This window comes from Phyllobates terribilis, unplaced genomic scaffold (assembly GCF_046119375.1).
Source record: "Phyllobates terribilis strain yellow unplaced genomic scaffold, ASM4611937v1 Scaffold_1__5_contigs__length_1240528914, whole genome shotgun sequence".
Lineage (NCBI taxonomy): Eukaryota > Metazoa > Chordata > Amphibia > Anura > Dendrobatidae > Phyllobates > Phyllobates terribilis.
The window spans coordinates 733901157-733972658 of record NW_027362761.1 but is presented as its reverse complement, the minus strand read 5'-3'; the positions used below and the strand labels follow the sequence as shown (position 1 = coordinate 733972658).

The window sequence follows — 71502 nt, the reverse complement described above, 5'->3', positions numbered from 1 at the left end:
ACCATAATCAGTTGGGATGAATCCCTAATAAATGATGGCAGCTCGATCACATACTTTTGAGGAAAGAGATCTATATAGTGAGATAAATTTGCTGTAATAGAGTGAGTCCCTGATATAATGGGGTGTCCTGGGGAGTTGGACAAACTCTGAGGAATTTTTGGATTGTAAGAAAAATAAGGAACTTGGTACCGTTTAACCCCTTTCTGACCCAGGGCGTACTAATACGTATCTGTGCCCTGGGCCTTATGGGACTGATAAGTATTAGTACGCCTTGGCGATTTCGCCCGCACACAAGTGGGCTAGATCGCCGCCAGGTGTCAGCTGATTGTCACAGCTGACACCTGGTGCTATGTGCAGGGAGCGGTCGCTATAAAAAAAAAAAATAATCCCCAAAAAAATCTATATATATATTGTACCCATAAATAAATAATCTTATGAAAAAAAAAACAAAGAAACAATAAAAGTACACATATTTGGTATCGCCGCGTCCGGAACGACCTGACCTATTAAATTGTCCCACTAGTTAACCCCTTTAGTGAACACGGTAAAAAAAAAAAAAAAAAAAAAAAGAAACATAAAACGATGTTTTATCATCATACTGCAAAACAAAAAGTGGAATAAAACAAGATCAAAAAGATGAATGTAAATAAAAATGGTCCCGCTGAAAACGTCATCTTGTCCCGCAAAAATCAAGCCACCATACAGCTCCAACGGCCGAAAAATAAAAAAGTTATAGCTCTCAGAATAAAGCGATGCAAAAACAATTCTTTATTCTATAAAATAGTTTTTATTGTGTAAAAGCGCAAAAACATAAAAAAGCAATATAAATGCGGTACCACTGTAAACGTACTGACCCGAAGAATAAAGCTGCCTTATCAATTTTACCACACGCAGAACGGCATAAAATAAAAAACAATTCCTGAATTGTTGGTTTTTGTTTATTCTGCCTTCCAAAAATCGGAATAGAAAGCGATCAAAGAAATCATGTGCCCGAAAATGGTACCAATAAAAATATCAACTTGTCCCGCAAAAAACAAGCCATCACATGACTCTTGAGACTTGAAGAGAAGAATAAAGTTAGCACTCACCGATATATCTGAAGAGATCCTTTATTATGAGCAGTAAAGCATGCTGGCCAGTGGCTTGGGATAGCAACCCCGAGGGGAGTGCGGGGGAGTGAGACTGAGGACCTCAGGGACTGTTATGCGGTGCTGAAAAAGATTCCTATGTCGGAATTCCACGGGGAATTGACTAGTCTCCTTGAGGAAGGTCTAAGAACACAAGCAATTGATAAGAATGAGCATGACTTTATGTTACCACAAAATTCAGTTTTGGCAACGTTCTATTGCCTACCCAAAGTGCATAAAGGCACCAATCCTTTGAGAGGTAGGCCTATAGTATTGGGAGTGGATAGCTTGTGTCAGAACCTTGGTATTTATATTGATCAGATCCTAAACCCTTTTGTGGTTTCTTTGCAATCATACACCAGAGGTACAACTGACCTCCTTCTGAAACTTGAGGGTCTAACTGTGGGCCCGGACACTATCTCAGCCAGCATAGATGTCAAGGCACTCTATTCTTCAATTCTGCATCAAATGGGTCTCACGGCTGTGAAACATTATCTTTCAAAAAGAAGTATACAATGCCAGACACACAGTGACTTCGTCCTAAAAGCTCTTCGATTTTGTCTCACTAAGAATTTCTTCGCCTTTGACCACAAGTACTTTCACCAGCTCAGGGGCACTGCGATGGGAAGCCCCTGTACCCCCTCGTATGCCAACTTGCTCCTGGGCTGGTGGGAGGAAATCATGGTCTTTGGCGAGGAGGGTCCCCACAATGTTGAGATGGTAGACATGTGACGCACCCCTGGGCCTGTGTCGCGCAGCGTTGCGCACGCGGGAGCTTACCCGGAGCCGGATCTGTTGAGGGTTGTAGTCTCATGGCGGTGACCCGGTCCGTGCCCAGGGAGTCAGACTAAGTGGCGCTGTATTAGCGGTAGATGTTGGACGACTACGCCACCCGTTGAATGCAGCGAAGGAGCTGCCGCTGCAGGGCAGACCGCTGAGGCCGGTGGTAGGATTGTGCAGCGTGATAGTATCACCCCCAACGGGAGGGGTATGGCCTCAGGGCAGCCGACGTAGATGATGGGGTAGCAGGAATCACTCAGAGACGATGCGGTGTAATTCAGGGTCTTTACTGGTGATAAAGATAGACCCTCCCGGAGTACTGGCTAGCGATCGGGGCCTGGTCAGTCCTTGAGCAGATGGGATCTCCCCTGGCCAGGCGGAGTTGTAGGCCTCCCAAACTGACTGTACTCTTCTGGCTACCTTGCTAGAGGCGGGTATAAGTAGCCCACGTCCCTGAGTGTACCGTGTGGTGCTCACCCGTATGGCCGGTGACTCGGGGCCTTCTAGTGGCGTCCGCTCCACGACGGCGGTGCTGGTCCCACGCGTGTGACCGTGCCTTCGGGTTTCTTGGCCAGAGGACCTGAAATCCCCTGCCGGGCGGTTTCTGCTGCTGGGTAAAGATTAGTCCCCACAGCCTCGGACTCCGGGTCCGGTGATAGCTTCTCAGTCAGGGCGAGCTCTGCAGCTGCCAGCCCCTGACTCCTTATAGCACTGCTCCCACAGAGCTCCTGATGTTCTTTTCCTATATCTGCTTCTCTTCTCTGTCTCTACTTCTTCTCTACTCACTAACCCTGCCTCAGCCCTAGGTTTATATAGGGGAAGTCCTTCCCCTCCCAGGACTGGGCAGGAGGTGTGGCATGCATAGGATTCCTGACCAAGAGACCTCCCACCTGCTCTCAGACATAACATTGCTGTTACTGTGGAAACCAGACCCCTGGGGTGCCACATTCCCCCCTAGTGAAATTTAGTACTCCGGGACTAAACATATTTTTAAACATAACAAGGTATAAACAATAATAGTACAATAAGAAAAACATATAAAGATGGTCACGGCGTGTCAGCAACCGGGTGCAGTTTTTGAAGAAAAGCAAGGTGTCCATTTCACCAAAACAGGGAGACGTAACCAGGTAGGGGTCTGTCCTGCCCCGAGTCCTTAACAGTCTTTAGTCCATTCCTAGGTTACGCTCCAACCATGTACAAGGATTCCCGGTAAATCCACCAAGGACTCCTATAAATAACTAGAAACACATAATTATACACAAGCAACAAGAAAAACAGGTAACCACAAATAAAACAGTTTATACACTTCAAATCCTCCAACGTGCGGGTAACTGGCCTCTAGTGGCCCTAGTGGACCTACGGAGCTGACTGTCTAGCCCTGAACTACAGGGTGTAGGAGCTGTCAAGGGTAAACTGGGCAGCTGTCTACCGGCTCTTTGGCTCACTAGGGGTACGGCAGGCTCACTATAAGCAGAGGGTTGATCCTCCTGTTCTGCTTGTGTGGAGTCTTCTGCCTCCTGGACCGGCTGCTCTTCCAGCTCTACCTGTTGCTCCGTAGGCACTTGGGATGCTGGTTGGAGGAACGTGAGGACGGGTACCACAACTGCACCATTGACTTGAGTCCAGGACTAGAGATGAGCGTTGTTCTACTCGAACTGTTCGCCAATCTCAAATTCGAGCTGTTTTGGGCGGTGTTCGAGCCGGTCGGCGAACACGAACAATTTGAGAAAAATTCGGCTGTTCGAGGTTATGTTCGATAACTGTTCGTGCACCAAAATCATAACTGGATTTTTTCTCAGTAATGATGAAAATTAATGTTAATACGCAGTTTGAGTGTACAGCGGGGCGGGGGGAGGGGCAGGGGATGGATCTCTGCAGGAACAATGAAGATCTCCATTTTTTTTTCTCTTTCCCGCATTTGCAGTGGGGAGGTGCAATCTGTCAGCCTATCAGCAGCGCACACACGGAGCGAAGTGCTTTTTTTCACACAAGCAAGGGCATGTGTGATTGGCAGTGTATGTCACATGTCCTTGCCCTATAAGACCAAGCCATTTTCCCCGTCGCCACCATTTTCTCACTGCTGCAGCTGCGTGTTAGACGGCACCGCTGTTGCTGTGTGCGCTATACCTTGTTAATTTCAAGCCAATTTTCGCACAAATATACAGATAGCTTGGGAGTAGGGAATAGTTGTGATTGCAGTCCTTTTAAGGACTAGGTTACAGCATTTCCTACGACTTTTATCAGGCAGGTCTGTGCTCTTAAATAGATAGATTGTGGGAGTAAAGACTAATTGTAATTGGAGTCCTTTTCAGGACTAGGTTACATCAGTTCCTATCAGTTTTTGCCAGGCAGGTCTGTGCCAGTGCTGTGCAAGTTTTTTTCACAGCATTTGGCTGAATCTAGCAAAGCTAATCCTTTTTGGCCTATTGCCGAGTGTGTTAGTCAGTGGAGTAGCCTATCTGTGTTGCAAGATATACCACCTGTGTATAGAATACCAATTTTTTTACTGCACCTAGTGAAGTAAAATCTTTTGGGCATAGCATCATTCTATTAGTCCATCTATACTGACCTCCATCAGGTTGCAAACTGAATATAATTTTTTTCTGCATCTAGCTCTGAAAAAATATTTGGGCTTCTAGCAGTGTGTGGGACTTGGTCTATTAGTCCATCTATACTGACCTCCATCAGGTTGCAAATTAAAAATAATTTTTTTCTTCATTTAGCTCTGAAAAAATATTTGGGCTTCTAGCAGTGTGTGGGACTTGTTCTATTAGTCCTTCTATACTGACCTCCAGCAGGTTGCAAATTGAATATAATTTTTTTCTGCATCTAGCTCTGAAAAAATATTTGGGCTTCTAGCGGTGTGTGGGACTTGGTCTATTAGTCCATCTATACTGACCTCCATCAGGTTGCAAATTAAAAATAATTTTTTTCTGCATCTAGCTCTGAAAAAATATTTGGGCTTCTAGCAGTGTGTGGGACTTGGTCTATTAGTCCATCTATACTGACCTCCATCAGGTTGCAAATTAAAAATAATTTTTTTCTTCATTTATCTCTGAAAAAATATTTGGGCTTCTAGCAGCGTGTGGGACTTGTTCTATTAGTCCACCTATACTGACCTCCATCAGGTTGCAAATTAAAAATAATTTTTTTCTGCATCTAGCTCTGAAAAAATATTTGGGCTTCTAGCAGTGTGTGGGACTTGGTCTATTAGTCCATCTATACTGACCTCCATCAGGTTGCAAATTAAAAATATTTTTTTTCTGCATCTAGCTCTGAAAAAATATTTGGGCTTCTAGCAGTGTGTGGGACTTGGTCTATTAGTCCATCTATACTTACCTCCATCAGGTTGCAAATTGAATAAAAAAAATTTCTGCATCTAGCTCTGAAAAAATATTTGGGCTACTAGCGGTGTGTGGGACTTGGTCTATTAGTCCATCTATACTGACCTCCATCAGGTTGCAAATTAAAAATAATTTTTTTCTGCATCTAGCTCTGAAAAAATATTTGGGCTTCTAGCAGTGTGTGGGACTTGGTCTATTAGTCCATCTATACTGACCTCCATCAGGTTGCAAATTAAAAATAATTTTTTTCTTCATTTAGCTCTGAAAAAATATTTGGGCTTCTAGCAGTGTGTGGGACTTGTTCTATTAGTCCTTCTATACTGACGTCCAGCAGGTTGCAAATTGAATATAATTTTTTTCTGCATCTAGCTCTGAAAAAATATTTGGGCTTCTAGCGGTGTGTGGGACTTGGTCTATTAGTCCATCTATACTGACCTCCATCAGGTTGCAAATTAAAAATAATTTTTTTCTGCATCTAGCTCTGAAAAAATATTTGGGCTTCTAGCAGTGTGTGGGACTTGGTCTATTAGTCCATCTATACTGACCTCCATCAGGTTGCAAATTAAAAATAATTTTTTTCTGCATCTAGCTCTGAAAAAATATTTGGGCTTCTAGCAGTGTGTGGGACTTGGTCTATTAGTCCATCTATACTGACCTCCATCAGGTTGCAAATTGAATAAAAAAAATTTCTGCATCTAGCTCTGAAAAAATATTTGGGCTTCTAGCGGTGTGTGGGACTTGGTCTATTAGTCCATCTATACTGACCTCCATCAGGTTGCAAATTAAAAATAATTTTTTTCTGCATCTAACCCAGCCAATAGTTTTGGCCTAATACCACAGTTTGGCCACTCAGCTCTGCTCAGTTACCATCCATTGTTTTTTTGTGCAAACAACTCCAGAGTTGTGAATTAGTTAACCACCAAAATGAGTGGAAAAAGGCCTGCTGCTGGTGGAAAGGGGAATAGGCGTGTTGGGAAGGGGAAAAAAGGTTGTGTCCGTGGGGTAGGTGCAGAAGAAAGACCATCTTCCAGCCAAACTAAAATGTCTACTTCTTTTAGCGGACAATGTGATAAGATCCCTTTCTTACGGCCACGCCAATCGCTACAAATTCCAGATGAGGCACAAAAACAGCAGGTGCTTCAACGGATATCAAGTGCTCCTTTAAGTGGGCTCTCCTCCACATCAACTTCAACATCACAAATACTCCAGTCCTCAAAGGTGTCACCCAAATCGCACTTGCTTCCTCACAGCTCCCAAATCTCCAGCTGCCCGTCTGAGTATGAGGTAGAACAGATGGTTGAGTCTGCAGAGCTGTTTACTCATACTATAGCCTGGGAATCAGAGGTCGACTCCAGCGCTTCTGTGAATCCAGACGAGGAAATGATCTGCACTGATGCCCAGAATCTTTATGAGTCGGATCCAGGACCAGACGCAGAAGGTTCTGACCATAATGTAGACCCTCATTCCCAAACTGTAACTCCTGTTGGTGGAGACAATGAGGAAGACGATGATAAGACTCAAATACCTGATTGGAGCGACAACTTTAGTTTTTTGTCAGGGCAGGAACAGGTTGGCTCTGAGGACGACGGGTGTGATAACGCACAGGGTGATGATGATGAGGTCGGAGATCCCACTTACTGTCAACCCACAGTCAGCCAAGAGATGAGGTCAGCAGAGGAGGTGGAGGAAGATGCTAGTGACGACGAGGTCAGGTTGCGCCTTCCTGGACAGAGACGTAGTACTGGAAGCACGTCAACAACTGCATCCTCAAACACAACTCTGCCTCTCACCACAAGTCGTGGTGGCTCTTCAGGTCGCATGGGTGCTAAGCCTTGCATAGCCTGGGCATTTTTTCAGATCGATAAAGATGACCCAACTCGTGTTATCTGTAACATTTGTCAGCAAAAGCTAAGTAGAGGCCAAAAAATACATAGTTTGAGTACTTCATGCATGAACCGGCACATGGACATGAAGCATAAGTTGCAGTGGGAAGCTCAGTGTGCTACAATGCGGTCTAGCCGGCCGGGCCAACCACCGTCTGCCATATCTTGTGCATCCGCGGCCTCTTCATCCTCTGTGACTGGGGGGACAGCAGTCACACCTGTTTTGGGGCGCAGACCTGCCACCTCTTTACCCGCAACAGCCAGCGTGATTGGCAGGTCATCATTTTCTTTGGAGGTGGTAACACCAGCTGGTCTTGAGCGCTGTCCGACATCAATAGCACCACCTTTGGATCAAGGCAACCTAACATGTCCGCCTGCATCTTCCTCACAGACCGGCAGTTTGCCGGGGACACCCTTATCAACCCCGTCTAAGCACAATAGCCAGCCCTCGGTCCCTCAGATGTGGACAAGTAAAAGACCATTTCCTCCTAGCCATGAGAAAGCTAAGAGGTTGAATTTCACCATCTGCAAGCTCTTGGCTACAGAAATGCTGCCTTTCCGCCTGGTGGACACAGAGGATTTTCGAGACCTTATGTCCGTCGCAGTGCCCCAGTACCAGATGCCCAGTCGGCACTACTTCTCAAAGAAAGGTGTGCCTGCGCTCCACCAGCATGTCGCACACAACATCACCGCTTCTTTGAGAAACTCTGTGTGTGACAGGGTGCATTTCACCACAGACACTTGGACGAGTAGGCATGGACAGGGGCGTTACATGTCGCTGACTGGGCACTGGGTAACTATGGTGACAGCAGGACAAGGGGCTGCTGTCCAAGTCTTGCCGTCCCCACGAGTTGTGCGTCAATCCTCTTTATGTCATTTTTCCTCCACTGCTTCTGCCTCCTCAACCTCCTCTCGGTCTTCCACCTGCACCCAAGCTTTTTAAGAGAATCATATATGGCGTGCCAGGAGACTCTATGGAATGCTTTCTCAGCATCCAACGAGAGTATCTACTTACAAATTTTTAACTGCATCTAGCCCAGGAAATACTTTGTGCCTAGTAGCAGTGTCTGCTAGTCAGCGGATTATCCCGGCTGTTAAGCAAGCTACACCACCTGTAGTTTGGACACTTAATTTTTTCAAAGGAAATGCTTCGGGACCACGGGATACTTAGTGAAGAGCATCAGGAGGCACCCCAAGGCATAGGGGCTGGGACTGGCACTAGGATGCCTTGCGGTGGACAGCCGAGCTCGATCCTTATAAAAGCTTTTTAACTGCAGCAGCTTTAGTGGACGCTACTGGAGCTGGAATTACGCGGCTGCTGGCATGAGACTTGCCCTCCAATAGATCCTTGTAAATGGATTTAAAGTGTATTCATTCAAATTAGAGGGACAATTTAAATTAAAAAGCTTAGAGCTGCCTCCACCACAGGGGGGCTCTCTCGACCCACCAGTGGACAGGCACCAGTATTGGGAGAGGGGGGCTGGCCGTCAGGGTTCACCGCGGCTCTGGCACAAACCCGGCGACACGGAGGTGGCACGGGCAGGAGCGGACTGGCCGTCTCGGCTTCTCACTTTTTGGATTTTAGAAGGGCATGACATGCCTATATCTGTGTCTCCCCCTCCTTTTACTCCTCCACCTCTTTTCTTTTCGCATGACTATATGTACTTGTCACTTTTCCATGTGTTAGTTGTGTCTTCTGAGCAGTTTGTCAGCTTTTGGACACCTTTGAAGGTGTTTTCTATGTGTTTCTATGTGTTTTTGTTTGCCTGCCATTGGTTTTAACGGTGTTCGACGGGTGTTCGACGAACCGAACCGAACTCGAACACTACGGGGGTGGCTCAACACTATCCAGGACCGAGGGAAGTCTCCGAGCACAGTACTAACCATATCTTCCCTTTCCTCTACGGGTCGATGGTCTTCTTGTTCCTCTTCAGGGTTCCGTAGCTGTTCAGGACACTTCTTCAGGTGATCCCGGGATACAATGGCTATGGTCTCCCCTCCGTCTTTACTGATGGTACAGACTTTCGGGTTCTCGTGGCTTGAGGGCAGTACGGTGTACGGGTCCTTCTCCCACTGGTCGTCCAACTTGTGGAGCCGTCTTTTCCTCTTCAAGACCTGCTCTCCGGGTACCAGGGGAACAGCGGGAGCATACTGGTTGTAAGTTTTCTCTTGTCTTTCCCTAGCCTGACAGAGACTTCGCTCCACGCTCTCCTGTACTTTCCGGTACTGCCGCTGCCTCTCTGTGTCCCAGTCTGCTTCTGGTGAAGTGTCCTCGGGTGTCAGGACTCCCATTTCCAGGTCAACAGGTAACTTACCAGGTCTCGCCCTCATTAGGTAAGCCGGGATACAGTTGGTGGAACCTACCGGGATGTGGTTGTATAGGTCCACTAGATCGGGCAGCTTCTCAGGCCACAGACTGCGTTCTTCCAGGGGCAACATTTTCAGGAGATCCATTACCACCTGGTTCATTTTCTCACAAAGTCCATTAGTTTGCGGATGATAGGGTGTCGTCCTTATCTTCCGGCAGCCATACAGATTGCAGAATTCCTGGAAGACCTGCGCTTCAAAGGCAGGTCCCTGGTCCGTCAGCACTTGGTCCGGGTACCCGTGTGGACGGCAGAAGTGCTGCTGGAAGGCTCTAGCTGCTGTTTGAGCCGTTAAGTCCTTAACGGGGACGACAACCAAGAACCGGGAGTAATGATCCACAATGGTTAACGCGTAGACGTAGCCACTTCTGCTTGGGGTCAGTTTTACATGATCCAAGGCTACCAGTTCCAACGGCTGCCGGGTGACGATGGACTGCAGGGGAGTCTTCTGGCTGGCACGGTCCTTCCTTCTTAGGTTGCACGGGCCACAGTCTCTCGATGGTTCCCCTCATGCCTACCCAGTGGAACCGCCCAAGCAGCAGGAACTCCAGCTTCTTCCATCCGAAGTGTCCAGCCCCGTCGTGGTATGCTTCCATCACCATGGCTGCGTCTCTCCGTGGCACCACTACTTGCCAGATTAGTTCATGCGTCCGGGAGTTAACCATTCTGCGGCACAACTTCCCCTTGTAAAGGAACAGTCGACTCTTCTCAGCCCACAGTTGCTTGGCTTCCTCCGGAGCGTCTGGGTCAAGGCGAGCCTCTGGCCGAGTCAGCATCTCCTTCACCAGCCGGACGGCAGGGTCACTGTCTTGCGTTTCCTCCCAGTTGTAGTGAGGCAAGGGGTTAAACGTAGCGGCTTGCTTACTCCTTACCCGATGGGAATACTGGATAGTCCCATGACGGTGGAACGCGGGGAGTTCGACTTCTTCCAGTCCCTCTGGATCTTCTCCAACGTCCGGTAGGTTTGGCATCCTGGACAGGGCGTCCGCGTTGGTATTGGAGCGTCCTGCCCGGTATTTGATTGTGAACTCGTAGTTGGACAGACGGGCCATCCATCTCTGCTCTAGGGCACCGAGTCTTGCCGTGTCCAGGTGGGTCAACGGGTTGTTATCCGTGTACACGGTGAACCGGGAAGAAGCGAGGTAGTGCTTAAAGCGTTCGGTGACTGCCCACACCACTGCCAGGAACTCTAGCTTAAATGAGCTGTAATTCTCAGGGTTTCTTTCGGTGGATCGCAGTTTTCGGCTAGCGTAAGCGATTACTCGTTCTTTCCCCTGCTGGATCTGGGACAGTACGGCTCCTAGCCCGATGTTACTTGCGTCGGTGTAGAGGATAAAGGGCTGGCTGTAATCAGGGTACGCCAGGATTTCATCCCCCGTGAGGGCCATCTTCAGCTGGCGGAAGGACTCTTCTTCTAACTTCTCCCATTTGAAGGGCGGCTTCTGGTTCTTGGCCTTCCGGGACTGGCCTATCAGGAGGTCCTGCATAGGAGCTGCCTTTTTGGTGAAACCGGGGATGAATCTGCGGTAATAGCCTACCAACCCGAGGAACTGCCGCACTTCCTTTACACTGGAGGGACTTGGCCATTCCTTAATTGCGGTGATCTTATCAGGGTCGGGAGCCACTCCGTCAGCGCTCACCACGTATCCCAGGTACTGCACCTTTGGTTTCAAGAGGTGACACTTGGAGGGTTTTACCTTTAAGCCGTAGCTTGCCAGAGCTTCGAGCACTTCCGCCAGGTGTTTCAGGTGGTCCTCATAAGTCTTGGAATATACGATGACATCGTCCAGGTACAACAGGACCGTCTCGAAGTTTCTGTGGCCCAGACAGCACTCCATTAATCGTTGGAAGGTTCCCGGTGCGTTGCAGAGTCCGAACAGCATACAGGTAAACTCGCTAAGTCCCATCGGGGTGGTGAATGCGGTCTTCTCCCGGTCCGCCTCTGCTACAGGAACCTGCCAGTACCCGCTAGTGAGATCCAAGGTAGAGAAGAAGTTAGCAGATCTTAAAGCAGCCAAAGACTCCTCTATCCTTGGTAAAGGGTACGCATCCTTGTGTGTGATACGGTTAATTTTCCGGTAATCTACACACATCCTCATGGTGTTGTCTTTCTTTTTGACTAAGACTAGTGGAGCTGCCCAGGGGCTACAGCTATCCCTGATCACCCCAGCCTCCTTCATGTCCCTAAGCATCCCCTTGGCGTGTTGGTAGTGTGCAGGGGGTACGGGTCGATACCTCTCTTTTATAGGAAGATGGTCTCCCGTGGGGATGTGGTGTTCTACCCCCTTGACTCGCCCGAAGTCTAACGGGTGTTTACTAAACACTCTCTCGTACTCTTGAACCACCCGATAGACTCCCTGTTTCTGGTGTGAGGGAGTGGAGTCAGTACCCAAATGTAGTTGCTGACACCAGTCCTCCATTGTTTCCTTAGAGCAGTTACCTTCCTCCGGGGAAGATGGAGGCAAGGGTTCTACGGACTGTATGGAATTTTGATTGATGGTATACAATTTGGCTAGCGTGGCATACCGGGGCAGGTACACTTCCCTCTTCCCGATATTTATTATGCGAACGGGCACCCTCCCATGGCGTACATTGACCACCCCCCGTGCTGTCAAAATGGTGGGCCTACTGTCTGAGTAAACTGGTTCTACCATTGCCTGGTAATCTCTACCTCTCAGACCAATAGCTGCCCGGCACCAAATCATCATTTCACTTTTTGGGGGCATGGCAATAGGGAAAGGGTCACACATTCTTACGCTACCAATCTCACCACCGGAGAGTTCTATCTGTTGCCGTCGCATCAGTGCCCGGATCTCTTTCTGGAGCACTCGCTGCTGGCCGGAGCTGGCGTTCTTGGCAACCTGTTGTAAAAGGAAAATCACCTCTGCAAGACAATTTTCAATTACATTAGTTCCTAGAGTTATCTTTGGGTGACTCTCGCGCTTGTCAATGTCTACAATGATCAGTCCCTGTGCCGCCAATTCGACTCTACCGATTTTAATGGTCACCTCTTTAAATCCAATCTGTGGCACGGGCTGACCATTGCTGGCGATGATACTCAAGTCGTCGTCAGGGTAGCGGGTGATATCCGAGTCATTCCAGTACTGCTTGAAGAGCACGTACGGGATAGTGGTAACCTGTGACCCGGTGTCCAGTAGGGCACTCATGGGGATGCCATCCAGTACCACGGGCAAGACTGGACGTCCTCCCACATATTTGTCGCGCCAGTTCGATGGGCCTGATGATCTTTTTCCTGGGGTTTGGCCCTCTACCCCAGGTTGTGCCAGTTTAAAGGACAGTACCTTGTCATATGTCCGGGTTGATTGCAGCGGCGGCAGATGGGTTGTCCGTCCTCGTTGTATCGGTCGCTGGGTCTTCCTCTGGCCGGTGGGGTCCTCCTTGGTCGACGCCACGGGATGTCCTCCGGTCCGGATGCCAGCTGGATCTTCCCTGGAGTGGAAACCTGTAAAGACTGCACAGTTCGGGTTAGCGCGGCAACGCTTTTAGCTAGCTCTTGGACCTGATGGTGCAGGTCTGGAGCCGGGTCATTGTTCAAAGCCTGCGCATCAGCTCCCACAGGCCCTGCCGACAAGGGTGCCGCCTCCTGGTGGTAAGTGGTAGTGGGGCGTCTGTGGGTCACAACGCCACCTGGTGCCGGTTCTCGGAGCACCCGGATGGCTCTGTCCTTGAACTGTGCAAATCCCAGATGAGGGTCCTGTAAGGCCATTGCCCGCAACTGGGTTCGGTGGGCATTGCAATATAAACCCTCTATAAATTGTTCAGTCAACAGCCTGTCCTCGTCTCCCACGCCGTCAGGGTCGGTCTGCTTAATGGCTCTCAGGGCCTCTTGTAGGTTCAGGGCATAGTCCCTTATACTCTCATGTGCCCGCTGTTTGCACCCGTAGAATCTAAGCTTCATCTCGTCTGAGGTGCGGGTATCAAAGGTGTCCCTCAGCCGGGTTAGTATCTCTGCGACAGTCCTCCTCCCAGGTGGCCAGGACTTTACCTCCCTTTGGGCTGCCCCGGTTAATTGGGCCACCAGGATGCTCACTTTTTGCTCCTCTGTGAGGGGATACACCTGGAAGAGGCTATCCAGCTTTTCTCTAAAGTCATGCAGGGTATGTGACTCCCCTGAGTACTGGGGTAGCCAGGCCGCTCCCGGGATATAGGGCATGGTGAAAGGCATGACCGCAACAGCGGTGGCGCTGGCGGGGGTTGAAGCGGTGAAGCTCTCCTCCGTATCCGACATCCTTCTCCCCCCTAGTGGACCGTGGCCTACCTTGCGATGATCCTCTTCCGTAGGCCGCGGCTCCGCAGTGGATCGTCAGGGTTGAGGACCTTCCGTCGCGCTCCTGTGACGTCGGCGTCTGCTGGGCTCCTTCCAGGACCTTACGCAACGTCCGGACGTGAGGCGGGGCTTCAGTTTCTCGCGCGCTTTCGGAGTCCACGCTCCTCTTCTTCCCGCGCGGCGTCCTCAAGATGGCGTCCAATGGCGGGAAAACTCCACGGCTGGCGGGAAGAAGGCCGAAGATGGCGCCGAATGGCGGGAAAACTCCACCGATGGCGGGAAGGAAGCGGAAGATGGCGCCGGATGGCGGGAATCTTCACCACAGGTAAGTTTGAACAGTCTTTTTCAGGCACGCAGTACCCGGTGGTTGCGGGCACGAGATCCTGCCGACTACGCCAAAAGTTGACGCACCCCTGGGCCTGTGTCGCGCAGCGTTGCGCACGCGGGAGCTTACCCGGAGCCGGATCTGTTGAGGGTTGTAGTCTCGTGGCGGTGACCCGGTCCGTGCCCAGGGAGTCAGACTAAGTGGTGCTGTATTAGCGGTAGATGTTGGACGACTACGCCACCCGTTGAATGCAGCGAAGGAGCTGCCGCTGCAGGGCAGACCGCTGAGGCCGGTGGTAGGATTGTGCAGCGTGATAGTATCACCCCCAACGGGAGGGGTATGGCCTCAGGGCAGCCGACGTGGATGATGGGGTAGCAGGAATCACTCAGAGACGATGCGGTATAATTCAGGGTCTTTACAGGTGATAAAGATAGACCCTCCCGGAGTACTGGCTAGCGATCGGGGCCTGGTCAGTCCTTGAGCAGATGGGATCTCCCCTGGCCAGGCGGAGTTGTAGGCCTCCCAAACTGACTGTACTCTTCTGGCTACCTTGCTAGAGGCGGGTATAAGTAGCCCACGTCCCTGAGTGTACCGTGTGGTGCTCACCCGTATGTCCGGTGACTCGGGGCCTTCTAGTGGCGTCCGCTCCACGACGGCGGTGCTGGTCCCACGCGTGTGACCGTGCCTTCGGGTTTCTTGGCCAGAGGACCTGAAATCCCCTGCCGGGCGGTTTCTGCTGCTGGGTAAAGATTAGTCCCCACAGCCTCGGACTCCGGGTCCGGTGATAGCTTCTCAGTCAGGGCGAGCTCTGCAGCTGCCAGCCCCTGACTCCTTATAGCACTGCTCCCACAGAGCTCCTGATGTTCTTTTCCTATATCTGCTTCTCTTCTCTGTCTCTACTTCTTCTCTACTCACTAACCCTGCCTCAGCCCTAGGTTTATATAGGGGAAGTCCTTCCCCTCCCAGGACTGGGCAGGAGGTGTGGCATGCATAGGATTCCTGACCAAGAGACCTCCCACCTGCTCTCAGACATAACATTGCTGTTACTGTGGAAACCAGACCCCTGGGGTGCCACACATGCGGGAACGGTAGATTGACAATGTATTTGTTATATGGAAAAGGTCTTTTGAAGACTAAAGGACATTTGTTGGAGATCTTAATATCAATCCCATTGGATTAAAATTTACAAGTGAATTGAGTCCCACATGTCTGCTGTTTCTTGACATTCTCATTACAAAAACTGAAGGGAAGCCAACAGCAACCAATGCGCTTTTGCGCTGGGAAAGCAACCATCCTATTCCTTTGAAAAAAGGTATTCCCATAGGTCAGTACCTGCGAATACGCAGAAACTGCTCAAATGATAAGGTGTTTAAAGAACAAGCTGATGATTTGGGGAGGAGATTTTTTGATAGAGGGTATCCAGAAAGGGTACTCCATGATGCATTTAATATCAGCAAGTCAAAAAATAGAACAGATCTCCTTACCCCAAAGACACAAGCAGTCACTGAAAGTGTGGTGAGATTTATCAGCTGTAAGGCGGCAGTGTTCACACCGTGCAGTAACTGAGGCAGTGACCCAAGCAAGTCCAACATAAACAGCTTTTATTTCAGCATCTCATGGGTAAACAGAAAGTCCTCCAGTTCGCAGCCGGGTTAACAGAAGTCCATACACAACGGTTGCCGTGGGCAACGGCCGCGCCGGGCCGCTCAGAACCTGACGGGTGCAGAGCCTTTTGAGGCGTGGGTTCAGCTATACACAGTCCTGCCGAGTTTTCCTGCTATGCTCCTAGCAGATCCCAACACTGAACAACACTACTCCTTAATGCAGGGTTTTTAAAGGACCTGTGGCAAGAGCCACTGGAAAACCCGGGTTGGAGGGAGGAGGCTGCCCCACTGCCTTCCTGTAGCCTCCTCCAAGAAATGAAGGCCCTGCCAGGTTTTACTAATCTGCCTTAGCCAGGTAGTCTGACCAGGTAAATGCTCACCTTCATTCCTGCATTGCAGCCGCAGGTGAGTTTGTGACTGCAATGCACTCCAATGGATTTAATAGGTCTCTGTACACATTCTGGGAGATATATAACACCCCTCGTATACGATCCCGGTCACGGCCTCACACACCACATTTAGCAATGGAGCAGCAGAAGTGAAACGCATTTTCCAAAAGTACTGGCCCATTCTTGAGATGGATGAGGATGTCGTTCCTTTTTTGGGTTGATATCCTTACATTACATATAGGAGAGGTCACTCGTTACGCGACAGGCTGGTATGGAGCCACTTTGTAGCACTCATGGTTACGGTCCGACACGAAAGGTTGTTTCAAGTGTAGTATCTGCATGGTCTGTCCTTCTATTGAGAATGCTAAGACCTTTAGGGGTATGAATTTGGACAGAGAATTCGCCATCATGGACTTCATTAACTCAGGGGGTCATCTATAGGGGTGTTTGCAAGTGCAGCCTTGAGTACATTGGCAAAACCAAACGCTAGCTGAGACGCAGGATTGGCGAGCACCTTGGTGATATAGAACACAACAGAGACACCCCCATTTCCAGGCATGTTAATGGACTCCATGGTGGAGATAAGAGCGTGATCAAATTTATGGGCATTGAGAAGGTGGCCAAACCCCGGCGGGGGGGGCAATTGGGACCATATATTACTTCAGAAGGCGACAAGGTGGATCTTTTTAATGAAAACTTTCTCCACATGGTTTAAATGAGCAGTAGTGATGGGTGAGCACTAAAATGCTCGGTTGCTCGATGCTCGGGTCGAGCACATTGGAATACTGGGGTGTACCCGAGCAATGAGCCCAATGTAAGTCTATGGGAAACTCGAGCATTTTTCAGGCGGCTCCCCCCAGCGGTCTGCAGAGGGCCTAAAAATTGTCCAAATCGATGGAAACAGTGCTCAAATGACATGGGAATAGCATGGGGAAGACCCCTGGAAGCATTTCTGACTTCCAGGTCACTTCTGTCAACAACGTTGTCAGAGGTATTACGCCACTTTTACGGACTCACAATAGAACATACAAAAACGAAACCAAAATGGATTTTCCTGGGAAACATGTTAAGGAACATCCTTTCCAGGGTAATGACTTGTATATAAAGCAAAATAAATAGCCAAAAACAAAAATGCTTCTCCACACCTTGGGCTATGTTCACACTTAGCGTTTTTGATGCATTTTTGCACTTTTGCATTGCTTTCAACCGTGACAAATGCATTCACCAGGAAATGCCATTTTAACATTTTACAACCTTATCTGGCCATGTGGTGTGTGAGATATCATCAGACACATCGTGTTTCATTTATGAAGGAGGGACTCTGAAAGTCACAAAGCCTATTTTTATAGGGCCATCAGGTGGCCTTCACTATTCTTAAAAGGCCAGCAGTCGGCCCTCACTATTCTTAGAGAGCCATCAGCCGGCTATGTTTTATTGTTTCCATTACTAAAGAGTGGGTCTCCTATACTGTTATTGCGTATGCAGTGAGTGGCAGGGCTGCCCAAAATTTGGACGCTACCCAATACCCCTTTGAAGAGACTTAGAGGAAGGCCTCCTGAAAACAATGTTCCCATTATTAGGAAGTAGGTCTCCCATTGTGTTTGCCTATGCAGTGAATGCAAGGGTTGGCAAAAATTTGGAGGCACTCCAATCCCCCTTGGAAGAGACGTGGAATGTTCCCATTAGAAAGGAGCTGGTCTCCTATACTTGTAATGCCATGCACTAAGTGAATGGGCTGACAAACATTTACCCCTGGGGGGTATACATGAACATACTGTATAAAAAAATTTTTTTACAGGCAACATAAACACCCTTTAAAAAAATTATGTGGGTGTTGCATCACGGACCACGGTCACCCTGGTGATATGGTGGTGGAGGATGAGGATGAGGAGAAGGAGGAGGACAAGAGCAAATAGCCAAAATCAGGAAGCGTATACCCATGTGTGGGTGTGAAGAGGTGCATGGGAATACACCTCCCAAAAAAAGACACTGGATTTGAGTTTATGTTACGCTGCTATCATTCAGTGGTGTTGAGAAGTCTGGCCCAATCCAGCCCTTGTTCATTTTTATAAGAGTCAGCCTGTCAGCATTTTCAGTTGACAGGCGGATGAGCTTATCAGTTATAATTCCACCAGCGGCACTAAAAATATAACGCTGGCAGCAGGGCAGGCCAGGACCTCCAAAGCGTAGAGAGCCAGTTCATTCCACGTATCCAGCTTGGATATCCAATAATTATAAGGCACAGAGGAATCACGGAGGACCTTGATACGGTCGGCAAGGTATTCTCTCAGCATCTTCCCAAACTTTGCACTCCTTGTGAGAGTACCCCGTGCCTCAGGACTTGTGCGATGGGAGGGGCTGAGAAAATTCTCCCAGAACTTTGACAGTGTTCCCCGGCCTCTGCTGGATTGGAGTTGTGTCTCTCTCACCTGTAGTCCTTGGTTGTCCAACGAACTATGACCTCTGCCACTAGCATTTTCAGATGGGAATTTTTTAATAGTTCCGCAACAAGGGCCTTCTCGTACTGCCCCATTTTTGTAGACTTGTCCGCCTCAGGAATAAGAGATATAAAGTTCTCCTTGTAGTGTGGGTCTAGAAGTGTCACCAACCAGTAATGATTGTCACCCAAAATTTTGAGAACGCGAGGGTCATGGGAAAGGCAATGTAACATAAACTCAGCCATGCGTGCCAGACTGCTAACAGGCAAGACTTCTGTGTCCTCACCAACAGGACGAGTGACCATGCTTTCCTCCTCCTCCTCTCTGTCCTCTGGCCATCCACGCTGAACAGACAGTATGACAGTTGTGCACGTAGTACCGTCTATAGCGCATGAAACTAGCTCCTGTTCTTCCTCCTCCCCCTCCCCCTCTTCTTCACTGTCACCTAATCCATGTTGGGATGAGATGAGGCTGGGCTGTGTGTAATCACCCTGTATAGTTCTTTGCTCCATCTCATCGTGCTCCGCCTGCAATGCATCCTCTTTGATTGTGAGCAGAGAGCATTTCAGAAGACAGAGAAGTGGGATGGTGACGCTAATTATGGCGTCATCGCCGCTCACCATATTGGTGGAGTCCTCAAAGTTTTGGAGGATGGTCCATATGTCTGACATCCATGTCCACTCCTGAGGTCTTATGTGTGGAGTCTGAACTGAATACCGACGGCCTTGTTGATGCTGGTACTCAACAACTGCCCTCTTCTGCTCACAAATACTTCCCAACATTTGCAGTGTAGAGTTTCAACCCGTGAGGACTAGTGTTGAGCGAGTTTGTTCTGTTAACCCTTTTGGCGAGTATGCTCGGGCCGAGCTCCGAGTATTTATAGCTGCTCGGTGATATGGTTGAATCGCTCCCGTGTGCATGATTTGCAACTGTTTGACAGTTTTATTACATGTGAGGAATGTGTAAGAAATAGACAGAACATACTCGCTCAACCCTAGTGAGGACATCACACACCAGTCTGTGAGATAGAAGTTGCAAACGCTGCTGAAACACGGCAAGAGCGGCGGAAGCTGTAGGTGACTTTCTAAAATGGGCACACAGGCGGCGTACTTTAACAAGCAGATCTGGTAGCTCCGGGTAGGATTTGAGAAACCGCTGAACCACGAGGTTAAGCACATGGGCCAGGCATGGTAGGTGTGTGAGCTCGCCTCGCTTCAGAACCGCCACCAGGTTCTGGCCATTGTCACACACGACCATGCCTGGCTGTAGGTTCAGCAGTGTAAGCCACAGATCGGCCTGCTCTATCAGAGATGTCCACAACTCTTCAGCATTGTGCAGTTTGTCACCTAAGCATATTAGCTTCAGCACAGCCTGTTGCTGTTTGGCCGAGGCAGAGCTGCAGTGCTTCCAGCTTGTGACTGATGTGGTCATTTCAGAGATGGAGGCTGAAGAGGAGGAGGAGGCTGAGGAAGATGAGGTGCAGATGCTGTAGACTGTGGGGGCAACCCTGATTGACCTAGGGCCCGCAATCCTTGGCATTGGGAAGACATGTTCCGTCCCAAGGTCCGACTGGGTCCCGGCTTCCACTATGTTAACCCAGTGTGCCGTAGCGAGATGTACCGTGCCTGCCCACAAGCACTTGTCCACGTGACGCGCCACCAGGGCAGTGGGGCACTCGTTGTCCGGGCCTATGGATGCTGGGGGGGGATATGTCACAGTGGCGGTCAACAAATTGGGGATAGTTTATATGGGATTTGTAGTTTGATCGTAACGCCACCTGTGGTTTCTGGTAATTTGTACCAGCGCTGCTGCAGACCTCTGAGGCAGTTGATAGGGCAGCTAGGATGGAACAGCTCCCCACAGGTGGAGCGGGCCTCAGGGCAGTGTAGAGTTTGATGGTGTGTGGTGATGCTGGGGCTTGTGCAGTCGGGATGGCGCAGCAGGAGTAACTGACAGAGACAGGGGATTCGCTTCAATACCTTTACTGGTGCGGATGTCCGGTACGGTCCAGGGTACTCGGTAGGAAGGGTGCACTTCAGGACTTCTCCCCAGTGAGCGGGTATAAGGCCTCCTGGTCCGTGTTTCCCTCTCTCTAAGCTCCTGGCCAGCCTGCAACTGGGCCTAGCTTCTGTGTCGTGCTGTTCCTTCACCTGTCGCTTGGTAGTAGGACCTTCCGCTGGCAACCACTATCCCTGGGCGCCGGGGCCTTCGTGGTTCCTGATCCTGTAATGGGTTTAGCTTCAGGTAGGCCAGGGACTTGTAGTCCTAATGGTATGCCGGTGATCCCTACTGGGTATAAAGGGACCCTGTAGGCGCGGACCCGGTGTCCGGTTTGTATACTCTGGGGTGAGCCTATGATGCTCCTCTGCCCCCCTCAACTCATCTCTCCTCTCCTCTTTGCCTTCGGCCACCCTCGGGGCCCTCAATACAGCAGCAGACATGCTGCATCTTCACTGCTCTCAGCGTCAGCACGCTCTAAACTTCTGACTGAGACTCTGACTTCTGACTGACTGACTGAACTGCCTGACTCCACCCTCCATATATATATCCCTAACGGGCTCCCTCTGGTGGTATGAGGTGGAAGGGTGGAGGTGTTTGTATGTAACGAGGGCCTCTTGTGGAGAAGTCCGTCCATGCACCCTTTTGGGTCCTGTGGTACCTGTGAACAGCAGGGTGCCACACACGTGTCCGTGGTTAGATGGACTTTCCCGGGAACTGCGTTGTTGAGGGCACGGCTAATGTTTTGGGACACGTGCTTGTGTAATGCGGGGACACGTGCTTGTGTAATGCGGGGACGCCACACCGGGATAAATAGTGTCGGCTGGGGACCGAGTACCGAGCTGCCGCCATCAGGTTGCGGAATGCTTCCGTCTCCACGAGCCTAAAAGGCAACATTTCGAACACAAGCAGTCGTGAACTGTGGGAATTTAGTAGTGTGGCCTGTGGGGCATTGGCTAAGTATTTGCGCTTGCGTTCCAAGGACTGTTGTATGGACAACTGAAGGCTGCACTGGGACAAGAACGTGGATGTGCTTCCTGATGCTGCTACTTTAGAGTGTGCAACGACAGGTGCAGGGCAGGAGGCATCTTTGCATGCACCATGGACAGGGGTTTGGCTTACATGCACAACAGCGGAAGAAGCAGTGGTGCCACCTGCAGACACTGTTCCTGGACCCTGGGGTTCAGCCCACAAAGTCTGGTGCTTTGCTGCCATGTGCCTGATCATGCTGGTGATGGTCAGGCTGGTAGTTTTGCCACCCATGCTGATGCTGGCCTGGCAGGTGGTGCAAATAGCCTTTTTGGGGTTATCGGCAGAGTCTTTAAAAAGCACCCAGACTCGGTAAGACCTAACAGTTGTACTGGCAACTTCCTTTGTGTTGGCGTTACGGGGAACGGTTTCCTGCCTTCTGTCTGCGGCCACCACACTACTTCTTCCTGCCTGTTGGGGTGCTCTGCCTCCCTCCCCCTGTGTGCTGCTGTCCTCAGTTTGCATGTCCTCCTGCCAGGTTGGGTCAGTTACTATATCATCCACCACCTCGTCTTTCTCATCCGCACCCTGGTCCTCCTCCTGACTTTCTGGCAATTGTGTCTCATCATCGTCCACCTCTTGCGACACTTTCCCACCGTCGCCTTCGTGTGACCGTGGCTGCTCAAATATTTGGGCATCGCTACGTGCGATCTCCTCTTGCCCCGCTTCAATCTCTTCGGAGTGTCCAAGTGTGGGATCAGTTGACTCCGGACACTAGGCATGGTGGGAGGAAGGAGGATCAGGGTGAGGAATATGCGGTCCAGACTCACGACTTGACCGTGTGGAAGACAGGGTGGTGGTGGTGGCAAAGTGACTGGAAGCATTATCCGCTATCCAACCAACAACCTTTTGACACTACTCTGGGTTCAATAGTGGTGTGCTAGGAATTGGGACAGGAAGGTCGGGCGAGAAGATGTGGGTGTTTGTTGTGGCACAATTTCAGCTTGCCCACGGCCTCGGCCTCTGCATGCACCATCACCATCACGTCCAGTTCCCCGTCCCTTGCCACGCGCCTTGCCCATTTTAAATGGAGGACAATATCTTCCACGCTCACTACAAATAGCTGAATTTGGAGCGAAGTTATATGTAATCCGTGTGACGGGGAAACCACAGTTTTAAATACCTGGCCTGTAGGTAACTATTTTGAACAGCAAACCGGTGTCAAAAACTTTCCTGACACACTGAAAAAAAAATTTAATGGAGGCCAGAAATGGCAATATTTTCTGAAAACGTATATGTGATCCATGTGACGCAGAAAACACGGTTTTAAATACCTGGCCTGTAGGTAACTATTTTGAACAGCAAACTGGTGTCAATTGCTTCACTGACACACTGAAACAAATTTTTAATGGAGGCCAGAAATGGCAGTATTTTCTGAAACGTATATGTGATCAGTGTGATGGAGAAAACACAATTTTAAATACCTGGCCTGTAGGTAACTATTTTGAACAGCAAACTGTTGTCATTTGCTTCACTGACACACTGAATGTCAACTATATGTGATCTGTGTGACGGACAAACCACAGTTTTAAATCCCCCCAAAAATTATTCCTGGCCTCTGAGACCTGGGCCTATGTCTAGAAATATCTAACAGCAGCAGCAGCAGACAAAACTAGAATGGAGCCTCTTGTGCTATGTGCACTGCAGTCTGCTATATACACTGCCTGCCTGATATCTCTGCAGATGGATTAGTCCTCAGAAGGACTGTTTGTTGAGATGGATATGTGTCTCTAATATAGTTTGGTACACCTACACTAACTAGAAACAAGCAAATGTCTCCATAGCTCAGCAGCAGCTCTCCCTACACTGTCTGATTCCGGAGTGACTGTGACGAGCATGGCGGCGCCAGGTCTGATACAGACCTGATGACGCTGTGCGGCCAGCCAATCAATGTAATGCCACAACCAACATGGCTACGGCATTACAGCGAGTGGCAGGCAATCTCTGCATGTTCGTTGACTCTGTAAAGAGTGCCAAACATGCAGGGAGGAGACCCGAGCTCCTGCCCGAGCAACCAGGAAATACCCGGCGAGCGCCGAGCGGTAGCGAGAATGCTCGCTCATCACTAATGAGCAGCTGACATATAGCTGCTTTTTATAGAATTTGATATGGAATGTACCATTCTTTTCTCTTGGCTCTCAGTCTGTAACCCACCAATAATACCTCACTTTAATTTAAATCCTAATATAAATGAACATGTGAAACATCATAATTAGGTAAATATCTCTTTAAATCATTTTCACCTTATTTTTTCTAATAGTGGATGAATGTGTCTAGGTTTAGGCACATTTCATACTTTATATGTCATGTAAAATAGAGTCTTAGAAGCGTTGGGGGTATGTTAATTGAGCCAATGTGTCACTAGGCACATTTTTATGATTTGGCTTGAATTTAAACCTGTAGTCCAACCCTCATTGTGATGAATTGTGGAACGCATATTGCGCTCCAGCGCATCGCTGATCATGCGTATGCGCTTCTTGTATAACCCCCTAGTGATGATGTCATTGGTTTTGGGCCTCCTGGAGCGCATCTTGCGGTCCATCACACGGAAGTGACGTGTATGTGTGGCACCCCAGGAGTCCGGTTGCCACAGTGGCATTGCCTTCCTCACAAGGGGGTGATGCCATGCCTGGAAGCAAGGAGGGGTCCCCTAATCAGGTTTTGCTAGCATGCAACACTTCCTGGCTCCAGACCAGCAAGGGGAGCTCCTCCCCTTAGCTACTGGGATCTGGAGGCGGGGTTAGTTAGTGTGAGGAGAGCAGAGAGGAGTAGAAGTCAGGACGTCGACGAGTAAGGACCCAGGGAGTGGAGCTGCATGGCAGTTCACTCCAGAGGAGAGAACGCAGAAGAACCGGACACCGGAGTCCGAGGTTGTGGGGCACCGAAGGCCCAGCAGCAGAAACCAGAGGGCAGGAGACTGCAGGTCTCCTGGCCCCATCAGACGCCTGGAGGCTCAGCAGCACCATAGGGCCCAGCACCGCCACGTGGGAGCGACACTCCAGGAAGGCCCGAGCTGCCTGCTATACGGGTGAGCACAAAGACGTTTTACGCTGGGACGAGGGCCGCAGCATAGCTATATGCAGCAGGGCCAAAGAGGTAGCGCAGAGGGAAGGCCTACAACTCCACCTGGCTAGGTGGATCCACCAACTTGCTTCCAGGCCGCCCGGACCTCTACTACCAGCTAGTACCCATGCCCTGGACTGCCTAACCACCGCAAGTAAAGATGAGAGGAAACCGCCATTAAGTTGTGGACTGATTATTAACTGCGCCATTCTCTGCACTACACTGCACAGCCACATCTATAAAATCACTACTTCCTGCCCTGGAGCTAAGCTCTGCCTGTGGAGAGCTGAAGCAACTCTGCTGTGTCATCATTGGCTCCAGAGGTTCTGCAACCCAGAGGCGGCTCCATAAAGCCGCATACCACAGGTGGCGTCACGAACATTATATAAAAACTATAATCCCCTTTCCCAAATTCCCCTTTTATTGACCGCCCTGGGTCACCGACCAGGTCACCGCCACTGTGACATCTCCCCTAGCAACAACTGAGTACCCCACGGCCCAGGGGGCGCGTCAACTTGGCGTCACGAACAGGACTCACGAATCCTGGTATAACCCCATAGACTGTACTGAACTGTGTTATCACGTCATTTGCCGTCAGCCGAGGGGAAGCAGGAGGCCCCAATCCGGAACCGCCGGGTAAGAGATCCTTCCGCCTGCAGAGCAGCATACTGGTACGTCAGCAGACGCCCAGGACCTGGCTGAGGTTCACTAGGGGGGAGGAAGATGCCCAACAGAGGAGAGGATTCAGCCGCGGCTACTGCCACTGTAGTGCCGTTATCAATGGCATATATACCAGGGGCAGCATGGTTGCCCCAGTACTCAGGGGAGTCGCACACCCTGAACGACTTTGAGGAGAGACTGCGCAGTTTGTTTAAAGTGTACCCACTGTCTGAGGAGCAAAAAGTCAGCATCCTCATAGGCCAGCTAATCGGTGCAGCCCAGAGAGAGGTGAAGTCCTGGCCGGGCAGGGACAAAGGCACTGTCAAGGAAATGCTGGCCCGGTTGAAGGATACCTTTGACACCCGCACCGCAGCAGAAATTAAAATGAAGTTCTACGGGTGCAAAAAAGGGTGCAGGACAGTGTACGGGACTATGCTCTAAACCTGCAGGAGGCGCTGCGGGCCATTAAACAGGTAGACCCCGACAGTATGCGAGACGAGGACAGATTGCTAACTGAGCAGTTTATTGAGGGGATCCTGTATAACGCTCACCGGACACAGCTGCGCATTATGGCTCTGCAAAACCCTGATCTGGACTTTGCGCAATTTAAAGACCGAGCCATCCGGGTGCTGCGAGAACCCACCCCAGGCGGCACTGCATCCCTCCGGCGTCCAGCTATCACATACCACCAGGAGGTGGCGTCCTTTCCCCCAGCATCTGTGGAGGCTGACGCGCAGACTCTAGACAATGACCCGTCTGCAGACCTACGCCTTCAGGTCCAGGAGCTGAGCAAAAGTGTGGCTACACTAACTAAAACCGTGCAGGCCATGCAAGTTTCTCCAAAGGAAAAGATCCAGCTGGCTTCCAGTCCAGATGACGTCCCGTGGCGACGACAGAGAAGAATTCCACCGACCAGAGGTAGGAACAGCGATCGCTATGACCAGGACGGACAACCTATCTGCTGCCGCTGTCAAAAGGCGGGGCACTACGCAAGATTCTGTAATTTAAACGAGCAACCCCTGGGGCAGAGGGCCAACCCCAGGAGTAAGACGACCAGGCCCACAAAGCTGGCGAGACAAGTATGTGTGAGGACTACCGGTCCTGCCTGTCGTGCTTGATGGCATCCCGATGAACGCACTGCTGGACACTGGGTCCCAGGTGACAACGATGCCATCTTTCCTTTATAAACAATACTGGACTGATTCAGACATTACCCGCAGTCCAGATGAACATCTTAGTATCTATGCCAGCAATGGTCAGCCCTTGCCTCAGGTGGGCTATAAAGAGGTGACCATAAAAGTTGGCCGAGTAGAACTGCCATCACAAGGAATGATTATTGTTGATATTGATTGCCGAGAAAGTCATCCAATGATAACTATAGGCACTAGTGTTGAGCGAGTATGTTCTATTAACCCTTTCGCCGAGTATGCTCGGGCCGAGCTCCGAATATTTATAGCTGCTCGGTGATAAGGTTAAATCGCTCCCTTGTGCATGATTTGCGACTGTTTGGCTGTGTGCCCATGATGCGATTTTTAAGCATTTCCGCAGCAGCAAAAACGCTGCAGAAACGCTTAAAAAACGCATGGTAGAAGGCCTGCCATGTCCCCCAATGATAATCCGCATGTGCTGTGCACATACTGTGGAAATTTCCGCTGCGGATTATCATTGCGGAAAAAAACGGAACACTGCCAATTATTTTGCGGAAGTGCTGCGTTTTTGCCGTCATTGACTTGCATTAGAACGCGCCAATTCCACAAGACGGCATCTATACTTGCGTAATTGGCGCGTTCTAATGTGCGGATGGTACCTGGGTGTAGAGGAGAGGAGAGTCTCATCCACACCCAGGTACCATTAAAAAAGCTGTAAAAAAAGAATAAAATAAAAAATAAATGTATACTTACCTTCCGGCGGCCCGCGGTGCACTCCTCCTTGCTTCCCGGCACTTCGCGATGGAATGAAGGACCTGCGCTGATGTCAGAGTCATGTGACGGGTCACGCGACGCTGACGTTGGCAGGTCCTTCACTCTACCGCTGCCGGCAGCCGGGACCGAGCGAAGCAAGACAGCGGGGGCCATTGGAGGGTAAGTATATATATATTTTTTTTTTTTTTGACATTCTCTCGGTCACACTATATAAATCCATGCTGTTTGCATGGATTTATATAGTGTGATCAAGTTGACAAACACTTTCCAAGTGATGCTAAAATCGGAAAGCGCTTGTCAACCCGCATGCGGAAATACAAGTGAAGAACGCTTCACTTCCGCATGTCCCTGGCAGGAAAACGCATGTACAATCCGCATGCGTTTTTTTCTGCCAGGGAGATGCAGAAACGCTCAGGAAAAACTTCTGAGCATTTCTGCATTGTGGGCACATAGCCTTTGACAGTTTTATTACATGTGAGGAATGTCTATTTCTTACAAATTCCTCACATGTAATAAAGCTGTCAAACAGTTGCAAATCATGCACAAGGGAGCGATTTAACCTCATCACCGAGCAGCTGTAAATACTCGGAGCTCGGCCTGAGCATACTCGGTCAGAACATACTCGCTCAACCCTAATAGGCACCAATGTGATAGAGAATTGTCTTGGAGAAATTATTCTTTTGTTGCAGCAGGTTGCTGAGACTGCCAGTTCCAGTCAGTAGCGAGTTATGCAGAAGGAGATCAGAGCCCTGATGAAAAGACAACAGGTAGAGCTGTCAGGTGGAGAAGTTGGCAGTGTCAGGATGAGTGATCCATTCCCCATTGCAATGCCCCCTAGGAGTGAAATATTACGTAATATGGTGTCGGGCACCAATAGGTCTCAGAGGTCAAGATTATCAGGCCCTGGTAGAACCCGTGTACTCTGACAGTAGGCCCACCATCTTGACAGCCAGGGGGGTAGTCGATGTCTGCAAGGGGAGAGTACCGATACCCATCCTGAATTGTGGGGAGAAAGAGGTCCATTTACCCCGGTATGCCACCCTTGCTAAGCTGTTCACTGTCAGTAACAATGCAATAAAGTCAGTGGAACCCTTGCCTCCATCCAAACCGGCGGAGGATAACGGCTCCAAGGGGCAGATGGAGGATTGGTGTCATAAGCTACAAGTAGGCACTGACTCCACCCCTTTGCACCAAAAGCATGGAGTATACCGGGTGGTCCAAGAATATGAGCGAGTCTTCAGCAAACACCCACTAGACTTTGGGCAGGTAAAAGGGGTCCAACATCATATCCCCACAGGAGATCATCCGCCCATTAAAGAGAGGTACCGGCCTGTACCCCCAGCTCACTATCAATGTGCCAAAGGAATGTTACGCGAGATGAAAGAGGCTGGGGTTATCAGAGATAGTTGTAGCCCCTGGGCAGCTCCATTAGTTCTCGTCAGAAAGAAAGATGGTACAATGAGGATGTGTGTTGATTACAGGCAGATTAACCGCATTACACATAAGGACACCTACCCATTACCCAGAATTGAGGAATCATTAGCAGCATTGAGATCAGCTAACTATTTCTCCACTTTGGATCTCACCAGTGGGTACTGGCAGGTTCCTGTGGCAGAGGCGAACAGAGAAAAGACCGCGTTTACAACACCAATGGGTCTCAGCGAGTTCAACTGCATGCCATTCGGCCTCTGCAACGCCCAAGGAGTGTTGCCTAGGACACAAAAACTTCGAAACCGTCCTGCTGTACCTAGACAATGTAATTGTCTACTCAAAGACATATGAAGACCACATGGAGCACCTGGCCGAGGTGTTCGAAGCCCTATCTGGTTATGGCCTGAAAGTAAAGCCGTCCAAGTGCCACCTTTTGAAACCCAAGGTGCAGTACCTAGGTCATGTGGTAAGCGCCGAAGGTGTAGCACCAGAAAGTCACTGTGATCAAGGACTGGCCAAGACCCTCCTCTATCAAGGAAGTGTGGCAGTGCTGGTAGGCAAATACAGGAGATTCATCAAGGGTTTCACCAAGATAGCGGCACCCATGCAGGACCTCTTAGTGGGCCAGTCCAAGAAGGCCAAGAACCCGAAACCTCCGTTCAAATGGGGTAAACCAGAAGACGAATCTTTCACTCGACTGAAAATGGCTCTTACTGGAGACGAAGTCCTGGCCTACCCCGACTATGGCCAACCCTTTATACTTCATACTGATGCCAGCAACGTGGGATTGGGAGCGGTGCTGTCCCAGGTACAGCAAGGCAGAGAGAGAGTGATTGCCTACGCCAGCAGGAAGATCCGGCCCACGAAAAGGAACCCCCGACAACTATAGTTAATTCAAGTTGGAGTTTTTATCCATAGTCTGGGCTGTAACAGAGCGCTTCAAACATTACCTTGCCTCCTCCAGATTTACAATCTTCACGGATAACAACCCGCTGACGCACCTGGAGACTGCGAAGCTTGGTGTCCTCTAGCAACGATGGATGGCCCGACTGTCTAACTACAAGTTTACCATCAAGTATCGGGCGGGGCATAAAAACACAAATGCTGATGCGTTGTCCACGATGCCCAACTTGCCAGATGGGGGAGAAGACCCGGAAGAGCTGGAGGAGATTGAGCTACCCACTTTCCATCGTCACGGGGTGGCCCAGTGCTCCCACTGTGTGAGGGACAAGCGCTCCGCCAACAGAGAGGCCACGTTCAACCCATTGCCCCACCATGGATGGGCAGAGACGCAGGATAGCGACCCGGCTGTCCGCCTGGTAAAGGAGTTGCTGACACAAGCTGACTTGCACCCTGATCCAGATGCTCCACAGGAGACCCAACAGTTGTGGAAGGGGAAGGGCAAGCTGTTCATCTACGAGGGAAAGCTGTGTCGAAGAAGTATCAACTCCCGGACACACGAACTGGTCTGGCAGGTAGTAGTCCCGATGTGTGTTGCGCCAATGGTCTTAGAAGCGTACCACGATGGAGCAGGACACTTCTGGTGGAAGAAGTTGGAAGTTCTGCTACGTGAGTGATTCTACTGGGCTGGCATGAGGAAAGCAATCGAGAGATGGTGTCGAGAATGTGGTCCATGCAACCTGAGACGGAAAGACCGTGATAGCCAGAGGGCTCCCCTGCAGCCCATAATCATATTACAACCACTTGAACTGGTAGCCTTGGACCACGTGAAGCTAGCCCCAAGCCGGTCAGGCTATGTCTACGCTCTCACCATAGTAGAACACTACTCCAGGTTCTTGGTAGTAGTGCCAGTGAAAGATTAGACGGCTCAGACGGCAGCCAAAGCGTTTCAACAACACTTTTGTCGTCCGCACGGTTACCCTGAACGAGTGCTTACCGACCAAGGTCCAGCCTTTGAAGCAGGGGTGTTCCAAGAATTCTGTAACTTGTACGGCTGCAAGAAAATCAGGACGACGCCGTATCATCCCCAGACCAACGGGTTGTGTGAGACGATGAACCAGGTGGTAATAGACCTGTTGAATACGTTGCCCCTTGAAGAACGTAGCCTGTGGCCAGAGAAGTTACCAGATTTGTTGTTCCTATATATACTTCATCCCGGTGAACTCCACCAACTGTACACCCGCTTACCTGATGAGAGCAAGACCTGGCAAGCTACCCATTGACTTAGACATGGGAGTTTTAACACCAGAGATGACATCACCAGATGCAGATTGGGATACAGAGCAGCAGCAACAATACCGCAAGGTGCAAGAATGTGTGGAGAGAAGTTTGTCCCAGGCGAGACAGAAGCAGGAGAAAACTTACAATCAGCACGCACATGCCGTTCCCTTGTCACCTGGAGAACAAGTACTCAAAAGGAAGAGAAGAGTCCACAAATTAGATGACCAGTGGGAGGTTGAGCCATACACCATCCTAGCCTCAAATTACGATAACACCAAAGTGTGCCTCATCAGTAAAGATGGAGGGGAAACTTCAGTGGCAGTCTCAAGAGACCACTTGAAGATATGTCCTGAACAGTTGAAACACAGAGAAGACCAAGACAGCCCTCAGCCCACAGAAGAGGTGGAAGAAACGATCCAGACAGTCCTTGGAGCATTTCCCCGGTGTTGGACGCAGGTGAACAGAGCAATTGTAGTATCGGTCCTGACCTTTCTCCAAGTGACCTCACCGGAAGCGGCAGAGGCTCCAGAACATCTGGAAGACCAGTCGGCCCCAAAGACAGATGCTTCATCAGCAGCAGATCAGGAGAATCTACCCTCTGCTAGCAGTGAACCTGTCGCACCCAGGGTGAGTCAAAAAATTTGTAGGAGATTACCCAGCCTACCGGTGTTACCTCAGACTACCCGTAGTGTAGTTCACACTGAACCCACCACACCAGGGGTAGACACTAGGGACCAGGATAGATCGCCCCGGAGTACTAAAGGTCAGCTCCCTGCCCACTGGAGAAACTAAAGTGTAAGAGAACTAAAGAGTATGTTATAAATAGTTGTAATTGTTAAATAATGCTAGATATATATATTTGTTAAATTTATGGACAATTGGACCACAGGACTAGGTGTGGTCAGGACAATGTTGGATATAGTTACCAATTGGCCTAGAAAATAAACCGCAGGCGTGGCTGAAGACCAGACCCACCGAAAGAGTGCCCTGAAGCCACGCCCAGGGATGATACACAAAGTGGGTTGATGCGGTTCCCACCAGCCAAATTTCAATTATCCGGAAAAAGACAATCCCCGGATTGTGGCGTAAAGACTAAGCGTCGCAGTGACTGCTGTATGTTTTTGCTTGGGTTTTTGTAGTTTTTGCCTTTTGAGATTTTGTAAACTGTTTGTAATGTGAATTGTTATTGTTAATTTTAAAAGGTATCCTCAGCCCGGGAGTACTGAAGTTAGCTAGGGGGGAATGTGGCACCCCAGGAGTCCGGTTGCCACAGTGGCATTGCCTCCCTCACAAGGGGGTGATGCCATGCCTGGAAGCAAGGAGGGGTCCCCTAATCAGGTTTTGCTAGCATGCAACACTTCCTGGCTCCAGACCAGCAAGGGGAGCTCCTCCCCTTAGCTATTGGGATCTGGAGGCGGGGTTAGTTAGTGTGAGGAGAGCAGAGAGGAGTTGAAGTCAGGACGTCGACGAGGAAAGACCCAGGGAGTGGAGCTGCACGGCAGTTCACCCCAGAGGGAAGCGCAGAAGAACCGGACACCGGAGTCCGAGGTTGTGGGGCACCGAAAGCCCAGCAGCAGAAACCGGAGGGCAGGAGACTGCAGGTCTCCTGGCCCCATCAGACGCCTGGAGGCTCAGCAGCACATAGGGCCCAGCACCGCCACGTGGGAGCGACACTCCAGGAAGGCCCGAGCTGCCTGCCATACGGGTGAGCACAAAGATGTTTTACGCCGGGACGAGGGCCGCAGCATAGCTATACGCAGCAGGGCCAAAGAGATTAGCGCAAAGGGAAGGCCTACAACTCCACCTGGCTAGGAAGATCCCCAACTTGTTTCCAGGCCGCCCGGACCTCTACTACCAGCTAGTACCCGTGCCCTGGACTGCCTAACCACCGCAAGTAAAGATAAGAGGAAACCGCCATTAAGTTGTGGACTGATTATTAACTGCGCCATTCTCTGCACTACACTGCACAGCAACATCTATAAAATCACTACTTCCTGCCCTGGAGCTAAGCTCTGCCTGTGGAGAGCTGAACCAACTCTGCTGCGTCATCATCGGCTCCAGAGGTTCTGCACCGCAGCGGCGGCTCCATATAGCCGCATACCACAGGTGGCGTCACGAACATTATATAAAAACTATAATCCCCTTTCCCAAATTCCCCTTTTATTGACCGCCCTGGATCACGGACCGGGTCACCGCCACTGTGACATCTCCCCTAGCAACAACCGGCCCGGCACCGAGTACCCCACGGCCCAGGGGGCGCGTCATATGCGCTGGAAATTATCCTGATGCGGCGACGCCACTGCTGGAGCGCACTCTGCCTTCCAGCTCCACTGGAAGGAGGACTGTGGATGTGATTCCAGGTACACGCCGCACGATGGACCGCACGGCGTTGTAGGGGTGTACCTCTACTATACAAATATGGAAATACCAGCGATCAGACTGGGTAAGGTGAGGACATTCCTACTGTGATCACCCTGTTCACTTCCAGTATATTTTTAAATGAACCAATCATGACAATTCTGGCATTACAAGAGGGGAGTGGTGGACACTGTAACAGATGTCTCCATTCCTGATTTAGGCATGCTGCACTATAAATGAACGACACTCCATGGGGTGTCTGCCATTGCCCATGATACACCCTAGTTAGAGGATGTCAAGCCCTATGTTCCTGATTCTATAATTGGATGTGACAATCCCCTGATGAATCAAGGTTTTGAAGAAACGCGCCGGGAGGCGCACAGGGTCAGTCCAGGGCTGTTTAGCTATAACAGGGCCAGCTGTGGACTGCCCTTGTAAGGGCGGTAGTCTGGGGGTCCCAGGGTCAGTTCAAGACAATAGGGACTGACAGGGACAGTCTGCCACCACGACTCGTTGTGAAGGGCTGCTTGGAGAAGGACATAGCGGGTGCTCAGAGAACTACATAATTGGTGAGACCGTTCCTTCTCTTTTTCCTTCATAATAAGCATTGTTTTTCAGACAATGTGGTCTGTTCTTTACTAAGCGTGCTTTTCACTTATATGGATATCTACTGATGCTATTTGCCATTTTCTCTGACTATAGTCAGCTCTCTGATCCCATACAGCAACATAGGCAAAATATTTCAGCTATTTGTGTTTTATATTGTGTGTATTGTCTACAAATGTTTTAGGATTGCCAGTTTTTCAAGTTATATAAAGTAAAAGTTAAGTTTTATATCCATTTAAAGGCTTATTCTTGCTTTGACTTGTGGATCAGTTAAGGTGGGGATTGTGATTGTATCCCTCCTACAGTATATTTTGCATTTTACAGTACCAGCGAAGTCTATGAGATTATAGAAATCTCATGCACACACATTTTTGTGTCATCTGTATTTTGTGCTTTGCATGTTTTTTTGCACAATAGAGCATGTCACTTCTTTCAGCGCTTTTTTCTGCGTTTTTCACCCATTAAAAGTAATGGGTGGTGAAAAAAACACTGCAAAAACGCCTATTGTGAACATAGCTATCAGGTTTTGCTGCGTTTTTAGTGAAAAAAAGCAAGTACAGTAGTATGTGAAACTCATTTATTTTTGCGATTTTACCATCTTGTCTTGGTCACCTGAGATGGCAGTTTGGATTAGGACAGTTTAATAAAATTAGTGATGTGTACAGTGTAAATATTGGCTGAGCTAGATGTGAGATTGAATAATACCTGTGGCCCAAGGAGGTGTGAAATTGAACAATCTTTGAGCAACTCAAAGGCAGACCATAGTGTGAAAGTAAATAGTGTCCTACAAACTCAATAGACTGCCAGTGTTTTAGAAAAACTATTCCTGAACATTTCACCTCACCCCACTGTTACATTTTTAATTCTGGTTAATATGGTTTCACATATGTTTTGCACTGGGGACCTGTTTTCATGCTTCTGAGGTGGAAGCAAAGCTGAACTTTGGGATCCTGAAAAATGCACCAGAAAACGCACCAAAAAACTCACCAAAACCTGTGTTTTTGACGCAGCTTCTTTCCTGCCAAGAAATTAGGTTTTGCTCCAGAAAAATACTGAAAAAACGCCCATTGTGAACTAAAAGTTGTTCTTTAAAGGGTTTTCTTCTTTTCATTTTCTCTTATTGCCTTTTTTTTGCAATGTTGCAGCGACCAAACAAAGTAATTGTGGCGTTTTGTTTTTTTTACGTTACGCCGTTTACTGATCGTATTAATCGTTTTTATATTTTGATAGATTGGACATTTCTGAACACAGCGATACCAAATATGTCTATTTTTATTTGTTTTTTATTGTTTTATTTAGAATGGGACAAAAGGGGAGTGATTTGCACTTTTATATTTTTTAAAAACCTTTTTTTTTTTACTTTTTTACTTGATTCAATAGTCCCCCTTAGGAGACTTGAAGCTGCAATCATCTGATCGCCTGTGATACACATAGCAGCGCTTCAGCCCTACTATGTGTAGCAGAAATCACCATCTCCGTTGAACGCTGGCCACAGGCGTTCATGGAAGATCTGCAATGACAAGCAGTCTTCTGCAGACCCCCGGTTGTCATGCTAACCCATCGAAGCCCCGTGATCATGTGACAGGGACGCCGATGGGCGGGTCTTATGATGCGCTTCTGTAGCGTGCGAGTTAAATGCCGGTCAGTGATTGACAGAAGCATTTAACATGTCAACAGCCGCGGGTGGATCACGATTTCACCCGCGACCATTAGGGGCTATTAGCTGATCAAATCAGCTGTCATGTGCAGGGAAAGATGTGGGCTTAGCATTAGAGCCTGCATCAGAGCGAGAGACACGACCTATGACCTATCTATACCCAGGGACCCAGACGGAGGACATTATTAAATCAAAGGGCCCAGGGTAGGACACGTTATTACATGAAGGAGTAAGGATGAGGGACATTATTACAGAAAGAGGCCAATATGGCTACATTATTAAATAAAGGGGGCCCCAGGATGGAGTACATTATTAAATAAAGGGGCCCATTGGAGGGTTCTCCAGTTTCTGGCGGGTCAGTTCGACTCTGATGACAAATGTTCAATATTAAAGTTGGTTTCTTATTCACCAGTTTCTAATTCGCAAAACTTTCTTTTTTGTCTTTACAAGATTAATAATAAGCAAAAATTATCACAATAATAAAATACAGTGAAGTCAGGTGCCCTGCCGTCAATACACCAAGAACAGCTACAAAAGATATGAAAGTGTCACAAAAAATGAGCATCAAGGGTGTTATCAAAAGGGTTAAATGACTTTGGACCACTGATTTCACACCACCATTAGACAGACACTGGCAAAATGAGCAATTGCAAGTACACAGTGCCATATTATACGATAATTACAATATATTAAGGGGATAACACTTTGATGGGAGAGATTCTTTCACTCTTTAAAAACAACAGTTACTTATTCAAATTTGTGAAAATTGACTAATTGCCCACCTTAATGTCAGCTCTGATGCACAGAACCCATTTGGGCAAAGATAGAGTGACCTTAATTTGATGCAAGGTGTCGCTGTCTAACTTTTGTGACATCGGTGGTCCAAAATAATTTAGCCCTTTAAAAACACTAATTACTTATTCATATCTGTGATAAATGACTAATTGCCCAATTTAATGACAGCTTTGATGCTCAAGACCCAAAAAGACCATGGTGGAGTGACCTGTGCTTGATGTGGGGCATCCCTTTCTGTCTAAGGCCTCATTCACATGTCTGTCTTTAAACATGGACATGAAAAAATGGTACTGGTGTCATCAGTGTTTTGGATCAGTGTGTCATCAGTGAGTGGTCTGTGTGTCATCATTGTGTGGTCTGTATGTCATCAGTGAGTGGTCTGTGTGTCATCAGTGAGTGGCCTGTGTGTCATCAGTGTGTGGTCTGTGTGTCATCAGTGAGTGGACTGTGTGTCATCAGTGTGTGGTCTGTGTGTCATCATTGTGTGGTCCGTGTGTCATCATTGTGTGGTCTGTGTGTCATCAGTGAGTGGTCTGTGTGTCATCAGTGTGTGGTCCGTGTGTCATCATTGTGTGGCCTGTGTGTCATCAGTGAGTGGCCTGTGTGTCATCATTGTGTGGTCTGTGTGTCATCATTGTGTGGTCCGTGTGTCATCATTGTGTGGTCCGTGTGTCATCATTGTGTGGTCCGTGTGTCATCAGTGAGTGGTCTGTGTGTCATCAGTGAGTGGTCTGTGTGTCATCAGTGTGTGGTCCGTGTGTCATCAGTGTGTGGTCCGTGTGTCATCATTGTGTGATCCGTGTGTCATCAGTGAGTTGTCTGTGTGTCATCAGTGAGTGGTCTGTGTGTCATCAGTGTGTGGTCCGTGTGTCATCATTGTGTGGTCCGTGTGTCATCGGTGAGTTGTCTGTGTGTCATCAGTGAGTGGTCTGTGTGTCATCAGTGTGTGGTCCGTGTGTCATCATTGTGTGGTCCGTGTGTCATCATTGTGTGGTCCGTGTGTCATCAGTGAGTGGTCCGTGTGTCATCAGTGAGTGGTCTGTGTGTCATCAGTGTGTGGTCCGTGTGTCATCATTGTGTGGTCCGTGTGTCATCATTGTGTGGTCCGTGTGTCATCAGTGTGTGGTCTGTGTGTCATCAGTATGTCACCAGTGTGTGGTCTGTGTGTCATCAGTGAGTGGCCTGTGTGTCATCAGTGTGTGGTCTGTGTGTCATCAGTGAGTGGCCTGTGTGTCATCAGTGTGTGGTCTGTGTGTCATCATTGTGTGGTCCGTGTGTCATCATTGTGTGGTCCGTGTGTCATCATTGTGTGGTCTGTGTGTCATCAGTGAGTGGTCTGTGTGTCATCAGTGTGTGGTCCGTGTGTCATCATTGTGTGGTCTGTGTGTCATCAGTGAGTGGCCTGTGTGTCATCAGTGTGTGGTCTGTGTGTCATCATTGTGTGGTCCGTGTGTCATCATTGTGTGGTCCGTGTGTCATCAGTGAGTGGTCTGTGTGTCATCAGTGTGTGGTCTGTGTGTCATCAGTGTGTGGTCCGTGTGTCATCAGTGTGTGGTCCGTGTGTCATCATTGTGTGATCCGTGTGTCATCGGTGAGTTGTCTGTGTGTCATCAGTGAGTGGTCTGTGTGTCATCAGTGAGTGGTCTGTGTGTCATCAGTGTGTGGTCCGTGTGTCATCATTGTGTGGTCCGTGTGTCATCATTGTGTGGTCCGTGTGTCATCAGTGAGTGGTCCGTGTGTCATCAGTGAGTGGCCTGTGTGTCATCAGTGAGTGGTCTGTGTGTCATCAGTGAGTGGCCTGTGTGTCATCACTGTGTGGCCTGTGTGTCATCAGTGAGTGGTCTGTGTGTCATCAGTGTGTGGTCTGTGTGTCATCATGGTGTGGTCTGTATGTCATCAGTATGTCATCAGTGTGTGATCTGTGTGTCATCAGTATGTGGTCTGTGTATCATCATTGTGTGGTCTGTGTGTCATCAGTATGTCATCAGTGTGTGATCTGTGTGTGGTCTGTGTGTCATCAGTATGTCATCAGTATGTCATCAGTGTGTGGTCTGTGTGTCATCATTGTGTGGTCTGTGTGTCATCAGTATGTCATCAGTGTGTGATCTGTGTGTCATCAGTATGTGTTCTGTGTATCATCAGTGTGTGGTCTGTGTGTCATCAGTGTTTTGGATCAGTGTGTCATCAGTGTGTGGTCTGTGTGTCATCAGTATGTCACCAGTGTGTGGTCTGTGTGTCATCAGTGTTTTGGATCAGTGTGTCATCAGTGTGTGGTCTGTGTGTCATCAGTATGTCATCAGTGTGTGGTCTGTGTGTCATCAGTATGTGATCTGTGTCATCAGTATGTGGTCTGTGTGTCATCAGTGTGTGGTCTGTGTGTCATCAGTATGTCATTAGTGTGTAGTCTGTGTGTGATCTGTGTGTCATCAGTATGTGGTCTGTGTGTCATCAGTATGTCATCAGTGTGTGGTCTGTGTGTCATCAGTATGTCATCAGTGTGTAGTCTGTGTGTCATCAGTATGTCATTAGTGTGTAGTCTGTGTGTGATCTGTGTGTCATCAGTGTGTCATCAGTATGTGGTCTGTGTGTCATCAGTATGTCATCAGTGTGTGGTCTGTGTGTCATCAGTATGTCATCAGTGTGCGGTCTGTGTGTCATCAGTATGTCATTAGTGTGTATGTGTAGTCTGTGTGTGATCTGTGTGTCATCAGTGTGTCATCAGTATGTGGTCTGTGTGTCATCAGTATGTCATCAGTGTGTGGTCTGTGTGTCATCAGTATGTCATCAGTGTGTAGTCTGTGTGTCATCAGTGTGTGGTCTGTGTGTCATCAGTGTGTGGTCTGTGTGTCATCAGTATGTCATCAGTGTGTAGTCTGTGTGTCATCAGTGTGTGGTCTGTGTGTCATCAGTGTGTGGTCTGTGTGTCATCAGTATGTCACCAGTGTGTGGTCTGTGTGTCATCAGTGTTTTGGATCGGTGTGTCATCAGTGTGTGGTCTGTGTGTCATCAGTATGTCATCAGTGTGTGGTCTGTGTGTCATCAGTATGTGATCTGTGTCATCAGTATGTGGTCTGTGTGTCATCAGTGTGTGGTCTGTGTGTCATCAGTATGTCATCAGTGTGCGGTCTGTGTGTCATCAGTATGTCATTAGTGTGTAGTCTGTGTGTGATCTGTGTGTCATCAGTGTGTCATCAGTATGTGGTCTGTGTGTCATCAGTGTATGGTCTGTGTGTCATCAGTATGTCATCAGTGTGTGGTCTGTGTGTCATCAGTATGTCATCAGTGTGTGGTCTGTGTGTCATCAGTGTGTGGTCTGTGTGTCATCAGTGTGTGGTCTGTGTGTCATCAGTATGTCATCAGTGTGTAGTCTGTGTGTCATCAGTGTGTGGTCTGTGTGTCATCAGTGTGTGGTCTGTGTGTCATTAGCGTGTGGTCTGTGTGTCATCAGTGTTTTGGATCAGTGTGTGGTCTGTGTGTCATCAGTATGTCACCAGTGTGTGGTCTGTGTGTCATCAGTGTTTTGGATCAGTGTGTCATCAGTGTGTGGTCTGTGTGTCATCAGTGTTTTGAATCAGTGTGTCATCAGTGTGTGGTCTGTGTGTCATCAGTATGTCACCAGTGTGTGGTCTGTGTGTCATCAGTGTTTTGGATCAGTGTGTCATCAGTGTTTTGGATCAGTGTGTGGTCTGTGTGTCATCAGTATGTCACCAGTGTGTGGTCTGTGTGTCATCAGTGTTTTGGATCAGTGTGTCATCAGTGTGTGGTCTGTGTGTCATCAGTATGTCACCAGTGTGTGGTCTGTGTGTCATCAGTGTTTTGGATCAGTGTGTCATCAGTGTGTGGTCTGTGTGTCATCAGTGTTTTGGATCAGTGTGTCATCAGTGTGTGGTCTGTGTGTCATCAGTGTTTTGGATCAGTGTGTGGTCTGTGTGTCATCAGTATGTCACCAGTGTGTGGTCTGTGTGTCATCAGTGTTTTGGATCAGTGTGTCATCAGTATGTGGTCTGTGTGTCATCAGTATGTCACCAGTGTGTGGTCTGTGTGTCATCAGTGTTTTGGATCAGTGTGTCACCAGTGTGTGGTCTGTGTGTCATCAGTATGTGGTCTGTGTGTCATCAGTATGTCACCAGTGTGTGGTCTGTGTGTCATCAGTGTTTTGGATCAGTGTGTCACCAGTGTGTGGTCTGTGTGTCATCAGTGTTTTGGATCAGTGTGTCATCAGTGTTTTGGATCAGTGTGTCATCAGTGTTTATCAGGGAGCCACAGACTTGTATTAGTCCTTTTCATCTGTGATACCAGAAAAAAAAGGACATGTGAATAGGACCATAGATTATAATGGGTATGTGTTCTGAGAAAAAACAACGGATTCTACACGTATGTGCAACGTGGATGTCTGAATGAGGCCTAACGGTGGCGTGAGATCAGTGGTGCAAAGTTATTTAACCCTTTAAAAAAAGCTTCTTTTTCAAAGCTGTGAAAATTAACTTGTTTCCCGCTTTGATGCCAGCTGATGGGCAGAACCGTTTGGGGCAGGCTGGAGTGACCGAGTCTGATGCGGGGCATCACTAGCTGTGTGATGGTGGTGTGAGATCACTGGCCTTTGGTGCCCACTTTGATGCCCATAGTTCTGCAGTTGCCTTAGGTGTAGTCACATCATCATATCCATATTTTATTACTGTGATCACTTCTTATTGTTATTATTTCTGTAGAAACAAAAAAAAGAAAATGTTGCGACTAGGAACCTGCTGCTAAGAAACCCCCGGTAGGCGGCGCCGTCATGTGTTTACACTTACAGCGCCGGGTGCACGTGTGCAGTACGTCACCTCTATGGCAGCACGCCCGCAAAGGGTTAAAGGGGCAGAGGGCGGGGCCAGCAGAGGCAGGAGCCAATCTGCGTGCAGCAGGAAGTGACCAATGAGACGGCGCATTACAAGTGGAACGAGGAAGTGGGAGGATTGCCGGCGGTGGCTGCATGTCCGGGAGCGGTGCTGAGACATGAGCAAGGACCTGCCCGAGTCCCGGGGGAAGCAGCCGCATTCGGTGACTGGTGTGCATGATGCGGCTGTGCAGTGCGGTTATGTGTCGGGACTGTAGCCACAACTACACACTATACCATGTGAGGCACAAGTTCTGCGCCAGGCAGAGCCTCTCATGGTCAGGGGCTACTAGAGAGGGGGCAGTGGCTGGCCCTCCTGGAGCCGTGCACAGATGGGCACAGAGGTCTTGTGATGGCAGCTTCACATGTGCTACCAGTAGGGGGCAACATGTGCCTCGTCATACTGTGACCATCAGATGGGCAGAGGTCTTATGCCTGCAGTTTTACATGTACTACCTGTAGGGGGCACCTCTGGTGGGTTACATGTGCCCTGTCCCCTTGGTGATCCTTTGTGAACAGATGGGCATAGAGGTATTATGCCTGCAGCTTCATATGTAGGGGGCATTAGAGAGGGTATGTGTGCCCTGTCATCCTGTGATCATCAGATGGGTACAGAGGTCTTATGCCTGCAGCTTCACATCTAGGGGGCACCACTGGGGTTAGATGTGCCCTGTCGTCCTGGTGAGCCTTTGTCATCAGATGTGCAGAAAGGTCTTATGATTGCACTTTACATCTACTTCCTATAGGTGTATGGGATAATAATGGCTGCTCATGAGATGCCCACTTCTTGCGTGGGGTGTCATTGGACTTCTGTGTCGGCTAGCACTGAGAAGATGTATACACATACATACATACATGTGTGCCACCTATGATAGTGCCTGTTCCTCCTGCAGCATGTTTCAGTAAGCCTGGTTACCCATCTGCTCCATTCCCTGTGTTCTAGCGCTGCCGCTCCTGGATTTATAATGAATCTTTTAGGCTACGTGCCCAGGAATAGTAGTGTTTTGGATGCCTTGTATTTTCGCTGCGTTCTACATTAAATGCATGTGTTTTGGAACTATGCGGTTTTACCGCATCTAATAGCAGTTTATTGGTGAAATACACACAGAAGACTAGCGTCTCTGCTGCAGATAATTGACACACTGCGGCTCATAAACCTGCTGTGCAGGTGAGGTTACACAGCATTAAATAGAAGCACAGTGGGCATGGGATTCTATAAATCCATCCACTGTGCCTGTAATGTAGAACGCAACGTTTTGGATGCAGCAAAGATGCGCTCCCACCAAAACTGCTATTCCTGATCGTGGGCACAGGTAATTGCTAACGGGCGTGTGTCTGACTGCTGGGACTCCCAACGATCCCAAGACCATGGCTCTACAGTGCACCTTCAAGAAGGCAGATCCACTACTCCATTCATTGCCTACGGGACTGCAGCAGATAGCGGAGTACAGTGCTCTGTTGTGTCCAGCTATCTAACAGACAATGGAGTAGTATATGTAATCTTGATTGTGCACCGCAGAGCCATGTTTTCAAGTTCGATGGGGGTCCCCGCAGTCGACCTCACCAATCATTCACTTGGTACAAACCCTTTAAGTTCTGTGTGCTTGGAAGCTTAAGGAGTAACAATTTTAATTTTTCTTTCATAATTCCATAGTATACTTGACAATGAGAAACTGTAATATATCTTATCAGAGAAATCTGCTTCTTTCTCCGCCAGGACTGATCTTTCTCTATCAATTCATGGGTAAGATCTGTGTTCAGTGAAGACAGATTCTCACATTACTGAGACAGGAGATGGCAGTTGGTGCTCATAAAATTCTATGGAGAGGAAGAGGAGCTAGAGGCAGACAGACATTGTGCTGCATGTTCTCCTGATACAGTTACAGTTCTCCTTAGAACTTTATGAGCACCAACTGTCCTCTATCTAATGGAGAAAGTCTGTATTCATTGAAGGCAGATTTTGCTTGTGACTTTGAGAATTTTGACAATTAATAATGAGTTCAGGAGAAGGTTTCCCTAATAAGATATATTGCAAAGTTTCTTTTCGCATGAACTATTAATTTATCGGGGGGGGAAAAAACTACCTTTAAAGAACAAGTAATAGAACCTACTTTAGATGTGATAAAACAAGTTACTTAATAAAGCACAGTAAGAAGGACTACAGCATTGCCTTGCTTCCTACCCTAAGGCCACGGCCCCACTATCGGTATTTGGTTAGTATTTTTTCTCATGAGTGGAAGCCAAAACCAGGTGAGGAATAATCTGAGGAAAGGTATAATAAATGCAGAATTGGTGACTTGTTTCTGTCACCCACTCCTGGTTTTGGCTCCCACTCCTGAGAAAAATTCTAATCAAATACTGATAGTGGGGCCGTGGCCTTACAGACACATGATGGACCTTTCTGGAGGCTATCGTTCAGGTCTTGGCCCTCTACACTTAATTGGAAGCTATTCTTCCAGTTTGTGTCCAGTGACCCCTGGACCATGGCTGACTTACCACATGGTAGCCTTAATGAGTTCACTACAAGATGCTGAATGTCCAGAGTCTCTAACAATTGTGGGTGCCTTGGATGCTGTTCGGCAGAAGGTGATTTCCCCTCCTACACCCCTATGCCTTCTCCTTTCCGTGCACCACAATCAACGTATGTTTCTGGGTAGCTGTAAAGCATGGTGTGAGCAGAGCTTGGATATATGATTACGTTTGTTTCCATTGCTTAGCCTCTAATTGTTTGCGTCTTCCAGGCTGCGGACCACGTGATGGAACCAAGTTCTTCAGGAGTGTTTTGTAGCAGGATTCTGAATATGGTGAACTCGGAGGATGTTAACGCCATCATACTGGCTCAGAGGCACATGTACGTTTCTTCTGAGTTTGTCATACGGCAATAAGAAAATGATTGTAACAATGCTGCCATGAATAGCATAGAGAATGTTTGGGCGCTTCCAAGCAGAGTCCTTATGGAATTGGGGTTTGTCATTTGTGTTTCCAATTTCAGTGAGAATTGTGCTTTAGCTATAAATTTAGAGAAGTAAGAATGTCACCATCATAAGATAAGTCACGGCCCTTCAGAAGGCTTGCACTCAGCGGCTGTGTTGCATAATAAGCCTTTCTACATAGAGCGCATAGCTATAGGGGATGCGGAGGTCTCCTGCTCCTATCATGCTTCTTTGTACCTGTCTTTGTGCTAATCTAACTGCAATTAATGTAAAGGGGTTTCTCCACGAACAAAATACATTTTAATCAATAGATCTTGGAATAAAAATAACTTCCACAATTGGATGGGTTATAAAAAAAAATATTCCTGTGCTGAGATAATCTTATAAATGTGCCCCTGCTGTGTATTGTGTAATAGCTGTGTCTGACCGTGTATGGAACATGGTCTGATCATACCACATCTCCTGGGCAGGGGAGGACGCAAAAGAGTATACAGACATTACAGCAGGGGATCACTGATGCTGCTGCTTTCTTTGAGGTAAAACATTGCATAAAAAACAGGCTGGAAATGTTTTACCCCACAGAACCAGCTGTGATCCCCTGCTGTTCTGTCTGTATACTTTTTTGCTTCCTCACCTGCCCAGGAGATGTGATATGATCAGACCATGTCCCTGCACGGTCAGTCAGTCATTACACAGTACACAGCAGGGGCACATTTATAAGATTATCTCAGCACAGGAACATTATTTTTCTTAAATGCATCAAATTGTGGAAATTATTATTCCAAGATCTATTGATTAAAATATAGTTTTCCAGTACGTCCCCATGACAGCACTATAGGAGGAGTAATCCCATATCCTGTGTAGGGACAGGAAGCACAAGAGGTTAAAAGCCCTCCCACCCCCAACCTCCTCAGTGTTTTTCCTGTCTCTACACAGGACAGGGAGTACAGGAGGAGCGCTGGTGCAGGAGCACTGGAGAAGAAGTTTACCTCAAGGGACCTGGGGGATCGGGGGGGGGGGGGCGCTGCTCTCTCCTTCCCCCCCCGTCAAGCGGGTCCTGGGCCAACACTCCCTGTTGGGAGTCCCTCAGCCCTCCGGTGTGCTGGAGCCTCCGGGTGCCGCTTCCCCATCGCCGGGGCTCTCTGCGTCTGGCTTCTCCCAGCTCCCGGTCCGCCCGGTGTCGGAACCGGAAGTCAGGAGATGACGACTTCCGGTGGCGGTCGCTTCAAACCACGGTTAGACCAGACGCCAGGGAGCAGGAGAAAATGACTGGACGACCAGGTAAGGTATAAAAAGGGGGGGCTGGGGACCATCAGAGGCAGGCTTACAGCTTGGGCACCCCTGACAGCAAAATGGCAGATGTCTCACCCTGATACATGACTGTGGGGCGATCCAGGGAGGGTAAGTGTACCATTACCCCTTTTTATATGGCTAATGGAGCTTACGCTTACCAGGCCCTCCAGATTTTTTTTATAGGATGTCTCTGGGCAATTACCACCTCCTTCTGAAAAAAAAGGATATGGGGGGGGGGGGGGGGGAGGCCACAGTAAAATCCAAGAGGTGCCTGGATTGTAACATCAGACTTCCTGACTCGCATACAAAACATCTATGTGCTGAATTTAGAGCCTCCATGCTAAAGGAGGAGCACGGAGCTTTATTAAATGAGATGCGCAGTATAGTTAAAGAAGTTCAGGCTTCTATTACATCTCTGCAGCCCCCAGGTTCAGGAGTCCAGGATGTCTCAGGACCCAAAAGACCCAGCGAAGATATAGCACCATCTTCTGAGGGTGAAATCGACCCATCTGGTGACTCTGACAGTGAGATTATTAGTCTACCTCAAGGCGGGGAACGAAAAAAATATATGTTCCACTCAGATGGTATGGATATTCTTCTACGAGCTGTGCGAAACACGATGCAAGTAGAGGAAACAGAGAAGAGCGGTAACATTCAGGATGAGATGTTTTGTGGTCTTAGAACCCAGAGATCCATGTTTTTTCCTGTTAATGCTCATGTGAAGGACATGATACTGGAGGAATGGGAGGATGCGGAGAAGAGACTCTATACCACCAGACTTGTGCGCCCGATTATCTTTTGACCCAGAGTACACCAACGTGTGGGACACTGTTCCAAAAATTGACGTCCCAGTGGCTAAGGTGGTCAAGAAAACCTCTATCCCCTTTGAGGACTCGTCAGGACTTAAAGATCCTATGTATAGGAAGGCGGATGGACTTTTGAAAAAAGCCTGGGAAGCTTCGGTGGCAATTATTAAATCTAATATCGCTGCTACATCTATTTCCAGATCCATGAGAGTCTGGCTATAAGAGCTAGAGTCACCTACAGGATGGCACCCCGAGGGAATCTCTCCTTCAATCATTGCCCCTATTAAAAATGGTAACAAATTTTTTGGCCGCCGCTTTGGCGGAATCGGTCAGATTTGCGGCCAGAAATAATGTGCTTTCCAGCTCAGCCCGTAGAGCTGTTTGATTTAAAAACATGGTCTGGAGATACAGCTTCTAAGAACAAGCTGTGCTCTATTCCATTTTCAGGGCTCAGAATGTTTGGACCTGTACTAGATGACATTCTAGAAAAAGCGTCCGATAGAAAGAAGGGCTTCCCTGAGGAGAAAAAGGAGCAGCCCTTTCGCAAACCCTTCCCTCTCCCATAAATATAACACTCAGAAAAAAGGGGGGTCCGCAAGCTGGAGTCTTAATAAGGGGAACAAAGATAGGAAGTACTAGCTCCCGTCCAAAACGACAATGACTGTCAGAGTAGGGGGGCGATTAAAATGTTTCAAAAACAGTTGGCATTGGGTCACTCAAAATCCCTTGATACTAACAACTATAGCGCAGGGTTACAGGATAGTTTTCTCAAGATCCCCCTCAAATTCCGCCTGATAAAGGGTTCCCCTACCTCTTTCCCGTCTACGGGCAGACATGGAGAAGCTGCTATATCAGAGGGTTATTGTGTCAGTTCCAGAACACGAACAACATCGGGGCCATTACTCCTCTCTGTTTTTAATAAAGAAACCGGAACTCCCCTGACGTACAATTATCAACCTGAAACCCCTAAACCAATGGGTCCGCTACAAAAAATTTGCATGCAATCAGTAAGATCAGCCATTCCTCTAATACACCCAGATGCGGTAATGTGCACCCTGGACCTCAGGGATGCATACTACCACCTGCCAATACACTCCTCAAGTCGGCAATATCTGAGGTTTGCACTACCTTACTACCATCAGACAGATTCTACACTACCAGTTCCGATGTCTTCCCTTTGGCCTGTCATCTGCTCCCAGAATCTTTACAAACATCATGGCAGAGGTGGTGGCCTATATCCGACTCAGGGATATTACCATCATTCCGTACTTGGACGACTTCCTGGTGGTGGCAGGATCTCCTCTAGCTGTGACGCGACATCTGGAACTTGTCCTACAGACCTTTTACCAGCCTGGGTTTGATTGTGAACAAAGAAAAATTCAATCTTATCCCCAGTACTTCACACATCTTCCTGGGAGTCCATCTCGACTCCTGAATGCGAATGTCTTATCTCCCGGAAGACAAAATGCTCTCAATTCCACAAAGGATTTGTTCTTTTTGCAAGAGAGAAGAAACCTTTGATCCGAAAGGCAATGAGTATTTTGGGAATCATGACGTCATGCATCACCTGCGTCAGATGGAGCCAGTTCCATTCCAGGCCTCTACAGAAATGCATCCTGGAAGTGACAGACGGACATCAGAATTACCTAGACAGGAAGATGTCTTTGTCCAGAGACACCCAGGACTCTACACTGGTGGCTCGACCAGAAGAATCTACAGACGGGAGTGCAGTGGATCCTGGAACCTTGTCTTTTAGTGACCACGGATGCAAGTCTCTCAGGATGGGGAGCTCGAGTGGGAGATTCTTATCTCCAAGGCACATGGTCCACAGAGATTCAGACCTGATCATCATAAAATTTTCAGGAACTACAGGCGATCTGGGAAGCCCTACAGAGAAGCCGGGGCGGTCTTAAGAGACCTAATAGCAGAAACCTGGCACTCCAAAATTTGATGAGAAAAGAATTTTCAATAATTTTTATTATATGATTTTAGTATACAATAGAATTAATATATGATGCAAAAAACAATGGCTGCTCTCAACAGGTGTGATTCACAGACATGAAACCAAATAATAGACATATATTCCTAGATTTTGCCATTATGTCAATATATCATACATTATGAATCATTGTGAGTTATTCTAGATCATTATTACCAGGGTTCTGCCCAGTGGATGTGTAGAAACAACAAACGACTGTAAAACAGAAAGACCTACCATGGATCACTAAGAAAGTGCACACAGTCACATCACAATAAATATATTATAATTTCAAATTGCAGCTCACCAGGATCAGGAGAGAAGTTAGGATAATTGAATGATGCTGTATGAGGAAAAAAAGCACTACCGTGCTGGAGAAGATGCGGTGTCTGCCACAGGAATCAAGCGTGTTTATATACTTCCTGATTGCCTCGCTGAAAGAGCGCCCGGAAGTCACGTGAAGTGCGTGTCACCGGAAGTGACGCGTCGAGAAGAATATGTCGCCGCTAGGCGCCATATTGGTGGGATAAGAGTGATGTCATGTGTTCTATAGTATGTCTACCCGGAAATGCCATGGCAGTATTGTATGCAAACGACTGGCTTTTGGTCCTAATCTTTCTTATATCCATATCTCCATCCCTTATTCTATTATCTAATAATGCTTCTGCAGTTAGTTTAATCACATCTGATCATTGTTCCTTATACTAATATATCAAAGGTATCTCCCATTGTTCTGTCTAATCTGACTAGCCAGTCGTTTGCATATAATACTGCCATGGTATTTCCGGGTAGACATTATACTATAGAATCACTCTTATCCCACCAATATGGTGCCTAGCGGCGACATATTCTTCCCGACGCGTCACTTCCGGTGACGCGCCTAGTAAGCTATCACGTGACTTCCGGGTGCTCGTTCAGCGCTGCACTCAGGAAGTATATAAACACGCTTGATTCCTGTGGCAGGCACCGCATCTTCTCCAGCACGGTAGTGCTTTTTTTCCTCATACAGCGTCATGCAATTATCCTAACTTCTCTCCTGATCCTGGTGAGCTGCAATTTGAAATTATAATATATTTATTGTGATGTGACTGTGTGCATTTTCTTAGTGATCCATGGTAGGTCTTTCTGTTTTACAGTCGTTGGTTGTTTCTACACATCCACTGGGCAGAACCCTGGTAATAATGATCTATAATAACTCACAATGATTCATAATGTATGACATATTGGCAAAATCTAGAAATGTATGTCTATTATTTGGTTTCATGTCTGTGAATCACGCCTGTTGAGAGCAGCCATTGTTTTTTGTATCATGTATTACCTCTATTGTATAATAGAATCATATAATAAAAATTCTTAAATTCTTTTCTCATCATAATTTTGGAGTGCCAGGTTTCTGCTGTAATTTACATTGGAGTTGAATCCTATCTGAGCACCTAAAATAATAGGAGTGCCACGTAGCCTCTTTTTTTTTTTTTTTTTTTTTTAGGTCTTAAGAGACAGACATGTAAAAATCCTGTCGGACAACATCACGGCAGTCTCTTTCATCAGACATCAGGGCGGACCAATACACCCACTTCTCCAGTCCCTGGCCAAAAGGATATTCTTAGGGATAGAGAAAATAGTGAGCTCCATTTCAGCAGTTCACCTTCAGGGATTCGACAATCAGGAGGCAGATTACCTCAGCAGGCGTCAGATGAAGGCTTCAGAATGGGAACTGAACGAATGCAAAGATGACATCTTTCATCTCTCTCGACCCAGGAGATCATCCTCTGGCAGTGGATGCTCTCACAATATTGGGGAGAAGGCCTAACATTTGCCTTCTCACCTGCCCCTCTAATTCCGAGAGTGCTGCGGAAAATTCAGGAAGATCGGGCGACGGTCATAGCAATTGTCCCGTTCTGGCCAAAGAGGAGTTGGTTCTCCCTTCTAGGTCATCTAGTGTTGGAAGACCCAATCGTTTTACCATTTCAGGAGGATCTTCTAACGCAAGGTCCACTGTTGCATCGGAATCTTCAACAACTCCGGCTCTCAGCCTGGCTTCTGAAGGGGAGATCCTGAAGAACAAGGGCTTATCTGCCAGAGTGATCCAGACTATGCAGGCTAGTAGAAAACCTGTAACCCAGGCCATGTATAAAAAGTCTGGAGGACCTTGTCAGTTCCACAGGACGGTAGACCCCGCTCAGCCAGACATCCCTGCGATCCTTGATTACTTGCAGGTGGGATTTGACGCAGGTCTTAGACCAAGTACCTTGAAGGTGCAGATTGCAAAACTAGGTGCTATCTTCGACACATCATTGTCCTTGCATCCCTGGATAATCAGGTTTGTCAAGGCAATCTAGAGACTTAGGCCTACCCAGAGAATTTCTTCCCCTCCGTGGGATCTGAATCTTGTCCTGAGAGTCCTTTGCAAACCTGCCTTCGGCCCAGTTAATGAATTGGGAATAAAGAACTTGACTCTGCCACCAAGAAGACTGTGTTTTTAATCACCACGGCTAAACGGTTGGGTGAAATCCAGGCTCTATCTATTGTCGAGCCTTGTATGCAGGTTCGGGATGATTGCATCATTCTGAAGCTGGATCCAAGTTTCACCCCGAACGTGGTGTCATCGATGACCTTATATCAAGAAGTGGTTCTTCCATCATTCTGCGAAAACCCTAGGAATCAGAGGGAGGAAGAGCTCCACCATCTCGATGTCTGCAGAGCAGTGTTGGCCTATTTGGAAGCCACTCAGAACTGGAGATTAGACTCTAATCTTTTTATACAGTTTGGGGGTAAAAAATAGAGGCAGGAAGGCTTCAAAACCATCCTTAATCTAGCATATCTTTCAGAAGGGCAGCCTCCCCCTATCAAAGCCCATTCCACCAGAGCAATTTCAACCTCCCATGGGCTACTAGAGCAGGGGCTACCGTTGAACAGATATGTACCGCAGCCACATGGTCAGGACATACTACTTTCTGCAAACACTACAAGCTAGATGTTCTCTCACAGCAGAGATCTGCGTTTGGTAGGAAGGTACTTCAGGCAGTTATCCCACCCTAAGCTATGAGTTCTTGGGTATACTCCTATGGTGCTGTCATGGGGACGTACTGGAAAACCGGAATTAGTCTTAGCGGTAATGTTTCCAGGAGTCCACATGACAGCACCCTTATTTCCCTCCCTATATTGCTACTGTATGTGACTCTAACATATGTCTAAGCAGTCTAAAATAAAATTTTGTTGTAACCAGCCAATGTGGTTCTTGGAAAATCACTGAGGAGGTTGGGGGTGGGAGGGCTTTTAACCTCTTGTGCTTCCTGTCCCTACACAGGATATGTGATTACTCCTATGGTGCTGTCATGTGGACTCCTGGAAACATCTTTACCGGTTAGACTAATTCCAGATTTTTTGTGTTGGAAAACCCCTTTAATGAGATTTAATGGTGGTGTTTAGAGATGTTGAATTGTATGGTGAACTTCCCATTACATTTGCAGATGTCGCATATGAAGACACCAGTACTATAAAATCCTACTGTGCAGGGATATTCTCCAAATCTAATTGAAAAGAGGAAAGGCACTTACTAAAGTTAGACTACGTAAATTATTTATCATGTAAAAAACAAGTGCTTTCACATTGCATTTAGGGACACGCTCGGTGGCCCCGTTGGGGTATGTGTCTGAAGCCCCCCTCCCAAAACTAAATTTGGACGTAGGCACCGACTGGGCTATAGACTGTAGTGATGCCGGCAGAGCGAATGTGTGCTCGAACGTGCATCGTTTACAGGATGAGGATACTCTGACATAGTAGACTGTCTGGTTGTCCGATAAGTCTACAGTCCCGAAAATGATGCACGTTAGAGCACACGTTCGCTCTGCCGACACCACTACAGTCTATGGCCCTGTTGGCACATACGAAAATATCCCGTTTGCAGGGGGTTCAGACTAATTCCCCAACAGGCCCACAGAGCGTGTCCCTAAACGCAATGTGAAGGCACTCTTAAAATTTCTCCATTACGCCAGAATCTTTCCTAGGCCAAAAAGTAGCACTATGATACAAATTGTGTGACTGGCATGATAACCAATAAAGCCATGTAAATTCAATGAATAACTAAAATAGGTATGAATAGACAATTCTCCTAAAGTGATGTCACATACTATTCCATAAAGAAAAAAGGTACGATAGTACTATGTGCAGTCACCCAGGTAAAAGTTGGGTAGTTCAGGAGCACGAGTGATGGCAGCATCTTGGATTCACAAAATACATATCCAGCACATATTGGGATCTGTTCACGTTAACCCTATGGTTTGCTTCTAATGGAATGCACAATCCTGAGCAGGCCCTATCCCACAACAAATAATGGCAGAGTCCTGTAATACTAGGAGAAGGTTTCCATTTGTATCTGTAATTTAAATACTGGTTTCATGCTGCAGTAAGTCACTACATGGATATGCACAGTTGCCGCATGTGACCCCCCCCCCCCCCCCCCATAAATATATATGATCTAATTTACTAGGGTGGATTTGGGGACTCTATAAGTGAATTGTTGACATTTGAAAATACACTGTACAAAGTGGGAATCTAATTGTGTTTTTTCTATCTTCAGGCTTGATCGTTTTGAAAAGACCAATGAAATGCTGTCAAATTTTAACAGTCTATCCAATGCACGGCTCCAACAGATGAGCGATCGCTTCTTGCATCACACAAGAACGCTGGTGGAGATGAAGAAGGATCTGGACATGATATTTAGAAGAATAAGGTGTTGGCTCTTTCTTTGCCCACATTAAAGATGTAAAATGTTCTGGCATGTTGGACCTTCTCGTCTACAGTTAGGCTAGCCACTCTGTGTCTACTGTGATTGGATGATGTGTACCCATATGTACTAGCATGTCCCCACTCTGGCTGCAACCTGCTCTTTCCATGTCTTAAACTGGAAGAATTATTTGAGTTCAAAAGTCCAGTAAAATAACAGAAAATACTTACCTGCACACATTGTAAGTGATCGGTAATCTTCACCTTGCTCTGAAATTTTCTTATTTATTTTTCTGCAGGATGTTGAAAGGGAAGTTGGCAAAACAGTATCCCGAGTCTTTCAACAGTACGTTTGAATGCATGATAACAGATGAGTTGATGATTTCCCCAATCTGTCCCTTCAATGTGAATCTGTCACCGGATCATCAATCTGTTATGAAGCTATATGCACATTATGCCGTACACTTGCTGATGTCCTGCTCTAATTAAAAGGGCCTGTTCAGCAGTTATCAATTTAGGTGGTAAAAATTCTTTTTCATTCCTGTCATGCCACTTTATTTCCTGAAAAGCACCTGAAGGGTTAATTAACTACCTGAAAGCAGTTTTGAATACGTTGAAGGGTGCGGTTTTTAAAATTGTATCACTTTTAGCTGGTTTCCGATATATAGGACCCCCAAAGTCACTTCAAAACTGAACAGGTCCCTATAAAAAGTTTTGTAAATTTTCCTTAATGACCAGTCCATTTTCCATGTTTGTGCTTTCATTTTTTTTGCTTGCCTTTTTCCCAGAGCCAGAACTTTTTTTTTTTTTTTTTTTGTCAGTATGGCCATGTGAGGACTTATATTTTTGTGGGACAAGTTGTACTTTTGAACAACACCATTGGTTTTACCATATTGTGTACTGGACAATGGGGAAAAAATTCCAAGTGCGGTGCAATTCAACTGTGTGTGTGTGTGTGTTTCCCCCCCTCCATGTTCACTAAATGCTAAAACTTACAATATAATTCCCCAGGTCACGAGTTTGTAGACACTAAACATGTATAGGTTCTTTTTTAAGTGGTGGGAAAAAAAAATGGCGCAGTTTTCCAAGACCCGTATTGTCTCCCTTTATCGGGATCTGGGGCCGGTGAGGGCTTATTTTTACTCGCCGAGCTGAAGTTTTTATTGATACCATTTTAGGGTAGATCCAATGTTTTGATCTCTCATTATTTCATTTTATTGCAATGTTGTGGCGACCAAAAAAACATAATTCTAGCGTTTTGAATTTTTTTTTCTCGCTGCGCTGTTTACCGATTGGATTAATTCATTTTTATATTGATTGAGCGTTTCTGAACGCGGCGATACCAAATGTGTATGTGTGTGTTTTTTTTTTTGTTTGTTTTTTGAAAGGGGGGAGGGTATTGATTTAAACCTTTATATTTTTAAAAACTTTTTTGCATGCTGCCATAGTCTTCTTAGGAGACTAGAAGCTGCAGTTATCTGATCCCCCTCTGCCACACAGGCGATCAGATCGCTTGTGTGTAGCAGAATTGCTCACTTGCTAGGAGTTATGACCTCTGGGTGGTGCTCATAGCAGTCTGGCAATGACAACCGCAGGGGTCTCCTGCAGACCCCGGGGGTTTATCACGCTAACCCATGATAATGTGATGGGGTCATTGAGGGATAGGACCAATGACATGCTTCCAGGAAGCGTGAGTTAAATACCGCTGTCAGAAATTGACCTCGGCATTTAACTAGTTAAAAGCCGCGGGTGGATTGGGATTCCACCCGTGGCGGTTGCGGGCACGTCAGCTGTTCTATACAGCTGATACGTGCCCGGAACGGTGTGGACTTAGATGCGGGCTCCGGTGCTAACAGGGGCTTATGTGAAATTGCTGGAAGGAAAAAGAGCGCAAACTAGGGCTTTAAATGATGAAATCGATGTCCGTAGAAAAGGTTTTGAGCTCACCTTTACAGGTTGCCTCCTGCAGCCTTATGTATGCTATAACCAGCTGCTGCACACCTGCGGATCAAAAGACCTAAGGAAAGAATCAAGTGGAATTCATACGGTTTTTCTTGCGCTGCTGGTCCACCATGTGGAAAGGACATCTCAGGAATCCAGAGCTTCCATTAAAGGATTTTATTTCTGTTTGTTAAACTTTAAAATCAACATGTTTCGAAGTCTTTCTGACTTAATCAGGACATAATATAACAAATGTGTACTATTACGGCACATGTCATAAAAGGGTTAAAATTTTGAAAAATTACTGCTACATTTTTAAACATTCTAAAAAAAAAAAAAAACCACTTTACAGATGGTGCTGATGTGAGGGAGATGTTAGATATTTTTTTAATGTTTTTGTGTGGTATGCATAATCATTCAGTTTGAAAATTGCAAATTTTTTTTTTTTTTTTTTAAAACTTGTCATATTTCTGAATTTTTATAAATAAACACAAAATATATCAACCTAAATTTACCAGTATTATAAAGTGTCACGGAAAAAAACTATCTCAGGATCACTGAGATGTTGAAGTGGTCCAGAGTTATTACTACATAAAGTGATACTGGTCAGATTTAAAAAAAATAAAAATAAAAAAAATAAATAGGCCCTGTCACTAAAGGGTTAAACTATAACATGCTCACATCTCCAAGTAAAAAATGATTTTGTACTGTTCTTGTTCACTTTGTTTTCTCAGTGTTTTTGATAAGTCGAATAAACGATTTTTGTATCATTTTGATTACAGATGTATATGAATCTCCTGTTTTAGAAGATGATGATGATTTTGACCCAACCCCAAAGAGTGCGGCCACCACTATTGCTACTTCAGAGCAGAGCACGGAGTCCTGTGATACTAGTCCCTCTATCATATCCCCGACCATGAGTCAGGACTTTGAGGACCTATCCCAGGCCCCCTCTGAAACCCCATCCACTAATGGGCAGCTTCTAACAGATGATGAGGTGGCTCATGAGGACTAGTAGACTGTTGTGGGTGAACTCGCTCGAGACAGGTTTTTGGAAAGCCTTTTGCCATGAATGGGATTGCAGTAATCTTGAAATGAGCACACTGGTCCCGGAGAACATGTTGGGAGGATGCTTGAACTCCTGCACCACTGCATGTGGAGGCATCTGTCAAGGCTGAGACAATGTTCTTCCTTCTGGTGAAGGTTGTGTTCAGAGCTGCACTTGTCCATATATTTCCTCTGTCTATATGTAAATGACTTCACAGTACTGCAAAATGAAGATTAAAACAAGAAATGCCACTTTTAAAACAGTACTGTATTCTCCTTGTTGCCGATTAGCTTTTCTAAACTACAGATACTGTTTTATGGCCATAACTGCAATATAATGCTTTGTCTTCTCCTTTGTAAATGAATGTTTGTCTGTATTTAATTATTTTTTTTTGGGGTGGGGGGGGGGGGCTCAGGAGTATAATCCATCACTATCATTGTCTAGCACCTTACAACATCCTTTGTTCTGTCTTACTTTGTCCTTTCTAATATAGAAGTACCATTACTTGGTTCTAATATTCCTTCCAGTGCATACTTAGGCTTATGGAGAGCAAAACAATTTTTTTTTTTTTTTTTTTTTTTTTAGCTTTCTAAAAGGGCATGTCATCTCATTGATTGTGTGTAAAAATCAGGGGTTAGCCTTGCGTTTTACCCTTTACACCAATTGATACTTTTCTTTAAAGGGGTATTCCCATCTCCAAGATCCTATCCCCAATATGTAGTAGGTGTAATAATTGTAATATTAGCAAATACCTAATGTAGTATAGTTTTTCTGATTCGCAATCTCTTACCTCATGCGCAGGCATCGCAGGACCTTTAGGTATCTATGGCTACGTCTACTGATAGTCACAGCTAGTTGCTAGTGGCCGTAACCATGGATACATAAGGTCCTGCACATGAGGAAAGAGACATGGCGAATCAGAAAAACTATCCTACATTTCTAATTGTAGGTATTTGCTAATATTACTATTAATATATCTACTACATATTGGAATAAGATCTTGGAGATGGGAATACCCCTTTTTAAGGGTGTTTTCACATTGCATTCTGTGTCCCCGTCGGGGCATACATCTGAAATCTCCCCGCAAAATGGGTGTCTGTACGTGTTAGTTGACGGGGGCCATAGACTGCAATGGTGATTGGCAGAGTGAATGTGCAGTCTGATGTGCGTTTTTTTGGGATGTAGTTGCCTTAGCCTAACAGTTTTCTGCTCTTACTATGTGCCCACGATGCAGAAATGAAGCAGAAAATTTCTGCATCTCCCTGGCAGAAAATGCATGTGGATTGTGCATGCGTTTTTTTCCTGCGAAATACATGCGGATTGACAAGCGCTTTCAAAGCGATTTTAGCATCACTTGGAAAGTGCTTGACAACTCGGTCACACTATATAAATCCATGCAAACAGCATAGATTTATATAGTGTGACCTTTTTTAGAATGGTTAAAAATAAACCTATACTTACCTTCCGATGGCCCAGCGTGTGTTGCTGCTCTCCTTCCTGGCTGCCAGCTGATCGCTGGGACACTGCATTGAAAGACCTGCCGTCACATGACTGTGACGTCACCGCAGGTCCTTCAGTCCTGCCCGCAAGCACAGGGAAGGAGACCGGGGGCCGTCGGAAGGTGAATAATCTTTATTTTATTTATTTTTTTTTTTTACAGTTTCTATGGTACCTGCGTGTGGATGAGAGTCTTCTCTTCTCCACACTCGGGTACCATCCGCACATTAGAACGCGCCAATTCCGCAAGTACAGATGCAGTCTTGTGGAATTGGCACGTTCTAATGCAAGTCAATGGCGGTGAAAATGCAGCACTTCTGCAAAATAATTGGTAGTGCTGCGTTTTTTTCCGCAATGATAACCTGCAACGAAAATTTCTGCAGCATGTGCACAGCACATGCGGATTATCATTGGGGAACATTGCTGCCCTTCTACCAAGCTTTGTTAATGTGTTTCCGCAGCTGTGGAAACGCATTAAAAACGCATGGTGGGCACACAGCCTTACTGTAGCACATATTAAGTTCAATTGGCCCTGCACTTTTTCCTAAATATCACTTGCTTCCTGGGTAAATGCAGAGTCTGTAAAAGATGTCCACACTGTTGTCTTGAGGGTTGGTAGCCTGACAAAGGATACAATCTGATGTATGAATGGACTTTTTTGATTCAGTAATGCGGACATAAGATTCTGATATGTTTAAAAAGAAAATAAAAATGTTAGTGGGTTGTTGTAGCTTGTTTAAAGAGAACTTAGTGGCAAGCCATGGGTATGAAAGGAGAAAATAATATACCCATCCCTGGAATCTGCTCCATGCACCAGCATTGCCATTCCAAGGCTCTCAATCAGCCTGGAATTAGATGATGAATGGACCAATCGAAGTCAGATGACAGAGCATGAATCGGGATGCACGGACTGGCTGAGGGTCTCATGACCTGTACTTCACAGCCTCTTTGACCTACAGTGAGCCCTTGCTGTGGCATGACCTTATTAGGTTTAGGGGGCAATCACTTTTTCACATAGGACCTTGTAGGTATGGATTTCTTTTTCCCATAATAAAGACCTTCATTTAAAAACTGCATTTTGTGTTATCTTTGTCTAATATTTACATTTGTTTTGTGATCTGAAACATTTAAGTGTGACAAACATGCAAAAGAATAAGAGATCAGGAAGGGGACAAACACTTTTTCACACCACTGTAGGTCAGGAGCCCATAACCTTCTCCCCTGTGTACTGGGACAGTTATAAATGGCTGTATGAATTCACTCCTTGCAATGATGTTAAGATCATTTATATTGGGTTCTTGACATTTGGTAATTGTATACTGTTTCACCTCAATGCCCCTCTGTAATATTCTTTGTTGTTTAGGTCTGTAACAGAAGAATTAACAAGGATTGTATAGATAGTCAATGCAGAGATTAAAAAGCTATTTTTCTGATCGTACAAAAAAAAGTGTTTATTTTCAAGCATAATTTTGAGTAGCTGAAACTCCTTATACAGTTACCTGTACCCAATCAGAGCTTTCTGTAATAATATGTAATTTCTCATATGTATCATTGGTGGGCACAGGAAGCCATGGGTATGGGCTAGGAGGTGGTATAGGAAGGAAAAAAATATTGCCGCCTCCTATTTCGGCTCTGTCTGGCCTATATGCCCTGAGACAGTCGGGTTTAGTCCAAGGTGGACAAACTAAAGTCACCACAGTGGTCCCTTACAGAACATACTTTTTATTTGATAGATTTGTATATCTAATATATATATATATATATTTTTAAATCTGAAACCTACTTGCTGTTGCCGGGAAAGTAATACAATATATAATTCTACTGATGTTCTCCAGTAAATGGTGAGAAGCCCACGGATTGCCAATACCGTGCTGACAGCTCGGGTTTCTGAAGTTCTGTACGAGATGCCCACAACAAACATGGCGGCACAGAGGACGTCACCGGGCACCGCCCACAGGAGCAGCAGGGAAAACGTCACTTCCAGATCCGGTCCGTCCTTTTCTCCTCCGTCGGGCCGCCGTGCGGGTGGGTATGTGTGGCGCGGTGCTGGCGCACATGGTCGGCTGGTATTAGGCTCCTCCATGTGTGACACAGACGTGGGGAAGGAGCGGCTCTCTCCAGCGGGGCGCTGCTAGGTGTAGTGGAGCAGCGGCCATATCGCCACATGGCTCCGGCCTTAGGTAGTGTGACACACTGCCACTAATGGCGGTGCTGGAGATCGGCTCGTGCATACATAGCAGACGCTTCCGTGCTGGGTGACTGCGGTCATTGTGGCGGAGGACAAGGTCTCATTACTGCTGGGTGGTCAGTACCTGTTATTACCAGGCTGATCGGCGGGGTCTGAGCCCTGGCACCCGCACTGATCGGCGGGGTCTGAGCCCTGGGACCCGCACTGATCGGCGGGGTCTGAGCCCTGGGACCCGCACTGATCGGCGGGGTCTGAGCCCTGGGACCCGCACTGATCGGCGGGGTCTGAGCCCTGGGACCCGCACTGATCGGCGGGGTCTGAGCCCTGGGACCCGCACTGATCGGCGGGGTCTGAGCCCTGGGACCCGCACTGATCGGCGGGGTCTGAGCCCTGGGAACCGCACTGATCGGCGGGGTCTGAGCCCTGGCACCCGCACTGATCGGCGGGGTCTGAGCCCTGGGACCCGCACTGATCGGCGGGGTCTGAGCCCTGGGACCCGCACTGATCGGCGGGGTCTGAGCCCTGGCACCCGCACTGATCGGCGGGGTCTGAGCCCTGGCACCCGCACTGATCGGCGGGGTCTGAGCCCTGGGACCCGCACTGATCGGCGGGGTCTGAGCCCTGGGACCCGCACTGATCGGCGGGGTCTGAGCCCTGGCACCCGCACTGATCGGCGGGGTCTGAGCCCTGGGACCCGCACTGATCGGCGGGGTCTGAGCCCTGGCACCCGCACTGATCGGCGGGGTCTGAGCCCTTGCACCCGCACTGATCGGCGGGGTCTGAGCCCTTGCACCCGCACTGATCGGCGGGGTCTGAGCCCTGGGACCCGCACTGATCGGCGGGGTCTGAGCCCTGGCACCCGCACTGATCGGCGGGGTCTGAGCCCTGGCACCCGCACTGATCGGCGGGGTCTGAGCCCTGGCACCCGCACTGATCGGCGGGGTCTGAGCCCTGGCACCCGCACTGATCGGCGGGGTCTGAGCACTCTGTGGCACTATGGAGTGTGCACACTTCTGCTTTATTCTAACAGATAAAACATGCCCGGTCTGTGCAGGTCCCAATGCTCTGGCTGGATGACCCTTTTAAAGTCCCCTAATAAAGTCTTTGAATCCTACCTTTATATTCTACTGCAGTTTCAACCAGTAAAATAAGCTTGGGCGCTGCCAATCTAATAGTGGGAAGGAAGAGTAAGGGGGTAATTATTGTCAGCCACCAGTGAAGCATTAGCCACCTAATACACACCATTGCCCATCTACAGGCCAGAGTCAGGAGTAATGTAGCATTGGTTACGTGTCTTGGGTCTGAGAGAGAGACAATCTGTGTACACGGCAGTCCCCGTCACTGCCATAGACTCTGCATAGGGCGACGGTGATGGTTGTGGAATTGGTGATTATACATTTATCTCCTAACCTGTGGCTGGATGACATGTTTTCCTTGGGATGACATCAGTCATTTAGTAATGTTACTTGAGTGAGGGCCTAAACTAACAATTGTTTGAGAGACCAGATAAATCGCTTTTTAAAATGACTCGATCGCATCTTTTCTGTTTAATAATGCTTGTTTATGTCTTGCAGGAAACAGGAAGGCTTCAAGATGCAGATCTTTGTAAAAACCCTTACTGGGAAGACTATCACACTTGAGGTCGAGCCCAGCGATACTATTGAAAATGTCAAGGCCAAGATTCAGGACAAGGAAGGTGAGGAACAGTCCCCAATCTGAAGGAATACTGTGCATTATTTCCCCCCTCTTGCTGCCTTCTTGTTCTCATCGGTATTTTGTTTCCTGGTGTTATATTTGGGTACTTTTTCTGATAGCACTTCTTTGATAGATGTTGACTAAGTTATGCTTTCTCAGGAATCCCCCCTGACCAGCAACGTCTGATCTTTGCTGGCAAGCAGCTTGAGGATGGACGTACCTTGTCTGACTACAACATCCAGAAAGGTAAGACAAGAATACATGGGAAGTCATGAAGACTTGCTCTTCTTAAAGGGGTTATCTGTGGCTATTTAATTTTTTTATTATGGGACTTAGAAGTTAAAGGCAGGTAGTTGCTAACTACCTGACTGGTGCTGGCTCACAGTGTTCACGGACCGCTCCTGCCGGTGATTCTGTGGTTTCCGTTTACGTCACATAGAGCAGCTACTTGTCTTCCGCTCTGCTCAGTGGTGTGACTGCCAGTATCAAGCTGATTGACAGCCAGCTCCCTGCTGCATAACTGGGTAGCTGGCAGTTAATCGGGTTGGCGTCGGCAGTCACACCTTGTCAGCAGCGCGGCCCAGAAGAGAAGGAGCTGCTCAGTTGGCATGAAGCAGCAGAATTGCTGGAAGGAGCCAGTGCTGGGCACAGCAGGCAGGTAGTTAGCAACTACCTGCATAGTGGTTCTTTGCCCAATAGGAAACAAATAAAATGGTCCCAGAAAACCACTTTAAGCTGGCCAGTGCCAATAATGTCTGTAAAGTGATGTATAATTAATTGAGTAAAATACACACTGCACAACCCTTATCTCCACATCATAAACTGCCGATTAAGAGGGGCCTAGTACACTTAAAAAGAGCCTGACAGTGATGCATGCTGCCCAATCTGTGACGCTGGCAGTATTAACTCCGCTAGATGTGTTTGACTCTGAAAGACTAAGGCGTTTCAGAGAAAAACATGCTTTACAAGCAACCGGGTACGGAGACCGCGCTATAGACTAGTCGGATAGGCATGTTCCTGTGGCTTCTTCCCGCCCTGTGCCAGGTCTCATGTGAGTATAGACATAGACCAGTTAATCATGGCCAGCGGGCGGCGAGAAGCTGCCGGGGACCTGCCTGTCCGACCAGTCTACACTCTGTCCCTTGTGGCTTTAAAGTATGTTTTTCTCTGAAATGCTGCAGCGTTTGAGTCAGACGTACCTGTTTGAGATGATACAGCCAGTGCCTGATACGTGTTGCCCCTGGATTTGGCATCATGTATCAGCAGGTTCACTTTAAGATTGTTTGCCCATATCAACAGGTGTTGTGTCCGAATTCTTTGCACGAGGTCTTTTTACATTAGCTGCTGTTTATCTGTTTTTGTGACCTGTTCGATGTCTTCATCAGAGTCAACCTTACATCTGGTGCTGCGTCTCCGTGGTGGTATCATTGAGCCTTCCCTCCGCCAACTTGCCCAGAAGTACAATTGTGACAAGATGATTTGCCGCAAGTAAGACCACTGTCCATGATTGATGCATTGGGAATCTTATCGCAATCACTTTATTTTTTTTTTTGCTATATCTGAGGGCAACAGAGTGGTGACAGACATGCTAAGTATTGGGCTTTAGGCTACGGCCCCACGAGCAGTGTTTGGTCAGTATTTATTCCTCACCTGGTTACAAATACTGTGGAAAATCAGAGAAAAGGTATTCTAGAAACAAGTCACCAATTCTGCATTTATCACCCACTCCTGGTTTTGGCTCCCACTCCTGAAAAAAAAATACTGATCAAATACTGATAGTGGGGCTGTAGCATTAATGTGAAATATCGAAGAACCTTCATGTCAAGATGCAGTGCTGTGATGGTTCTCCACCCTCTGGAATCTCTCATATTCAAGTGTCTTCTGAGGGCAGCACAAGGGACCAGACATGCCCCTTTAAAAATGGACTGATATGGCCATGTGGATAGACAAGATTATAATGGCATTTTCAGAGCATTATACACTGAGCAGAATGTCATCTATTGCCCTGCGTATATAGAGAGCTGCAGAACATGCAGTACACAGACTAGGGTCTTGTGGGATTTTAGGCAATCTAGCTGTATTATTCTTGGTTAGATGGTAGTAAAGCATCTTCAGAATGTTGGGGTTTTGGTGCCAGTGAAACTTACAAATTAATTGCCATAAGTAGAAATGCTTAATTGCAACTTTCCATAGATTGCTCTACAACGTGTGCATGTAGCACAGGCCCAATCAAAAGCATAATGCTGAATATTGTGAAGTGGTTTCAGGTCTGTCAAAGTGGCGCATTAATGGCACAGTAGTGTTGGGCTGTGCTCACATCTGCGTTGGAGCCTCTGATGCAGGTCCTGTCACTTGACAGGAACGATGACCCTGCTTCCTGGTTTTCACTCTGAGCAAAGCAGAATGCATATGTGAGCAGCTTATAGGGGTTGTCCAAGACTTTATCATTGATTGTCTAGCCTTAGGGTAGGTCAATCAATGTTAACCCCTTCATGACCGGATCATTTTCAGTTTTTGCGTTTGTCTTTTGCTCCCGTTCTTCCTAGAGCCGTAACTTTTATTTTTTATTTTTCAGTCAATATGGCCATGTGAGGGCTTATTTTTTGCGGGACAAGTTGTACTTTTGAACGACATTACTGGTTTTACCATATTGTGTACTGGAAGAATGGGAAAAAATTCAAAGTGTGGTGAAATTGCAAAAAAGTGCAATTTCACTTTTTTTTTTTTTTTTTTTTATACCACGTTCACTGAATGTTAAAACTGACCTGCCATTATTATTCTCCAGGTCATTACGAGTTCGTAGATGCCAAACATGTATAGGTTCTTTTTTATTTCAGTGGTGGAAAAAATCCAAAGTTTGCTAAAAAAAAAAAAAAAAAATCACCATTTTCCGAGACCCGTAGCGTCTCCATTTTTCGGTATCTGGGGCTGGGTGATGGCATATTTTTTGCGCACCGGGCAATTGATAACCATTTTGGGGTAGATACGATGTTTTGATCCCCCATTATTGCATTTTATTGCAGCCAAAAAAACTTAATTCTGGCGTTTAGAATCTTTTTTTCTTGTTGCACAGTTTACCAACCGTATTAAATTTTTTTTTATATTGATAGATCGGCGATTCTGAATGCGGCTTTACCAAATGTGTATGTGTTTTTTTTTTTCACCGCTGGGCGGCGCTCATAGCTATCTGGCAGTGACAACCACAGGGGTCTCCTGCAGACCCTGGGTTGTCATGCCGACCCATCAGTGACCCGCGATCATGTGATGGGGTTGCCGATGGGCGGGGCCTATGACGCGCTTCCTGGAAGCGCGCGTTAAATACCACTGTCAGAGATTGACTGCAGCATTTAACTAGTTAACAGACGCGAGTGGATCGTGATTCCACTCGCTGCTGTTGCGGGCGCATGTGAGCTGTATAAATCAGCTGTCATGTGCCCGGAAAGGTGCGGGTTCCGGTGCTTACGCTCCACATCAGAAAGGGGTTTAAGTCCTGGACAACCCCTTTAAGATACTGGATGTAGTTGCTGACAATGATCTAGTTTAAGAAAAGCCAAAACAATTTTCTGCTTTCCAATATTGGAATGGAAAATGTAGGTTGCAGCCACATTTTGTAACTGGCTGCACGGCTTAAAGGGGTTGTCCACCACTAGGACAACTGCTTCTTGATCTAAATGTTCGGCCCTGATAAAATAAAGCTTATACTCTCCTCCCGTGCCGGTGCTGTTCCAGTGGTGTCAGCACTCGTGGTCCCGGGGCTCCAGTGCCGTTGTTGTGACACTTGAGCCAGGCGCCCAGTCCCCCACCTTCGGACAAATCGAACATGAAGAGGAAGTCCAGGCTGTGGCTGATCTGACTTCCTCTTCATGCTCAATTGGACAGTAGGCGAGGACAGTGATGTCAGCGCTGATTGGGGGCCGGGCTCACGTGTCACAACAGCACGAGAGACCCGAGGAGAGCGTTTGCTGACACTGCGGATTTTATTTTATTGGGGCCAAGCGTGGGGTGTAACAAGGAGTTGTCCAAGTAGTAGACAACTTCTTAAAGATTCACCCACTAACAGCGGCAGCCAATTACCTCACGATTGTAAAACAAAATGGTGTTACAGTTGGCTGCCACTGTGGGCAGAGATGTGACTGCATGCGGCCAGCTGCTGCGTTTGGTCTCGGCCCATACTAATTTATGGCTATTAGATTTTTGGTTTTCTAATTGTCTTAACTATTTCTGTTGCATTTCAGGTGTTATGCCCGTCTTCATCCTCGTGCTGTAAACTGTCGCAAGAAGAAATGTGGCCACACCAATAACTTGCGCCCCAAGAAGAAGCTCAAATAAGCTCCATATCTTCCATGCTTATTTTTGACTTTGTTGAGAAATAAACAAATCAAAATGTTTTAGCTTCTAATATTTTCTAATAAAATGAGTTGTTTCAAGGATTATTGCTTTCCATGGGCAAGATGGCAATAACTCTTGGTGCTGACCACCAGAAGCAGGGGTCCAGGAACAGCCGAGCATTAGACTGCAGAACTCCCATATAAATGAGTTGAGGAAATTAGAAACGGCGTCGCAGAGCTATACGGTTTCTGTAACTTCCGATCGTTTCCATATAGCACTGTGCTAGTCTGTTCTCATAACCCTCCCTCTAGTGTCCCCACCTAGAAGCATTTACGGCCATGAAGGTGTGGACATTGGTTTTTAAGATTCAATGAAAGGTCTTCCACATAATTTTGGGGATTTTATTTCTAAAAGCCTTCTAAAATAAAACACCGCAATACTCAGGTGCTTAAATTGCCTGCCTTTGCCAGTCCTAAATGCTATGATAACGTCAATACATGATGCTTCATCTTATTTGATTATATATGAAACTTGGTATATGAAACAGCATAGCCCACTTGGGATAGACAGATTTTCCTATCTTGAGCATGAATGGCTGAGACTGGAAAACCCTTAAGTTTCTCCTGTGATGGAGCTTGCGGACAAGTGCTCACTGAGGGCCCATTCATTATTGCATTTCCGACTGTCTCCAGATGTTTTTGACAGATACTTGAAATGCGATTAAAAAACAAAAACTTTACTCCATTCTCCTGGAGGGGTTTTATGTATGTCAGCTATTTTGGCGCAATTTTCTGCCCCATTTTGCGAAACCTTTGACTTTTCGATCGGAAAAGTTGCAAAACCAGTTTTAGACACAATTTTGGACTTTGCACAAAATTCATGAATCGCCTGTTTTGGGGAGTTTGGTACAAAAAAAAAAAAAAACCGCAAAAAACATGTAAAAAAAATAGGTACTTTAACCCCTTTACCACCGTTTGCACATTAATGTCCAGGCCAATTTTTACAATTCTGACCACTGTCACTTTGAGGTAATAACTTTAGAACGCTTCCAGGGATCTCACTGATTCTGAGATTGTTTTTTCATGGCATATTGTACTCCATGATAGTGGTAAAATTTATTTGATATGACTGGCATTTATTTGTGAAAAAATTGGAAATTTGTCAAATTTTATGCCCTTAAATCAGAGAGATATGTCACATAAAATAGTTAAATGATATTTCCCACATATCTACTTTACATCACAATTTTGGAAGCATAATTTTTTTTTTGTTAGGAAGTTATAAGGGTTAAAAGTTGACCAGCGATTTCTAATTTTTCCAACAAAATTTACAAAACCATTTTTTTTAGAGACCACATCTCATTTGAAGTGACTTTAAGGGGTCTTTATGACAGAAAGTACCCAAAAGTGGCACGATTCTAAAAACTGCTCACCTCAAGGTGCTCAAAACCACATTCAAGATGTTTATTAACCCTTCAGGTGTTTCACAGGAATTTTTGGAATGTAGAAGAAAACAATGAACATTTAACAAAAATTTTACTTTAGTTCCATTTTTTATTTTCGCAAGAGTTACTCGAAAAAATGGACCCCTAAATGTGTTGTGTAATTTCTCCTGACCACGCCGATACCCCGTATGTGAGGGAAAACCACTATTTGGGCGCACGGCAGGGCTTGGAAGGGAAGGAGCGCTGTGTGACACTTTTTTTTTTTTTAAACCAATTATTTTTATTTAGGTTTCAAAAATTTACAGCAAACAGTTATCAATATACATATAACAATTCACATAATGTGTAGTAATACAGTCAAAACCCTCTCCCCCCTCCCGCCAATACTCCTTATGCTGGGCATACCTGGGAACATTGACAATCATATTACCGCCATCCATGCGCACCATATTTTCCCAAAAGTTCTCTCTCCATGCCTCCGCCTGTAAATGCTTTCCTCTAAATGCATTACCGTACGTGTCTGAGCAATAAATTCCCTCCAAGTGGGGGGTTCCGAATCTGTCCATTTTCGTGCTATTAGTTTGCGTGCCACATATAGCAATCGCGCTATCGCCACTTTGTAATGTTCTGAGACAGGTATTCCATCCACCTCCCCCAAAACACACAGCACCGGGTTTCTGTCAATTGTACATGTATAAGCCCTCTCAATTTTGCTAACAAAGACCAACCAATAAGCCACTAGCCGCAGGCATGACCATAGCATGTGTAGCAGTCCGGCCTGGTCCGTGCCACATCTAGGGCAACTGGAATCTCCCCTCAAGCCCGCCTTGTACAGGCGCAGCGGTGTTTTGTATGTCCTATGTATTATGTATAATTGGGAGATCCGTGCCTGCTCGCTTAGAGAGATCTTCGGGACATATTCTAGAATTGCCTCCCATTGTTCTGTTGTGAGGGTACCCACCTCCCTTTCCCATTTACTCTTTGCAATGAAGTGATTTCCCCCCAGATAGGAGTGCAGTAGGTCATGATATAAGCTCGATATGACTCCCCTCGTCCCTCCCTTCATACACACAGAGTCTAGTACAATGTCACCCTGAACCGTCATGGCTCCCAATCCACACTGTGCCCTCCAAGCATGTCAAAGCCTATAGTATTGAAATCCCCATACCAAAGGCAAATCAAATTCTTCTCTCAATTTCTCAAAGGTCTTCAGGTCCGTTCCACTCTGCAGCTGGCACACATATCTCACTCCTTGCGCCTTCCAATTGCCCATTTGACACAGCTTATTAAGTTCCGGCAGATGTTCATTGCCCAACACCGGTGAGTACTTAGTCAGCCCGTCCACCCCCCTGATCTTTTTAGTAGTGTCCCATACCTTCTGAGTCAAGCCTAAGGTAGGATATATTGCTCCCAATTTCTTAAAGGTACCATCCTCTAACGCCTGGACCAGTGGGCGTCTCCCCGACACATGTACCAGCACCCGGCAAGCTGCCCCTCCACAATCGGGTTCTCTCCATCCCCTGACATGCTGGCCCTGTACTGCCAAGAAATAGACCCAGGGATTGGGTGCGGCCAATCCTCCCTCCTCCTTCCCATTTTGCAGCGTTCCCAATTTAATCCTTGCCTGCCTCTTGCCCCATATCAAGGATCTGAAGATAGAATCAATACCCTGAAACCGTTTTTTTGGTAGCCATATCGGTGAGTTGTGCAAAACGTACATTAGTTGTGGCATAAGGACCATCTTAATCAGGTTAGTTCTACCCGTCACCGTCAAAGCCAATTGGCACCATGCACCTATTTTCTTTTTAAATTTCTCTAGCAGAGGAACTAAATTCAGATCCGTGAATCGTGTCAATGGAAGCGCCACCCATATCCCAAGGTATTTAAATTGTGAAACCAGCTGGAGCTGCTTCCCCCTCTCATCTATCTCCTCCGCTTTTATTGGTCTATCTACAGCCATGACATAAGACTTGTGCCAGTTTATCTCCAGTCCCGAAATGCTCCCAAAGTGTTTAATTACATCCATCGTGCACCCCAATGTCTCTCCTGCATTTTCCAGAAATAACAGGATGTCATCGGCATACAGTGATATTTTTTCTTCCAGCCTCCCAAATTTAAATCCGACCACTCCTCTCTCAGCTCTTATTTTGGCCGCCAGGGGCTCCACTGCCACCGCAAACAATAGCGGGGACAGCGGGCACCCCTGCCTTGTGCCCCTATGTAAGTCAAACATCCCGGACCGTTCACCATTCACCTTAACTACCGCCCTTGGGGATGAGTACAATAACTTCACCCAGGCCATGAATGCGGGGCCAAATCCCATTATTTCCATGATTTTCCATAAATATTTCCATTCCACGCTATCAAATGCTTTTCTAGCGTCCAATGACATCACTATTCTCCTGCCACCATTATCAGCAGGCAGCTGCATATTAAGAAATAATCTTCTCAAGTTAACAGCCGTGGAGCGGTTGGGCATAAAGCCCGACTGGTCCTCGTGAATAACAGTATGCGCAACCCCGGTGAGCCGGGTGGCCAGGATCTTAGCGAGTATTTTGACATCCGTTGTCAACAACGATATAGGCCTATACGACTCCGCATCCATGGGATCTTTCCCCTCCTTTGGCAGAACCACTATCACCGCTTCCTCCATTGATCTCGGTAATGCCCCCTTCACCAAAGCCTCATCAAACACAGATTTCAATTTTGGAGCTAGCAGTTCCACCAGCTCCCTGTACACCTCCCCAGGTAGACCATCAGCACCCGGTGATTTGTTATTGGGCATAGACAAAATTGCACATTCCACCTCCTCCACACTCACAGGTTCATCCAACCTCATCCTATCTTCCTCAGACAATTTAGACAGTGAGATGCCTTCCAAAAATTCCTCTACGGCCCCCTCCGTGTCCCGTACTCTTGAATTGTACAGTGCCATGTAATATTCCTTGAAGACCTCCAATATGTCCTTTGTGTCTGTCAGAGTCGTCCCCGTTTGGTCTCTCAACCTGTACACCCTGGAAGACTCCCTCTGTGCCGCAGATATCACCGCCAACAAGTGACCCACTCTCTCTCCTTCCTCAAAGAATTGGGCTTGCTGAAATGCCCTTTTCCTCTCAGCTTGCATCATGTGCAGTTTATTAACTGCCTCCTGTGCCAATTTTAGTCTATTGTGAGCTACACTCGTTGGCGCCAAAATCATGTCTGCCTCTGCCCTTGTCAAGTCATCCTTTATTTGTTGATCTGCCAATTTAGTTTTGGTCTTACACCGTGAGATCTCACTTATAAAGAGTCCCCTCGTAAATGCCTTCATAGCCTCCCACACCACTGTGGCCTCAGCACTCCCTTCATTCACTTGGAAGAAGTGCTCTAGTTCTTTGGTTATGCCACCCATATCCACCACTTTAAGCCACGTCGGGTGAAGACGCCAACCTCCCCTCTGACCCTGAGCAGATCCCACTAGAAGCGTGACAACCATAGGACTATGATCCGATAGAGTCCTCTGTAGGTATTCCACCTCCCCAACCATCCCATCCATAGCAGTATCCCCAAAAGCCAGGTCTATCCTTGACAGTGTTCCGTGTGTAGCCGAGTGACACGAGAAGGTCCTCTTACCCTCATTTCGTACTCTCCACAGATCCACCAGCCCCAGCTCCCCCACGTAGGTGCCAAATGCAGTCATTCCGTCCCGTCCAGCTTCCATACCTGCCGGACGTACTTTATCCCAGTAATCATTCATGGTGTTGTTAACATCTCCCATAATCAACATCGGAGCCTCCCCCCATCTGGCCGTCAAGTCCATTACTGCTTGAAGTTCCTTTTTAGAATAAGACGGAGGGATATATAAAGCCACTAAAATCATTTTGTATCCATACAATCTGCACGCAATCCATACATACTGCCCTTCACTGTCTACTTGCACTGCCAGCTCTTCATAATGTGCGTTTTTGTGTATTAGGACTGACACCCCCCTGGAGTACGAGGAATAAGTGGAATGATATGTCTTTAACATCCACCCTCTCGATAGCCAGTGCCTAGTATCTCTAGTGAGATGGGTCTCCTGTAAGCACGCAATCATAGGATCACAAGATCTGATGTGATTCAGAACTGCTGCCCTCTTAATCCTGTCAGATATACCACGTACATTCCAACTTAAAATCCGAACCGTACGGTTACTCATTGTGCATTAGAAAAAACAATCCACCATCATCAAGTAACATCTTTCCATTTTGTTCCCAAGCATACCAGGTCAAACAGCATAAGCAACCCCATTTTCCCGCAAATCCAACCCATCCACCTCCCCCCCACCCCCTCCCCCCACCCTTCTCTTGTCACTCTCTTCCCAACGTGAGAGTGGGAGCTCAAAGAACCTGAGCAACATCGTAGTATACCGCATATCAACATGCGCCGTGTCCTCCTCCAGCATTGGCAGTCTCTCCACCACATAATCAATAGTATGCATAGTCCCGAACCATTAATCAAACAAATTAACTATAAAACGTAGATCC

At 47.3% G+C, this 71502-nt stretch overlaps 2 protein-coding genes across 4 annotated transcripts; both read left to right on the top strand.

Annotated features, from left to right (window-relative positions):
- The first annotated feature begins 41138 nt into the window (after positions 1–41138).
- Positions 41139–56204, top strand: KXD1 (KxDL motif containing 1). Of its 2 annotated transcripts, none has more exons than XM_073686376.1 (5): positions 41139–41284; positions 43862–43971; positions 52710–52862; positions 53155–53201; positions 55579–56204. In XM_073686376.1, exons 1-5 carry the CDS (start codon positions 41240–41242, stop codon positions 55809–55811), a joined length of 588 nt encoding a protein of 195 aa, XP_073542477.1. In that variant the 5' UTR covers positions 41139–41239; the 3' UTR covers positions 55812–56204. The 2 variants fall into 2 exon arrangements, with proteins under 2 accessions (XP_073542477.1, XP_073542478.1); XM_073686377.1 differs by having other exon boundaries at positions 41158–41291.
- A 3072-nt stretch (positions 56205–59276) lies between these two features.
- On the top strand, positions 59277–65612 carry UBA52 (ubiquitin A-52 residue ribosomal protein fusion product 1). Of its 2 annotated transcripts, none has more exons than XM_073686378.1 (5): positions 59277–59366; positions 61104–61225; positions 61384–61470; positions 62610–62712; positions 65460–65612. In XM_073686378.1, exons 2-5 carry the CDS (start codon positions 61123–61125, stop codon positions 65551–65553), a joined length of 387 nt encoding a protein of 128 aa, XP_073542479.1. In that variant the 5' UTR covers positions 59277–59366; positions 61104–61122; the 3' UTR covers positions 65554–65612. The 2 variants fall into 2 exon arrangements, with proteins under 2 accessions (XP_073542479.1, XP_073542480.1); XM_073686379.1 differs by lacking the exon at positions 59277–59366 and adding an exon at positions 59394–59521.
- Positions 65613–71502: the final 5890 nt, after the last annotated feature.

Coding starts and splice junctions, on each gene's coding strand:
- KXD1 (XM_073686376.1), top strand. CDS start 41,240: ATGAGCAAGGACCTGCCCGAGTCCCGGGGGAAGCAGCCGCATTCG. Junction 52,863..53,154: donor ATGATATTTAGAAGAATAAG/GTGTTGGCTCTT, acceptor ATTTTTCTGCAG/GATGTTGAAAGGGAAGTTGG. Junction 53,202..55,578: donor GTATCCCGAGTCTTTCAACA/GTACGTTTGAAT, acceptor TTTTGATTACAG/ATGTATATGAATCTCCTGTT.
- UBA52 (XM_073686378.1), top strand. CDS start 61,123: ATGCAGATCTTTGTAAAAACCCTTACTGGGAAGACTATCACACTTGAG. Junction 61,471..62,609: donor TGACTACAACATCCAGAAAG/GTAAGACAAGAA, acceptor TGTCTTCATCAG/AGTCAACCTTACATCTGGTG. Junction 62,713..65,459: donor GACAAGATGATTTGCCGCAA/GTAAGACCACTG, acceptor GTTGCATTTCAG/GTGTTATGCCCGTCTTCATC.